This window comes from Gossypium hirsutum, chromosome D08 (assembly GCF_007990345.1).
Source record: "Gossypium hirsutum isolate 1008001.06 chromosome D08, Gossypium_hirsutum_v2.1, whole genome shotgun sequence".
NCBI lineage: Eukaryota > Viridiplantae > Streptophyta > Magnoliopsida > Malvales > Malvaceae > Gossypium > Gossypium hirsutum.
The window spans coordinates 9,398,441-9,457,572 of NC_053444.1; the positions used below are offsets into that span (position 1 = coordinate 9,398,441).

The window sequence follows — 59,132 nt, forward strand, 5'->3', positions numbered from 1 at the left end:
CTGATGTTTCGGTTGACAATATCTTCGTACAAAAAGGAAAACTTCAACAATCGAACTAACTTTAATTTACTACAACATTTCCCAGATGGAATCGTTTTGATAGATATAATTCTGTATCAAATCTTCAATAATACAAATTCTTCTTCCAAACTATCCCTCAATTCACATATGTACGTTCAAAGTTTATTTCCAGTCTGGTGGATAGATTCAAACACATATAACCCAATTATCTTTTTAATCAAATAATTCAAATCAGACTAAACCGCTGAATCAGACTTTCGAAGAAATCTTTTCTTCTCGTTAAAAGGATAGCCCCAAATATATCATTTTCCAGATTTGATCTTGATCTTCTATCATTTTCACTTTTGCCGATGTCAAACCTTTTATGAGAACTAGAAAAGAGTTTATGATAAAGCTGTCTCACCTTTTAATCATCGAAGTTCTGAATTATACTGAATTCACCTTTATCAAATAGAAATCATTGGGCCTTAAGGAGAACGATGTCTCAACCCTATAAATAGATATTATCCTGGCTGTTAATAAAGCATTTGAACACAGAAGAAAATCAAATATGGTTTAAACAGCAACCAATTCAAAAACACAACTTCTATAACTCTGATAACAGTACTGCAGTACTCCCATATTTCAAAACAAAAATTATAATAGATATAACCATTTCCGTCAAATGGATATCTCTTATAGAAAATCACATAGAATCATAAGAAAACCAGGATAGCGGAATTTCAACATATGAAGCTACACATGATATCTGGAAATTACAGCCCATATAAAATGATAACAATTCCGATGATATCCCAGAAAATTTCTAAAAAGAACAAACTCATTCATAAATACTGAGATCCACAGTAACAGAAGTAATATAATCTTCACGTATATTCAACAGAACATTAACCAGTAGAAACAGAATATTAGCCTCATACAGATTTTACCGTCGACTTTCATATCCACACAATGAAATAAATACTAGAGAAAGACGGAGCAATGTCGAACATAACCCAAACAGACCTACGATGCTTTTGTCTATTAGTATGTTTAACTAATATTCTTACACGATAAGAATTCCTTCTAAAATTAAACAGTCACATATACTTCTGGGGATAAATGTACACATAGAATGCTCAGAAGAAATCATAGTAACTGTTCGAATATAACCACTGCACTCAGCCATCAATACCATTCAAACATTATTCAACTGTCTAATTCTGTCATCATTAAGTCCATATTATCCCATCAATAACAAAAATCAATTTCAAAGAACTTTCAGTTAATACCTTTCTATATATATATCAAACCTGAATAGTTTTATTTCATCAAATTCCACTTCTTCGTTAAAAGCGACTTTGCATAATACGAATGGCCATTAAAACGATTCAATATCTCTTATAGCACTGTCTCAATTTGCTGACCCATTCTCTTATCTGACCACATTAGTAATCTTTCAAACACAAACCTCTGTAACTCCACACTTGTGAGCTTATTCGATCCAAATCTTACAGATTTCATTGTAATATTTTACTGATAAGGGGTGAGGGTAGTAAAGCCTCAAATTTAACTCGGACATAAATGCACATAACACATACTATTACAAATAGCCAATTTATTAACAATTTCACATTCTCCAAACATTTACTAAACACTTGCTTATATTCACTTTTGTTCTTAACACATTATTCATATACCAATTCAAATCACTAACTCACAATCAAAGCATTTCAGATAGCAATCGTAACTCAAATATCATATCTCATATGCTCATATAAGTACAACATTTATCAATAACAACATTTCATACAATTTGGTCCTTACCTTTATAAGTTTCTACTCATAATCAACACATTTTCACTCAAACATTTGAGTATTTACTTTTGTACTATCAGAATTAGCTCGGTTGGAAAAACACATCTGTCTCACCAAAACAATTTTTGTCAGAGTCGGGAGATATCACACTATCACAAGTTATATATGGCATGTATAGCTAGACTTACATTAGCTATGTTAGTCCTAGAACCGACTAAACCTGGCTCTGATACCAATAAAATGTAACACCCCTAACCCGTGTCCGTCGCCGAACTAAGGTTACGAGGTATTACCAAACAAAACACAGTTCAAAACAGACATTCTTTACAAATCATAGGCCCAGTAATGTATTCTCCCTTATAAAATTTTCGAAATAAATTGATAAACCAACCTCTTATTCATACAAGTCAAAATCATTTATTCGAATCACATATCTAACCACACATATCATGCCTTATCGAACATTCTCTTATATGAACTATATTTCAATATCTAACCATTTCAATTACGTTTGCTAATTCAAAACTTTCAAGCCAAGCCATCAAATATCAAAACCAAACTAAATAACAAACGTAATATTTAATAAAAAATTATACATACACCTGTTAAACTAATTTAGCCATATCTCACAGTTTAATAACCATTTGCACATAAAACTTTAGGTAACTTTATACATGACCAACTAAGTTTTTTTTTACATCATCCAACCATGTGCATAACACCCTAAAACCAAAAGTCATTTCTAAATTCAATTACCAAATCATAGCATTTTAAACATTATAACCTTATGTACATTTTACTAAATCAAATTTAACCATTTTGAATACAAATGCCAAGTCATAAAATATCTAATTTGCAAGCTAAATAGCATATCTAACATGTTATATTCAACCACACACATGAACCCCATACCTAATTCGCATGCGAATTATCATGCCTATAATTCATATACACAACCAATTAATATTTTCAATAATCAATCATTCAATTAACCTCCATATCAATTAGATCATATACATTCTTTGTCATTCAAAAATCGAGCCTAAATAGTCAAATACCATAGCCGAACATATAACTACCTATATATATAACACATTTTATAACCATCATTGAATCAATGATTTGACCTTTTTAAAACGAAACTACAAGCAAACATTAAATAGGCATATGTATTCATATCTCAAATGTCCAACAATTTAAAAAAAATAACCTTTCGGTTATCAAATTTAACTCAATAAATCATAACATCTCCATCACCCAGTCTATAAGATAAACATAGTATCTCATATCTTAACATCAAAACAATATGTCATTTATAGATATTCAAATGACCCCTTTTACCAAACCATATTATACCACTTTTCATGCCACCAAAGTAAGTTAATTAATAAGCCGAATATATACCCTACTTACCACTTCTCATTGCCAAATCATATAACCAACATCACAACATATTTACCATAAATCATACCTCTCAATTAAGCTTATAACATGACCAAAAATAATTGCCAACATTTGCATCATGAACAAGCCATTTTCGCATGGCTATATACATATACAAATTTCAAAAATCAAATATATCAAAACTAGCCTATACATGCCACATAACCAAATCTCAAAGCGTTTATTTACCGAAATGAATACGGGATAGTGTGATGAGATCTCCCAAGACTTCCAACCAGAGCAAGTCTCCGAAACTCTATAACATAGGAAAAACACACAGAGTAAGCTTTGAAAGCTTAGTAAGCCATAAGCAAATAAATCATTCCAATAATGTTTATAATTCAATTTAACTAAGCTGAATTTAAAAAAAATCTCAACCACATATACATTCATCATAATCTCAATTTCTTAAGACCACACTAGGTAACTTCACTAGAGTTAATTATGGATGGACATATAAACCGTTTTTTTAAAATTTATATATTTACCATTAGCTCATTCGTAGGATTAAGCTTCCACAATTTCATTACATACCAACCGAATCATGATCATTTATTACAATTTATTCGTAAAAAAATATATCAATTTCTTTTTATACACTTCCAAGCCCGAATAAGCATAACAATTCACATCTCATTTTCACATAAATTATATAACGAATAATCATAATCATACTTACTTTCATTGCTCAAATTCATATTCATCATAAACATACCTGATTCGGCTGCACACTCATATACTCATTTATTTCTCGGAATACCCCGTTGAATCGTTCAGAATCAAATAGGATACTTGGATAACTCAAAAAAATCGTACAATGCCAACGTCCCAGACGTGGTCTTACATGTAATCAATATCGATGCCACTGTCCCAGACAGGGTCTTACACGAAATCAAATATGATGCCGATGTCCCAGACATGGTCTTATACATAAATCTCAAATCGATGCCAACGTCCCAGACGTGGTCTTACACGATAACATATATCGGAATCCTATGTCATGACATATGTATCCTAACTATTCCTATGGTTCGTACAGGGCTTTTCGGACGTCGTAATTCTATCGATTCAAGCTCGTAACTAGTTCTCCAACTCTAAATTCAATTCAGCATATGCACATATATTTATTAAAGATAAATTCAGCACATATAACATATATACATTCAAATTTAACAGCATTTATTTACTTATGAACTTACCTCGTACGAACGCGAACGGACCGGAACGACTAATCGATAACTTCCGATTTTCCCGATCCAAACCCGATTTCCACTTTTTCCAATCTAATTAATATCAAATTTAACTTAATTATTCAACATTTCATTAAATTTTCATTCAAGAACTTATAAATGGAAATTTGCATTTTAGCCCCTAACATTTTGCATTTTTTTCAATTTAGTCCTTATTTCAAAATAACATAAAATACACAAAATTTCACTAAATCCTTGTTAGGCCGAATTCTACCCATACTACTAGCAGCCCATATTTTTAGTTTATTCACACATTTAACCTTGAATTTGTACACTTTTCTCAATTTAATCCTTAATACACATTTTTATCAAAAATCACTTAATTAAACATAATAATCTATCAACAAAAGTTTATATTTCATCATCAAACCACAAAAACATCAAGCTAACATCAATGGCAAATTTCAAAATCATCACCAATTCACAAAATTGAAGCATGGGCTTTAAAGAACACAAAGCAACGATCTCAAAAACGTAAAAATTATCAAAACCGAACAAAGAACTAACCTTAATCAAAATTCAAAATGGCCGAACCCTTAGCTTGTTCTTTCCTTTTTCTTTTCTTTTACATTCGGTTAGTAGAAACAAAAGAAATGATAATGGCTTTTTAACTTATGTTTGTTTTTTTATTATAATAACTTTATAATATATTATTTATTATTATAACCTTTATAATTACTATAAAAACTATATAATATATACATAGTGCCGTCCATTCATTAATTCAATGGCAAAATTGCAACATGAAACCTTCATATTAAAAGAACAACCACTATTTGGCCTTTCTAAAAATAACCACTAAATTTTTATTTTACTCGATTAAGCCCTATTCTCAAATTAAGCACTCAAACAATAAAATTAATTCACGAAACTTTCACATATATAAATTCACACATAATAAACACAGAAAAAAAATATTAAAATATTTTTCAGACTCGGATGTGTGGTCCCGAAACCACTGTTCCGATTTGGGTCAAAATCGGGCTATTACAACAGTAGCTTGTTTTGATCATGTATTGAAAGTTAATTTGCTTTCTCCTTATTCTTCTCCCTTCATTCATTCTTCTAATCAGATTCTTTGGTGGATGGTTTCTTATAATTCATGCTAAAAGGCATCAGTTCTGAATCATCACTAAACTATTGAAACTTTGTTTCATCATCTATCTAGTCTGTTGTATTGACACCTATCTAACCATTTATATGGACAATTTTCTAAATATCTATTTGGACAAGAAGTTCATCTGATGCTTCTTTTTCAATTTTTGTTATCACCTGGAAAGTCATCCATAATTACTTTAATAGATTTCATAATGGTTTAGGTTCTAATGTTGTATACCTTGTACACACAGTTTTTTGTAGAGTAGCCAACAAGGATTCCATCATTACTTCTTGTATCGAACTTTCCTTTAGGATCACGATCCTTGAGTATATAGCATGGACTGCCAAAGGTTCGAAAGTAAGCCACCATAGGCTTTCTACCCCTCCAAATTTCATAAGGTTTCATCTTGGAGTGTGGCCTTAGGATTACTTGATTAGAGACAAAACAAGTTGTGTTAATATCTTCTACCCATAGCTTGTGTGAAAGATATTTTGAATTTAACATGACTCGTGCCATTTCATTTAAAGTCTTGTTCTTTCGTTCCACAACCTTATTTTATTGAGGTGTTTGGGGGGTTAAGAATTCATGAACTATTCCTTCAAGATCACAAAAGTTAGAAAATTCATGGTTTTCAAACTCCTTACCATGAACACTTCTAATGTGAATAATCTTACCAAACCATTTTTCTTTTTCATTAATGAGTTTGAGGCATAATCTCTTTAAGGTATCAAAGGTTTCATTCTTTTCTTTTAAAAAAATCAAGTGAAACGAGAAAAGTCATCAAAACAAATGAAAAAATACCTCTTTTCACCAAGGCTTTCATTTTGCATAAGCCCTATCAAGTCCATGTGTAAAAGCGTTAAAGGCCTTGTTGTGACAACCTGCCTTAAAATGGGATAGGAAATTTGATGTTGTTTATTCTTAATATAACTCCTGTAAGGACTTGTGACAGATCCTATAAGCTTTGGGAGACCTCGATTTGCCCCATGTCTAACTAGTCTCTATAGGTTTTTGTAATTGATGTGACCCAACCTTTGATTCCATAACTTTAAGTCTCCAACATATGCCTTCTTGAATGTTTCATTTCTTACCAGTCTGTAACAATTATCGAAAGATCTGGCACCCCTCTTGACACATTTTCCATTAGCATTGCTAACTTTGCAACCTCCTTTTGAGTAGTTTACCTTGTAGCCTTAATCATATAATTGACTAAAACTTATTAGGTTTACTTTGAGCCCTTTAACTAAGAAAGAATTTTGGAGTTTAAGCAACCTATCAGATGCGATTTCCTGAGACTTGGAAAGTTCGAAAAATTGCTTAAAGGGAATGATTGTCTTGAATGGTTTAAACAAGATCGAAACACTTGAATGCTTTAAGAAATTGAAGTTATGATAGAACTCGACCCACTTAAACTTGACAAATACTCGATATTTAAAATATTTATATTTACACTAATTATATGTGGCCGCCTGTATCGAGCGCTCTGTTTAAGTTGTTATTTGATAGGTATTGCGTCACAAACTAAAAGGTCGACCGACGTCGACTCTATGCGACTATATGGATATTCGGGACAGGTCAAACCAACCGAGGAAGATGCAAACTAGAAAAAAATATCAATTCCATTGTAATATGTAAACGCATGGTTCTGTGAAATGATAACAAATATCAGCTTTCATTTTGTGAAATGGTAACAAATTACAACTTCAATTTTGTGAAATAATAACAAATATCAACTTTAATTTTGTTAAATGATAACAATATTCCTCTAAAACTAATAATAAAAATTCATAAAAAATATAAAAATTTGATACAACGATAAATTAATCAATCCAAATGTCGATCAGAATTTGTGCCACATCGGGGTGGTTGACGATTGCGTGCTAGATTCCTTCTTGGTTCAGCCTTCAGGCGGGGTTGTGGTCTTAGTAGCTCCTCTTCTTCGCGTTCATCGATTGCAATCCTTGCATTCTTAGTTGCCATCATGCATTATCCAGTCTAGAAATGGTGGTTGGAAAGATGACCCAGCTTGGTAAAACAAAGATCCCAAAGGTGTTTGCGCGACAAACAGCAAATAAGCATAACTATGTTAAGTCCCATACACTGATGGGATAGCGAGTGTACTCTCCGTCGGTGCCTAAAACATAGACGGCCTATACATTGTTGTCAGTGTTGTCATCGTTGGAGGTGCCGATGGCATAGGTGTGTAATACATCAGGGACAGATGTATTACACTCCAATTTGACATAGGACTAGAAGCAGAAAAATGTGGTGCAATATATGGTGCTTGTGTGGAGATTATAGGGTTAGAATACACAATAGAATAAGATGATACATACTAATCGGTGGGTGGTGTAGTCATCGATTCTACGACTGTCGGTGCCGGTTCTTTCGTGGGCGTTGATAATTGACCTACTTCACTAGCCATTGGATTCAAAGGGGGCCATCGTGGCCTACTTGTATGGGGATACCAACGCCTCGCCTCTTCTTTGTACAAATATGGTTTGCCATGTATCCTAAACCATGACATGTACTTCGAATCGCATGCTAACTTCAGAACGATAATAGATTCGCGAGTAGGTAAGAAATCATACCGATTATTCCACATGTTGATATGTCGAGAGTGGAATACCAACCAATTCTCATATGGCCGCTGTAACACCCCTTACCCAAGACCGTTCCTGGAGTCGAGCACGAGGCGTTATCTGACTTAACTTACTAGTTCGGAGCATAAAAACTTGCTTTTAGAATTAATTTCACTGTTCACAACAAAATTGTCCACCTGCCCGACTGCCACTAATTTAATTATAACTCGAGTTACGAAACTCAAAATTTAAATCTGTAAATTTTACCTAAAAATAGACTCATATACCTTATTTCCATAAAATTTTCAGAATTTTTGACTTAGCCAATTAGTACAGTTTATTCATTAAAATCTCCCCTGTTTCACAGCTCGACAGTTCTGCCCTCTTGGTGCTAAAAATCAATTATCTCATTGTACAGAATTCATATAATGTTATAATTTGTATCTTTTGAAAATAGACTCACTAAGAATCTAGACATATAAATTATGACCCATAATTCTTTCTGTAAAATTTATAATGATTTTCTAAAGTCAGAACAGGGGACTTTAAAAACTATTCTGACCCTGTCTCACTAAACTTCAAATATCTCAAAATATAAAATTCCTTTGCCTACACCGTTTCTTTTATGTAAAAATAGACTTGATAAGATTTAATTCTATATCTCATTCACTCTCTAATTTCATTTATACTATTTTGGTGATTTTTCAAATTCACGTCATTGCTGCTGTCCAAAAACTGCTTCTTTGTATTAGTTACCATTTAAATATACATAACACCAAAACATATTCTTTACTAACCATTTCAATAGCTAATCTTAGCCATATCATTTGAACATACTCAAAATGATTAAGACTCTATACATGCCATAACTTTAAACGTTTTGAAAACACATAATACTGAGATGGCTGTGATAGTGTGATACGAGCTCCGACGATCCCCAATTCGAGCAAGCTCAAAACACTATAAAACAATGGAAAGGAAGAAAGCTGTAAGCTACTAATAGCTTAGTAAGTTACATGTAAACTATAAATACTCATTTAAAAATTAACATTTCTCTCATATAACTAATCAAACATTTCTTAGCAATTTCAATCACTTACACATACATAATCTTACCAATTCACTTGCACATGCATTTATACACTTAACTTTAATCACATATGTTCATTCTTTCAATTGTACCTGCACATACACTTCATTTCATATTCACTTTAACTCATTATTAATCCCGTTGAACACTCGGAATATACACGGATACGCAGAGAATTAGCACATAAGTGCCACACTGATATGTAGCCGAAGCTACCACTGATATGTAGCCGTAGCTACCACTGAAATGTAGTTGAAGCTACCACTGATATGTTGCCGTAGCTACCACTGATATGTAGCCGAAACTACCACTGATCAATAACACTGGAAATGTTCACGGGCCTGCTCATACAAGCTATCAGGTGTCTGCAACACATGCTAGATCACCCAGCACCCAGGACTCACTGTAACACTGTAACACTGGTCTAGTGACATGTCACTTGTATCCACTTCTATTCCTAAGTTCAACCGGGAATTTACACTTAACACTTTATTTTAAACACTTTATCACTTGAATAATTCATGAACATTTTTCCTTCCACATTCAATATTAATTCACATATCAAATATAATTCACAATTTATAAAAATATATTGCTATTATGTACACATAACTTACCTCTGATGCAAAACGACTATTTTCGTAAATTAGTCGATAACCTTCTCTTTTCCCCGATCACTTCCACTATTTCTTCTTTCTTGATCTATATTAACACAATTTAATATATTTTATCAACATTCCATTCAAATACAATTCATACACAACATTTTGACAAATTTACATTTTTTCCCATAACTTTTCAAAAATTCCACTTTTGTCCCAAAGCTTGTAAAAATAAAATTCACTAAATTCTTAAATTTCAAACCTCACTAAATCATATTTCATGCTCATAACAGCCCTCAATTTCACAAAATCACAACTTTATGCATACTTTACTATCTTTCACAGTTTAGTTTTTTTTCAACATTTTTTTATCGAAATTCATCTAGTAAAACTCGTAATTAGTACTTCAAACATTCATTATCTATCATCACTCATCAAATTACAACTATATCATGAATGAGTAAATTTTTAAACTTTAATTTCATTTAAAATAAATGGTAGAAACATGAAATTCAAGCTTCAATAAGCATAAAAATACGAAAATAATTAAAAACGGGGCAAGAAATCACTTACAATTGAGCTTAGAAAAATCAAGAACCCTAGCTTATGGTAACATGAAATTTTTGGCAGCAAGCATCTCCTTTGAAGAAGATGAACAATTATTTTCATCTTATTTTGTCTTTTTTTTTCAATTTTGACAAAAATGCCCTTGACCCATTTACTTAGATATTTTTCTAGAATTACCCTTATGTGTTCATAACACTAATTTATGGTCTATTTCCCACATAAACGCTTCCAGTTTCATGCAATAATTCAATTAAGTCATTTAATCACTAATTAGACACGCTTTGTATTTTTCTCAATTTTAGTCCTAAAAATTCAATTAGACACTAAATCATTAAAATTTTCTATCCATATTTTCACACAATATTTCAATCAATCAGTAATTAATAAAAATTTATAAAAATTTATAAAAATTAAACTATTTCACTTCGAATTTGTGGTTACGAAACCACTATTCTGATTAAGCCCTATTTCGGGCTATCACAGCCGCCGTAAGTTGATAGGATGTAGATCACCAAGGTCTTGAGGTGCCATAGGAAACAATTGTCAGAATCCAAACTGCCGCAACACTCTATCGATCTTGTGCATCTCAATGGTAGCGTACACTACCAATGGGACCTTCACGTGCTAGATGTTCGGATTCACAAAGAATTCCTCAAGGATGACTTCTCAAATTGTCGGATCCTCGTATGGTGTCCATTCAAACTATATTAATATGATAAAAATATTAGTTATATATATACTACTAAATACGAAATCGACTATGTTAATATTATATAGTTCAAATTTAAATAAATAGATATCTCCGCTTTTGATCGTTGGTCTAATAGAAGCCGTATATCTTGAAGGTTAGTAGGTAATCCCACTTGACTCGACCAATGGTTCCACCTATTTAAATAACTTGTTAGCATAATAATATTTATTTAAATTAATTTTATTATTAAAATATCTACTGAATTTTATCTTGTTACGAGTGAGAATGTATACAAGTATTGCGCTCGAGGACGTAAAATGGAAATCAATACCGCGCCCATGATTGCAATAGTAGAATCCAACCACCAATTTTGATTTTTCCTAGTTGCATCTCCCGACATATTTCCCGATACAATATTGCCAACATGACAAACCCCCAACTGAGTTCGCCTGCTCTTCTAAAAATCAATAAGTTTCAATAGCCATCTTAGATGTACGAGTGTTCGTGACTTGTCTGGCATCAGGATACCCCCGATGATCTGAAGGATGTACGTCCAAGTGTGTCGTTCTCTTTCGATTTTAGTCGAATCCTCATCCAACGCCACCAAAGTTCTTCGTAACCAAGCTATTTTGATCCGACCTCCGTAAATCGTTTCCGAAATCGAACCTAAAACTTTACCACATACGCCTTGCCATTCACCAGACTGAACAGACCTAGTGACTACCGACCCATCCACGGGCAGCCCCAACTGTAAATGCACGTCCTCTAGAGTGATAGTACACTCGTCCTATGGACGATGAAATGTGTGCGTCTGGGTCTCCACCTCTCCACCAATGCGCTTACAAGTTTCGAGTCCAACTTACACCCCCAGCCTACAAGGGCCATGGTGCCAAAAACTGGTTTCCCTTAAATATGGTTCAATCAATGATGATGGAGGATTGGGTAGATTACGAATATGGCATTGTAAAATTCGATCTTCCACCTATTTACGTAAAAAATATACAAAATATTAAGTTAATATATAACAATGAAATACAAAATTAAACAAAATTGAAATTTATTAAAAATTATTCTTACCATTTGTAATTGAATGACGAAAATGTGCTTGTCATCATGACGGATTAGAGAACCGACCATTGGTAAATTATATAGAACACGAATTAATTTTAAAAAATATTTTCAAAAAATATTAATAAAAAATTTAATAGAAAATATAATTTAGATTTTTGAAAAAAATTGAAAATTTGAGAGGCTTTTGAGAGTAGTTTGAGAAATTGAGAGAATTTTATGAGAAATGAGTAAGGATGGAGGATTTTATAGTTTTTTTATCGTTGGGGGGGGGGCAACGACTATTTAAAATGGTCATTGGAAAAGTATCCGTTGAAGGGAAAATGGTTCCAAGTTGGAAGCATTTTACTAATGACACGAAATGCTGAAAACGTTTTTCTAGATTTCTCTTGAAAATACTTCCAATCCTAAATCGGCCTATACCCATAAATATTTCAAAAATCGCCTTATTCTAGTAATTTAAAAAAAAATCAGCATTTTTTTAGTAATTTAATCAGAAGTCATGATTCGGCCCATTGATGTGTATTCTTTTGGTAAAGAAAGGGCCATCGAAAGTCTATGATAGACCTAGACCTGCTTTTTACAATCGAATGAAACTTAAGAAAGCCTTGTTGGGACTCTCTAGGCCTCAACGCTCCAATGGATCACCTCTCACTCAAGTAAAATCCAAAGGCCGAACTACGAAATTCTTCAGGCTGAAAAGATTTTTTTTTTTTTTGAAATTACGTGAAAAGCTTGTTACAAGTTTTTTCTTAGCGAAGTTAGTTGAAAAAAAATGGAAGACTCTCTACGACTCCAGAGCTTCGATCAACTCCCATCAGCTGCACAGTTTGCCTCTCAGATTGAATCTCGAAATGTTCCCGCCGTAATTTTCTGTTTTCTCAACTTTTTGTTTCTTTTTTCTCTTTCTCTGTTCGTTTTTCGAGAAAAATTGGTCCGAACTTTTTTTTTCCTTTTGCTAATTTATATAAGCGGTAGTTGCTTCAATCTTAGTTCATTGATTTTTATTTCGTTTTGAAAGGTGTTCGTTGGATGCGTTAAGGACTGGAAAGCCGTTTCGAAGTGGAATCCTTCTAATGGAGGCCTCGGTTATTTGGAGGTTTGCTTATCCTTCTATAATTACTAGAATTTTTATGCTCGCTTTTTGAGTCAAAATATTTTAAGTTGCTAGATTTTTAGTAAAATGGATAATGTTTTAGAAGTAAATAATATTTTTGTATATAATGTTGAAAGACATTGTTATGCATTGAGTTTCAAATCTAGAAAAGTAGCACTAGTTTTACATTTGTTTTATTTACATCTGTGATAGTCTATTCAACAAGTTAATTAATAGGCAAGAGCTTGAATTAGTACGTTATACATGTTGGATATGGTTTCTAGAGTTACATTTTTTTAGTGGAATTGTGCAATTTATATATTCAATTAAAGTATTTATTTTAGTATTTTTCTTGTTTGAGTATAACTTTAGGAACGGGTAGGATCATTCATGGTGGAGGCTATGTTATCTCAAACTGCACCGGTGTTTTACGGTGATCTTAGAAGCCATGAGAGGGTAATTCACTAATTCTCATATTCTTCATACACTGAGGCTTGTGATACATTTTCTCTCTTGCGTGGATGCGAGAATTATGATCAATTTGGTTTTGCATTTGTTTACAGGTTCCATTACCATTTTCCACTTTTATTGGCTTTTGTAAATGGCATAGGCAAAATGTTGGTAATTCTTGCAGTATTAATTCTAATTCACAAGGGCATCAACTTGGAGAATCTGACACAGAGCAAGGCTGTTCAACATTTGTAGATGCTGCTCCAAAACAAATCTACCTAGCACAGGTTGCTACTCAAAGTTCTGTGATCGCTGACATCTCTGTTAACATTTTTTTCTGCATTTGCTTTGTTTATTTAATATGTTGAGACCAGATGGATTTCACTTTTCCTGTGTGTCCTTCATTTCAATTTTCTTTTTAAGCATTGATGTAATTGTTGAATTTTGATACTTCCGATTCAGATTCCAATTATAAATGCTGAGAATGAAGCGAGAGTTCAATTGGAAACTCTACAGGAGGACATTCAGTTGGTCTGCATATTTCTTTCTCAACTGCTTGTTGTTACTAGTTAGTTCTCTAAAGAAGAACTAATAATGCTAGGAAATTCTGATTGCAATTGCTTGATTTGTACAGCCTGCAATTTTGGAGGGAAAAAATCTTTCTTCAATTAATTTGTGGATGAACATTGCTCAAGCTAGATCAAGTGCTCACTATGACCCTCACCATAATCTTCTATGTATAGTCACTGGAAGAAAACAAGGTGAATCTTCTGTTTTTGCGAATTAAATATATAGATTTGTTAGTTATTTTGGTTCTCTAGGTCAGCTCTCTATAGATAGGTGTTCTCATTTGTAATCTGTAGAATCATAACTTTCATCAACATCCAGATTGGAGGATATGACATTCTAACTCATAAATTTGTATTGCCTAGCAACATATCAGCTCTGGATATAGGACTGCTGTAACTTTCTTCTTATGCCTAATCATGAAAGGACCTTGCAGACCACAGCATGAATAAGGGATATTGTCCACGTGCTGGTGTTTGACAATGCTTGTGTACAAGGCATACAATGACATTACATTTTTACTTCCTTCTAAGTCATTCATATATGGGATGACTGAATAAGGAATATTGTCCACATGCTGGTGTTTGAGTTTCATTATCTTACTTACGGTTTCTAAATTGTTTGTAAATAAATACTGCAAACCCAAAAACCCTAGCTGAGGTAGTCCATTTTTCCTTTGCAAGCCATAATGGTCCTTTTCTATCTGCTTTACTTGTCATTGATTGTTAATAAGAATACACGTCTTTCACCTATCTTGTCTTCCTTTCTTGATCAATGCATTTATTATGTGAGTAATATTAGAACGAGTTTTTGCTTTCTTGATGAACTATATGGCCTTGCAGTTGTTTTATGGCCCCCTTCTGCAAGTCCTATGCTATATCCCATGCCTATATATGGGGAGGCCTCAAACCATAGGTATGCTACTTTGTCTATCTGCATCAAGAACCTAACTTTGCTTTTATTTTGCTTCATTTGAACTACTCTGATTATGAAAAAGGAATGTTTGGCTGGCAACATGGTTACTTTCAAATTTACTTTCTTAGCATGTTAAAACTTTTGATGTCTTTAACATTATCTATGCTCTTTGGTTGGTTCTTTTTTTTTTTGGGGGGGGGGGACTCTCTTGGCAGTTCTGTTGCTTTGGAAAACCCTGATTTTTCAATTCATCCAAGAGCGCAATGTTCCATGGAATACTCTCAGAAGGTTACTCTTCAAGCGGGAGATGCACTTTTCATTCCCGAAGGCTGGTAAGATTAAGCTCTTATTTTTTATAAAAACATTATCTGTACAGGCTTCTCTTCCCTTCTCTTTTTGCTTGCCCGTTAAGTTCCAGCATAAGATTGATTCTTTTTTATTTATTAATTCTCTCTCTCTAGAAGTTCAGCAACATCTTAGTTATAAATTACTGAGAGCATCCACTCTCTTCGTTAATGATCTTAGATTTGATTGAGTGTAGTCAAGCTAGTGCTGTCAGACTAGCACTAATGGTTTGAAGTTAGATATTCCAGTAATGATTTTGATTTGGAATTCAAACTTTTCTTTATGAGAATGGAAAGCAAGAGTGATCTGTGCCTTTTTTTTTTTTACTAGAATATTTGTGACCTTACATTCAACAATACTAGCTAAATGTGATCTGTGCTTTTACACATTTACTCGGGCCGGTGGATCGCTTAAAACATTATCTCCTCTTCCATTTTTCAAGTTTGAAAACTTCATTTCCTAATTAGTGTTTGCTTGTTATTCCTCATTTGCAAGTTTTATCTCCTTTTGACCTAGAGTTTCAAAGACATCCAATCCTACTTAGTTTGTTGTAAATGAAAAAACAAAATATGGAAAAATCTTCTTTTGATGCTACCAATACTTCAAACATATCCTCATTTCTCTCACTGGTTATATATTTCTCTCACTGGTTATATTCATGAGAGAAATGTTGAATTAGGAAGCAACCCCATTGCTTTGATGCCTAAGCACTTTGCTTTTAGATAATAGCTACTGTTTTGGATGGGAAAAACAAAATTCGAAGTAAAGTTGCTTTCTGGTGCAAGTCAATATAGTATCTTTCTGTTGATGCCTTGACGGCTGTGGTAGAGAATCATAAAAGCTGCAGTGAATAAACAAAGCATATACTGTGAGGTATCTCATAATAAGACAGTGTAAAAGTTGTTGAGTAAAATTAAGTTATGGAGTAGAATTAACAACGAACTAGAAGTGTTGTACTGGAGCTACACTTTCTTTTGTACTGCATTGAACTTGGTGATTTTTGTTTCCTATTGATACAGGTTCCACCAAGTAGATAGCGATGAGTTGACTATGGCTGTTAATTATTGGTGGCGCTCCAGCATAATGTCTAGCTTGGCAGACCACATGGATGCATATTATTTGCGCAGAATACTTCGAAGGTAGCAGTGGATCATCATCTTTTGAAATATTTTGGCTTCTTATAGTTTATCCCTCCCCCCCACGTCTTAGAAAACGAATCTGTTATTGCTATTGGTATTATTATCTGACTTGAGTTTATGTTGCTCATGGAATGAACCTGTTGTATGAAGATTGACAGACAGAGAAATGGTATGTACACTGCTATACTATTTGTTGCAGTTATATTTTTAAGTCTTGATCAGCACAACACTACGCTTGTCTGGTCATTTTGACATTCTATGATGCACCATATGCTTAATAGTGAATCTTTTTTTTCCTGGCTTGTTATTTCTATCCAAATTATAGGTTTGAGTTTGCACAACTTGCATCTCTCATCAGGATTGTCTTTTCAGATCCTTTTCTTTGGTTTAATGGTTCATTTGCAACAAAAGAACCTGTTTTCTTTGAATTTGTTAAAATCTTTATAGCTGTAGGGGAAGCTTGAATTTTTTGTTAGCAGATATGATTCTTCATCTGCTTTTTTGAACCTTTTTTTTTAAATATCATAAATTCTTAATGAGATAAATCAAATCATCTCATAAAGTTTATTAAGTTAGAGCTTCAGTGAATTTCAGATATCTTATTGTTAATTGATCCTTGACTAGTATGGACTGGACCATGATAAATGATGCATTAGGCAGCACTAGTTAATGCAATGGACAACATTGTATATTTTTTTACCAGTTATACTGTATTCCTGAGGATTTACATGTACTAAACTCTCTGCTTTTTCAGATGTTACTTTCCTTTTTGTTTCCCATGTCCATCAACTAATGTGTTGTGTATTTTATTTTGAAACTAGGACAGGATCAAGTGCTTCTGAAGGGTTCTACTCCTACGTGGAGACAGGAGAGTAAGCCACACCTTCTGTGTGATGAATGTTAGATTCTGATAAGCATGCAGACTTTTGCCAAAAGCAAGAGAAGATAAACATGTTGAGGAACTGATTATTTTTTAGCCATGATTAAACTTGATAACTTTTTCCCCAGGTAATGTAGACCATAGCTTGGATCAGGCTGGGCAGAGCAAGGATTTGAAAAGGAAAGAACAAGAACAACATAGCCTTCTTTTGCATGAATTGAGACCCTGTGCTCTCCAGGCCCTTCATGAACTGGTTGCATTAGTTCATGACCGTGTTAATGCTTCTGATCAAAATCAACCAGTGTCGTCTGATTCAACAAATGGTTTGATGTGTTCTAAGACAAATGAGCAAGATAAAACTTTAACAACTGAAATATTTCATTTAGAAGAAGATCCTGTAGCTAAAATTCTTTGGATCCTTGAACCAGGCATCTTTAAGGATATTTTTCTTGCCATGGCGGTGAGTTTGCAATCTCCTATAAGCATTTTTACACTTTCACTATGCACCTAGAATTTTCATTAATTCTATTTTAAATTTTGATGAATTTGGAAGAAATATTATTATTTTTATTTTAAAATTGAAGGAGTTGTGTTGGGGATTTTTATGTCACATACTAGATTGGTGCTTGTCTAAGTGAGGCTTCTGTTCTAACATTTGTGGAAAACTAAATATGAGAAAGATAGATTCTACTTGAAGGAATTTAAGAAAACAATAGCATAATGAATGGGTTACCCATCTCAGTTTATTTTAAATTGCCTTGGTTTCTTTCAATATGCCTTGATGGTTTTCTTTGTTACTCTCACTTTTTATGAAGGAAGGCTTAACTGTTTGTTTGTTTGTATTGTTTTCCAGCATAACTTCCCCAGAACTTTGGAAGCTCTAGTACTGCACTTACTTTCACCAGTGGGGGCAGAAGTCCTTACACGGAAGTTTGATGAGATAGATCAGCAGAACACCGAAGAAAATCAGTACGTGTCTATTATTCTTGGAGTCAATCCTGATTTAGTTGTTCTTTGCTATGTAGTTGCTTTGGCATCAGTATTATTCTTTTTCATGGTTTCAGGAACAAATTCTACCAGATATTCTATGGGGTATTTGATAACCAATTTGCAGCAATGGATGCTATTTTAAATGGGAAAGAATCATTTGCACGCCAGGTGATTGATTGACCCTTTTGAACTTTTTCTTCCAAAGAAATTAAGTATTTATCAGTTTATGATATAGATTTGAGACATCATCTGCTATGAGATATATCTATAAGACAAACCTTTCCGCCCAAATTCAAGTCCAACAAATGTTTTAAGTTCAGTTTTCTTCTGTGGGTGAGGAGGTAGAGGTGGGTGGCTTGAGTTTATTGGAGGAATAATTGCAATCTTCATCCTGAATAATCTAAATTTGTTTTTCTGAGGAAATTATATAGTCAGGCCAACATTGTTTTTTTAACATGATATGCCTAATTTGGAGCTGCATAAAGCAGCAAAAAGAATATTTTCGTTACAGTTTTCTGATCCTCTTCATCCCCCCTAACTTTCCTCTATCCCCCCTAACTTTCCTCTTAGTGACACTTCTTTTCATTTGTTCTTTATTCTTTTCTGTCATTACTTCTTCAGCAGGTTGGTATGTTCTTTAGCTAGTTTTACAGTGTTTCTGTTCCCACAAGACAGATCCAATAGGAAGTTTTGCTGAACTATGATGCTTCATACTCTCAACACAGTCTAAATTCTGAACTTTGCATTCTTAGCCTTATTATTTTCTAGCGCAGGCATTCAAAAATGTGTTGGATAAATACGTAGGAGGGAACTTTGATGTACCAAAACTGAGTGTTGGGCGAGACATCTCATGACGCAAGATTCTTCTTTAGGGAATTGGTCCCATGGAGATCTGAGGATAGAAATTGATGCATATTTCATCTCAGAAGCTTTCTATCGCAACCGGTACTTCTACATGTAAGTCATCAACAAATTTGTAGAATACAAATCATTTCAAAACTCTTACGATTTAAACTACAAAGCTCTTACTGTTGCATTAGATGATTTCTCCATTAAGACTGTATATATAGCTTCACATAAACAACAATTTTAGGTTAAGAATCCTCTTGTACGTAACCTAGATGAAAATGGTAACTATATTTTGCTAAATTCTAAGAGTTTTTTATTGATGAAAATAGCAAGTATTGATGAAAATGAGCTTTGACAGTTATTGCCTTAAGCAACACGGTAGAATGATGCTTTTTATATGCATTTCATGTTTTGTCCAAGTTAGGCTTTGAACTTGATAATTGTCCTCACATTGGGGTTAAATTTTTTTTTTTTAAATTAGTCCTTGAACTTGGCAATTATTCTCACATTGGAAAAGAGGGATTTGCAGCTGAAGGTAAAACAAAAGGAAAGCATAGAAAAGAAGGGTTTGGTAATTATTGGAAAAAGGGCAGAAGTAAGGTATGTTGAGATGAGATTCCCTGATGTAATATGACATATAGAATATAATATTCAAACTCCTATTGAGAGAGAAGAGAGGTGAATTATTGCATGTTTAGATAATACTCGTAAACAGTGAACTACTTTGAACTATTTTCATTAATCCAAATGCTGTCTCTGTTGGAATGTACTAGAATACTAGCAAGGATTTGTTTTACGTTTCCTCCGTTTGCTCTTTTGGTGGTTAAAGTTGTTAAAAGAGGTGATGGTAATGTATTCGATTGGTCTCCCATATCCTACTGTAAAGCAAAGTTGACCTACTGTTTGTCTCTCTCTGTTCTGAGGCTCAGTTTGGTACATTTGAACTATTCACAGTTCTTAATAAAATAAATAAATTTATATAGACTGAGCAAGTAGCACATTAAGTGATATAGCTACAGTTTTATTCTGTTCTTGCAATGAAAGCAAGTAGATGTTGTGAACCAGAAGAGGCCCAATAAATTATATACATATTGCGAAATCACAATTACAATTATAAATAATTATAATTAGAATTGATTATTATAAAGTAATTATTTATGAATCTAGATCATAATAAATTTTAGATATACCTCACATGATTTTGTACCTACATAACAACTAAATTAAGCCTTCATTCCAATTTCAAAACTTCAACCTTATAGCGCTAAGAGTACAACATCAATAGAAAATTGATAGAAGGGTCATCAAGGAATATACATATACATAAGCTAAATTTGCTCATTCAAACTTTCAAAGTTGTATCTAAACCACTTTTTTCATTTTTCTTTTGTAGCCTCTCCCTCTCCTATTTAGAAACGGTTATAAGTTTTAAAAATTTTAATTTTACGTCTATCCACTTCCATCCCATCCTCAGATCTTTGGGAGTCGTTTGGTATTCGAGCCAAGAAAGAACATGTAATTCTATTTGTTTTAAATATTTTTGAGTTTTGATTTAACTGTTTTTATTAATGTATTATCATTTTTGTTGAATATTGATACATAAACCAATTAGCCATGGGTTAGACATGTTAAGTACCAACTATCCCTATATATAGTTTTAGTTATTCAAAAATTGTGATAGTAGAATCCTTTGTTGGAAATTTGAAACAAAAAGATTTTTTCTTTGCTTAGGAGAACCAATTCTTCTACAAACTTTACCTCCAATCAATCACAGGGGTCTGACCAAACCTCCGATAACACTATCAATGAACAATAACATTATGAAAATGTTCCCCAAAGATGTGACAATTGAACTCTTTTTAGAGTTCCAAAAATCCAAATTAAAATATATATATATATTTGAAACTTTAAATGCCTTTTGAAGTTATGTAATAAAAACAAAAGAAAAAAGTTTATTTATCCAAAAGGAATATGAAACTCTTATTAGATAGAGTCGTCGTCAATAAGCTTAAGGAACAAAATTATAAATGTATCCATTTTGGATTAGTCCAAGTCGATGTCAAACTACTTAGTGTTGAAGGCACCAAAAATACCTCAATTTTAATTATCTTAAAGGACCAAAGACACATAATGTTTAATGATTTCTAACTAGGAATAGTTGAAACAAGCCTATGTACTAACTTTATACATTTTAATTGCTACCTAAATTTTATGGTTTCATTAACTAATAAAAATATTTTAAAATCATTAACCTTTCAGATTCACACTCATAATTACAAAATGCACCCTAGATCCGAAGTACTAACGTTAGTTTATCGGGTCCATTTCAAGGTCATGTATTTCGTTGTTAACACCAAGGCTTTACTCCAAAATCCAAAAGGAAAAACCCTTTTAATAGAACCAGGCACCTCAAGATCTCATGTCACAATTCCAAAAACAATACAATGGCATGAAATCAATCTCCATGCCAAATGGAAGTTAAAAGGTGTTATAGAACTTGCTGCAACAACCCCTATTATTTGGTTTAAGATTTGGAAAAGATAAAATGTTAAAGATGTGGAAAAGTAGGACACATTCCAAAATATTGTAAGATTAAGAGAAAGATTAATAACTTAAATCTAGATGAAGAAATAAAATAAAATATCAATAAAATTCTTCTAAAATCTACTACCTATGAATTACAAACAACATCCAAATCCTTTAATGAAAATGAACCTTCAATAAATATGTTAACCAAATACCAAGGATTCATGACTGAAATTGTTGATAAAATTCAAGACTCGGAACTTAAAAAAGAATATATTTTAAAATTAAAATCCTCATTGAAATATAAACCAAAAAAAGGAAAAGAAATTATTCCTAGCTAATCACAAATGTACAATATATAAGATATAATATTCAATAAAAAAAATGAATAATAAGAAATGAAGAAACAAATGTAAACTTTAGAAATTAAGCTAATACACAATCGGAAATAAAAACAAATTAAGTTAGAACTTTCTCAACTTAAAAATAAACAATAAGAAATGAAGAAATAAATGTAAACTTTAGAACATGAAATCTTAAAAGATAGTTCTTCAGAAACTAAATTCGAGCCAAAAGATAATACACAATGGTTCTTTCTGAAGTATCCATTCAAAGATATCTGACAAAAATAAATCTTATTATAAATAATGAATTTTAATTTGAAATAATAGCCCTTTTCGACACATGAGTAGGTCAAAATTGTATTAGAAAATGTATAATTCCAACAAAAAACTATGACAAAACATTAGAATCATCATAATCTCTTAAAGCTGCAAATGGTAAAAATCTCAAAATAATACCTACAGAATTCCTAATGTTGAAATCTATAATAAAGGTATCAAATATCAAATATGTTTTTCAAAGGGAAAAGATATCACCCAATACGTCATATTAGAAACCTCATTCATATATTTACTCAAACCCTATAAGGTAACAAATCATTCAATCTCCACCAAAGTTTTGTGGAAAAACCCAAAATAAGAAATATGAACTTGTTAAAATCTCTATCCATCTATAATTGGGAAAATCAACAATTTAATTAGAGCTAGTTTAGCATTACTTTTGAGAAGTACTTTTAAAAAATTTGGTTTAAGATTTAAGTGTTTAGTATTGCTGTCAAAAAGTACTTTTGAGATGTAAAATGTCCATTTTAGACATAGTGTTATAAAATAACAAATATGCATTTAAATAATGTTCAAATTAGTTTAAATTAGTTAATATTATAATATTTTAGTAAGAATATAAAAATAATTTAATATAATTTAATGTTAATATTTTAATATATGAAATATAAATTTTAAATATTTTTTAAGCAATTAATATTAATTGTTTGTAAAATTTAATTCGAATATATAAAATATATTTTAAATATTAAAATATAACCAATAAAATTTTAAATATAAAATATTATATATTTAAAATAAATTTCAATAGAAAAGTAATTACATACCCAATATAAATATTATATAAAATACTTTATAAGGGTTAAAATTGTCCTTTATTTCTAAAAACACTTTTGCCAAAAGCAAAAGTACTTTATAAGTGGTCGATGGTTCGAACCTCGCCCTGGGTATAGAGCAACTTTAAAACTCGAGGTCAACATCTACCCCTTAATGGGCCTACATAATGCGAATGATTAGCTACTGGGCTCGCTCGGGTAGATACCTTGAGAAAAAAAAGGCAAAAGCTAGAAAAAACTATTTTTGCTTTTGGGTTTAAAAGTACATTTGACTCCAAAAGTTGTTTGTTTAGTATTGTTTATGACTCCAAAAGCACTTTTGAGAAGTAATGCTAAACTACAACTTAATCGTAAACAAAGACAAAGTCCTTTTCTAAAAGAAGAAATATGTTTTAAAAAATTAATTGAATAATTAGCAAAAAAAAGATCTAAGAAAGAATAAACCAAATTAAAGAAGAAATAGGATCAACAATATATTCTGATATTTCTAATGCCTTTTGGAATAGGAAAAAAAACATTAAGTAATTACCCTATGAAAATAACTTTGATGAAAGACAAATTCCAACAAAAGGTTAATACAGATGAATAAAAAAATGGAAGAATTTTGTATAAAAAAATACAAGGTTTCTCAATAAAAAGTTAATAAAAAAAAACAGCTTTTCTTGGAGTTGTTCAATATTTTATATGTTAAAAAATTTAGAACTTGAAAGAACTACGCCAAGATTATTTATTGATTACAAACTTTTAAATCAAGCTTTAAAATGGATCAGATACCCAATTCTAAATAAAAAAAGATTTATTGTAAAAATTTTGCAATGTCAATATTTTTCCAAATTTGACATGAAATCATGATTTTGGTAAATCTAAATAAAAGAAGAAAGATACAAAATGACATTTATTGTAACACCCCTAACCCGTATACGTCGCCGTATTAGGGTTACGAGGCATTACCGAACAAACACAACCATTTTTTTTTCCACACCATTTCTTAATACAAAACATACATATCCGTCAATTCAATATCATAGCACAACCGAAACTCATCCCTTAACCAATTTACAGCATAAACACCACTTCAAATTAAGATTAGATCATGATCAAATATACATTATGTTCTTTCATACTCTTTAGCCGAATTGTTTAATAAAAACTTACAAGCATTTTTACTATGTTTTAAACTTACTAATACAAACTAATTCATAATTTATTCATGATGTAACCAATCAAGAAATATAATCAAGTTATCAATCATACTAATTTTCATTTATACAAATAGACTTATACCATGGTCGAATCATTTAAATCAATCACATTGAACATTCAACCTAGAATATATAAAACTAAGTTTAAACATAATGATCAAGCCATTTTTAACTAAATCGAATTTAAGCATAGGAAATAGACCATTAAAACATATTCGTTAATACCAAATTCAAAACGAAAAGAGATAAGCCATTTTCGCATGGCTCATATTCACATATCCCAAAAATTTAAACATATTAACTAGACTATCATGCCATAGGTTCGAGTTCAAAATATATAAAATACCAAAGACGGTCGATAGTGTGATAGATTATGCTGATGATCCCCGAGCTCGTAACGCGTCTCCAAAATCTATAAGAATAGATAGACAAAGATAACCAAAGTAAGCTTTTATAGCTTAGTAAGTCTATAGCGTATCTAAAAATACATATAAAAGAATCACATAATTATTTAAGTAAATTTATCGAAATCACAAATATCAAATATAATTACTAACCAAACATTTCTATATTAAGTCATTTCGTTTAAATCTAAAAGAATGTATATTTAACTAATATACATAAACGGACAAAGGTATATACATTATATGCATAAAATCAAATTACTAACATAATCATTATCTGCATATATAGATTTCTAGAGTACTTGTTGTTCGTACTTCATCGGATCCATTTATATATAATTGTTCAATTACATATACCAAAAGCATAATTTTTATACTTATAAACTATAAAGGCCGAATGCACATATTCACTTATACCCACCTATGCCGAATGCCTACATATGCACACATAAATATCCAACAATTTTCATGACATCCGAGATATATAGATATATATATACATACTCACTAATCACAAAGATTCGAACAATTATATACTCATCAACATCTTGAAACAATGTTCATACATTCATCCATTTCATATAAAATCATATCTATATTTATACCAAATGCTTAGAATCACTTAATTCATCATATTCGGATCACCGGCACTTAGCCTGCTAGGCTTATAGCCTGATTCAGATCACCGGCACTTAGCCTGCTAGGTTTATAACCTGATTCAGATCACCGGCACTTAGCCTGCTAGGCTTATAGCCTGATTCAGATCACCGGCACTTAGCCTGCTAGGTTTATAACCTGATTCAATTCACCAATTCCAAACTTGAAAATTCAATGATTCAACCGAATACATTTATATATATATTTTTGAGTCTATCATATACATATATAATTACGTACTCATAATCAAAGCATGAGTTTATATTTGTATACTCATACATATTTGAATCTAATATATATACATCCATAATTTCATTCCCAAATCCATATAAGGTATCATACATGTATATGCAAGCTTGTTCGATCCACATATATATATTACACACATATATATATTCGCACATTATATAAACACAACCATAACATTTGAACTTTTAATTGAATCCAAAAATTTATACTTTTATATACATACCTATTCGAACATCACATGTATATGTATGAAATTCACACATCAACTAACATAAATTTTATACTTGTAATTATAACTCATTAATTATAAAATAAATATACTTATATATATATTGATTTGATAACATGAATTTTTGCTAACAGACTTACCTCAGATAGTGAAAAATTGAAATCGGATAATTAGTCGACGATTTTGGTTTTTCCCCGATCTAGCTCCGATTTCTTTGGTTCTTGATCTAAACATATTCAAAATGAGCTAGTTTAAATATTATTAACTTCAATTTAATCCAAAAACACATAAATGGAAAATTACAAATTTGCCCCTAACATTTTACATTTTTCACAATTTAGTCCGAATTACACAAAACACAAAACATTCAAATTTTGACTATACTATGGTTAGGCCGAAACTTCATTATACTCATACAAGTCCATGCATTTCATTTATTTCGTATTTTAGTCCCTCAAAAATTTATTTTCACAATTTAGCCCTAAATACTCAAATTCATCAAAAATCCCAAGACAAAACATGTTAATCTAACACATATATTTCATATTTCATCAACTAACATCATAAAACTCAAACATCCATCAATGGAACATTTCAAAATCATCATCAATTCACAAAATTTAAGCATGGGTTTTGAAGAACACAAAACAACGATATCAAAAACGTAAAAATGATCAAAAACCGAACAAAGAACTAACCTTAATTAAAATTTAAAATGGCCGAATGTAGCTAGGTTCTTCTTTCTTTTTCTTTTATTTAGTTTCGGTCATAAAGATGAAGAAGAAATAAAATAAAATGATGATGGCTTATAATATTTTTATTATAACATAATAATATAATATACATAATTATAACCTTTATAATTAATATTAATAATATAAAAACTATATGCTATCACTTAATGCCGTCCACTAGCATTTAAATGAATTAATTGCCACATAAGACCTCCATATTAAAAGAACATCCACTATTCAGCCCTTTTAAAAATGACCACAAAATTTTTTATTTTACGCGATTTAATCCTTTTTTTTAATCGGACACTCAAACGACGAAATTAAATCATGAAATTTTCACACAAGTAAATTCACACATAAAAATTATAGAAAATAATATTAAAATATTTTTAGGACTCGAATTTGTGGTCCCGAAACCACTATTCCGATTAGGGTCAAAACCGGGTTGTTACATTTATTGTATCATTTGGGCAATACAAATGGAATGTAATGTCTTTGGATTAAAAAATCCTCCATCTGAACTTCAAAGAATTATGAATGATTTTTTTATCTATATTCCCAATTTACAATAGTATACATTGATGATGAGCTAGTGCTTTCTAAAATCTAAAAAAGCACTTAACCATTTTTATCAAAGTTATAAAAAATAATAGTTTAGTAGTATCTAAATCCAAGATTAATTTGTTCCAAACCATAGTAAGGTTTCTAGGTCATTATGTTACCTAATGTACCATTACTCCAATAAAAAGATCTATAGAATTTGCCAACAATTTTCCGAACGAAATCCTTGATAAAGTTCAACTACAAAGATTCTTAAGTAGCCTAAACTATGTCATAGATATTTATCCTGGTTTTAGCAAATTATTTAAGCCCTTGTATGAAAGGCTCAAGAAGAATCCACAGCCATGGACAAATGTTCACACCAATATAGTTACCCAAAAAAAAATCATCAAACTTCCTTATTTATATTTAACTAATCCAATCATCCCCAAAATAGTAGAAAAATATGCTTCTAATATAGGGTATGGTAGGATTTTGAAACAAATCAAGGGAGGAAAAGAACAAATAGTTCATTTTACATTTAAACATTGAAATCCAAGTCCAAAATATTATAGTACAATCAAAAAAGAAATTTTATCAATTGTTTTATGTATTACAAAATTTCAAAGTGATTTATTAAATCATTTTTTTATGTATTGATTGTAAATCTAGAAAACAAGTTTTACAAAAAGATGTTCAAAATATTGTCTCAAAATAAATTTTTCCTAGATGACAAGTAATTTTGAGTATATTTGATTTTGAAATTGAATATATCAAAAGAAAAATTAATTATTTGCCTGGTTTTTTCACCAGAGAATTCCTTCAAAAATGTCTCCAAAAATCAGAGATGAGAAAATGAAAAGTAGAAAAATTCTCCCCCAAAACATAAATATCCTTAGAACTGATCAAATCATGATCATGAAATTTTTCTGCAAGAAGAAAATTAGGGATCATCATCCTCATAAAAACATCCAATAATGCATCTAGAAGACCCGAATGAATACAATTCACAAATAAAAAAATGGACGTAGTCTCTCTCAATCCTCAAAAGTGGTATTAGTCATAGCCCAATCCAAAGAGGAAACTCCTCTTAAACAAATTATTGTTGAAGCAAACACGATTTTAAAAAATAGAGAGATTGTTTTACACAAATCAAAATCTCTCACAAATAATTGAAAAAAAAACCATATCTTCAAGAGTTTTTTCCAAAAGAAGTAGCATCTTTGCAGAATGTTACACCAAAATCTTGACAATATTTTACAAATAAATGTATTGAAAGAAATTTCATTATGAAGGAAGAATTTTCTGAAAAATTTCCACAGGGTTATCAAATAATTTTTCAAACGATGGCATTTGAAGCCATTAGATTCACAAAAAATCAGCAATATTATGAAAATATACTACTTTAAATTGGATCAGTATTTGTTCAAACATTACACCAATGCAAAAGACCCTAACTTCATTACCCATTCAGCAACCCAAATAATAAAATTCTTAGACCAAGAGATTGGGGTGAAAACCAACCAAATTTACCACCAAAACAAACCACCACCCGTATTTTACATATTGGGACTATCAAATAGAACGCCTTCCTTATCAACAACTAACATATGAGACATTCTTAGTTCATATGTTTCAAGTATGACACCCAATTCAATTCCTAAATTGGTTTTAAGAATGGTAGAATTGGTATAAATAATCTTCTTTTGATATCCTACTAGCAAAAATCAAAATTTTATGGCCCTTGACAAATTTCAGCCAGAACTAGACCAAAAACACATATACAAAATAGTTCATTTCTTTTCAAAACTATATATTTCTTGGATTGTTTATTGCAATTATACTTGTGAACAAAATCCATACATAGGAATCACATTGTTAATTCGAAATTTCAGAATGAAATGGTGGGACGAATTCAATGATGAAAAATATGATTCCAGGTATTTGGATGATTTTTTTTAACAAAACCTCGAGAGTATACAAATTAATTGCCCTGACCAAACTATTGCAAAATTTCTTCAAGCAAAACCAACTTCCAACTCATTATTGGCTCTAGCCAAGACAAAAAAAAAAGAATACAAAAAATTTATGGCTGATACTCAACTCAATGGATTCCAACTCAGAAGATGAGAAATCCTCGACATCTTCAATAAAAATGGTGGATCTTGCAAATGACACCACAACAATATCAATCACCGAAATTAGAAAGAATTTTTTAAAAAAATAGAAAGATGAAGAAGAATTGTTTTGTAACCTTCAAAGATTCCTTGGAAGACAAAAGATAGAGATAAATAGAAGTAATTCCCTACAAAGAAAAGACGGAGATGAATAGTAAAGATCCTCTACGAAGAAAAATAGAGATGAACAGAAGTGATTCTCTACAAAGAAAAGAAAGAGATGAACAAGAACAATTCTCTACCCCCCAAAAAAAAGAAAAAAGATGAATAGTAAAGATTCTTTGCAAAGAAAAAACAGAGATGGATAATAACATTTCTTTGTATACAATAGAGATTCCTTGCAAAAGTTTTGTATTTTAGAGGATTTATTATCTGCAATTGTAATAATAGTCTTGAAAATAGTAATTGTGTCATCTTTATAATAATGTAAGGGATCAGATTCCCCAAGAAAGACGTTGTAAAGAGGTAAGAACCCTCTATAAAAGGCTCTTAGTTTAGCAATGTAAGTCACAACTCAGAATATGAATCAAAATAGAACTCAATAGTTCTCTTGAGAAAAGTTTCTTTACTTTCAAAAATTTCTTGTTTCCAAATTTAAGTTTTCAAAATTTCAAAATTTTACTTCCATCCACTTCCATTCAATCCTCAGATCCTTAGGACTCGTTTGGCATCAAAGCCAAGAAGGAATAGGAAAATCTAAGTTTTGAAAATCTTCAAATTTGTTTTCAATATTTCTGAGTTTTGGTTTAACTATCTTTATTAATTTCCTATGATTTTTTTAGTATTGATACACAGTTTTGTAATAGTTTGTTTTTCAGTGGTGTCGAAAATGGTGATTTTGGGACCACGAATTCGACAAGTGAGCTTGTAAATATTATTAATTTAATGTTTATGAGACAATTATAATATTATTGAAATTTTGATTTAATAAATTTCGTTAATTGATCGTATAGTTAAGTTAAGTGGTTCATTCCTTAATTCAAGTGGTTTTGGAAAATGAAGTATTGAAACCTCCTTTCTATAAACCGAACCCGTAAATATTTTTATTAAATATTTACAGAGTTATTATATAGGCATGTGAATATTCAGTTAGGAAATTTTAATTTTTAATTAGTTAATTAATTAAAAAGGACTAAATCGTAAAAGTCAAAAAATCTAATCACTATTGAATTTTAATGGTTAAATAGCTTAACTAGTGGATTTGTGAGGACTTATGAAATAATTATACTATGTTTTGATATTAGTGGACGGTTAAGACATTTATTTATGCATTATATATGTTATATTATAAGTTAAATAATAATAAAGTAAATAAAATAAGTAAAGTTTAAAAAAAAAGAAAAAGAAAACATAAAAAATTAGTGTCATATTCTTCTTCTTTTAATTTGAACATCGAACCATCATGGGAGAACTTGGGAAGCTTCGGCTTTGATATTTCCATTGCATGTAAGTGAGTTTTTCACTCGTTTTTCGTAAATTTTATATTTTTGAGACCATTGCAGCTAGGTACAGCTAACATGTATCTCTGTTTTTAAAACTGTTAAAGATTTTGGATTTTTCCATTAATTAATTTTAGTTGTGTTGAGAATTTAATTGATGTGTTCTTGAGTTTTACAGCTAGATATAAGTATTTTGTTAAGTGATTTTTAGTAATTTCAATGTTTAGGGATTAAATTGTTTAAATAGTAAAATTCAATGAAAATAGTGTGAAATGATAAGAAATATGGGCTGTAATGGACCCCTAGGAAAATTGGCTAGCATAGTTTTTCATTAAGTGTGGTTAATTTGTGATTTATGAATTTGAGTATTTTATGATATTTGAATTGGTTAATTGAATAAATTTATTATATTTAGATCAAGAAACGAGCTAATTTATTATATTTAGATCAAGAAACGAGCTAACCTGGCATTAATTGTGGGAAAGGAAAGTTAAAGGAGAAATCGTCGGTGTTGTGTTTGTAACTATTTTCAATTAGGTAAGTTTGTAAATTGATTAAATTAATTATTTGTTATTTTTGTGACTTAATATATATATTTATGTTGTTATTCAATTTAACTACTTGAGATTGATATGTGATGAGTTGGACTAAGTTATGATGATATTTAAGTTGAGTACTGTGTTTGGAAAATGTGAAATACACGGATGTGAGTTTGAAATGGTATAATGGAAACGAAGTTAAATGACTAGGATATAAAATGTGTCACATTTGAACCTTGTGAGTACTTATGATACAAATGACATGTCATTAGGAGGTTATTTCCAGTTTCGGGTGCTGGTCTTGGATGTCCTACCGATGGCTGAGGTATTGCACTTGTTATGGATTCTCCACAATTCGTGTGAGCAGCACCGTGTAGCTTAATATCCTGACCCATAGCTTGTGTGAGCAGACCCATTTCACAGCTCATGTGAGCATACAGTATTACATGTTACAGTCACAGCTTGCGTGAGCAGTTCCCGAGTATCCGATGTTATTTCATTTGGTTCAACAGGTAGTAAAATTTTAAACTAATATGTACATATATAAAATGTTATATGGTCAAGACATGTGAATTGGAAGATGCTGATATAAATACTTGGAATGGGAAGCTATGTTTATCGAACACATGATAGATGTAATATGTACTGGTTATGTTATTATTACATGTTCCATTATTGTTGGAATTATATGTTTCTTTGTGATACCTATTAACCTTGTAAGGTTGTGTTGTATAGAAAAGAAATGTAAGTATAAGATTTAATGAATGAATATGTGTTATATGCTAAATAAATATGTGATGGTTGGCTATGTACTAAATAAGTTTTTTGGTATATGTTTGATGGCATGATAAAGTTACATGTTTTATATATGAACTCACTAATCTTGTGAGACTTGTGATGTGTCTAGGAAATTAACAAACTCATGACCAGGACATAGAGTTATCTTGTAAAATGTTTTATTACATCGTTTTTGGTAAGTCAAAGTTTAAGTTTATTACGAACTTACAAAGCTTTACACAAGCTTACCTCGTTTTGGTTTTTCTTCTTTGTAGATTGTTGGAGTTGAGTTGTCAATTGGATTACTTTTGGAGATCATGCTATTTGTTTAATGATTCAGTATAAGATGTGATTATTTTTTATTTAGTTTATAAGTGGCATGTTCTAGGAGTATATAAGTTTTTTTGCTATAATGATGTAACCTTAGTTTAAGCATATATGTATATATATATTTGATTTAGCTTGTATATGTCCATATTTGTATATCTTTAGTTGTTGTGTATATCCTTCTTGGATGTGTTTGAAATATGGTAAGATTGAATATGAATGGAATGGTTGAATTGGTACAAATGTTTAGGTAACTTAATAAATCTTGGTTGATAATTTTGGTCATAATAAATGAGGCAAATTTGATAGTTGAAGAAGTATGAAATGCTAAGTAGTTGCACTTGAATGGATTATGTTTCAATGTTTGAATTGTGGTGCCAAGTGATGGCATATTGCTTAGGCATATAAGATGAATGATTTTGGCATGTTTTAGGTATGTTTGAATGTGTTTTAACCATGTGAAAGTGATTGAAAAGGGTTTGGTTTGGTGACCAAGAAATGGATATTGAATTGCTTATATTAGAGGTCATTTTGGGTGCACATGACCTTGGACACAGGCTGCCACACGGCTGTGTGCCACACATGACCACCTTATATGGCCATGTGTCTTATTAATTTTAGGTGCAGGATTTTTCACACGGTTACAGTCAATTACACGATCTGAGCACACGGGCGTGTGGAGTAGCCACACGGGTTGGCCTTTGTCACACAACCGTGTGACCCCTGTTTTTAGTTTTTTCTATATTTTTTTTATTTTGTTCAGATTAGTCCTTGTTTGTTTCCGAATGTTTCTAAAGTCCCAAAAGCTCGATTAATGTTGTTTTTGTATGAATTCTATGATTATTAATTGGACATTGATTTATGATATTTAAATTTATTTTTTAATTATGTTTAAATATTATTGAATATGTTAATCATCGTAATATCATGTAACCCTATCGTGACGACAGAGACGAGTTAGGGGTGTTATAAGTTCGGTTAGGCATGGGTTTGGCATGTTAAGGATAAAGTATCCTTGTAGGGTTTAGGGTTAGGGTTCTTGTTTACATTTAGTTGATCCAGCCATCTCCAAAATGGTAAAACCAGATGCTTCTAAGATTAAGTATGTTGGGATTTTGAAACAGATCAAGGAAGAAAAAGAATAAATAGTCTAGTTTACATCTAGACACTGGAAATCTAACTCAACAAAATTATAGTACAATCGAAAAAGATATTTTATCAATTGTTTTATGTATTACAAAATTTCAAAGTGATTTATTAAATAAAAAATTTATATTATGAATTGATTTCAAATTTATACAAGAAGTTTTACAAAAAGATGTTCAAAATATTGTATCAAAATAGATTTTTGCAAGATAACAAACAATTTTAAGTATATTTGATTTTGAAGTTGAATATATCAAAGGAGAAACTAATTCTTTACTTGATTTTCTCACTAGCAAAATTCCTTAAAAAAATGCCCCAAAAACTCAAAGACAAAAGAAAATGAAAAGTAGAATAACCCTCCCAAAAACAAAAATATCCTCAAAACCCATCAAATCATGGTATGACATTTGCCCGCGAGAAGAAAATGAGTGATCATTATCCTCATCAAATACCTCCAATCATGCATCCTCGAATGAAATTAGTTCACAAATAAAAAAAAAGTAAGTCTCTCTCTATCCCTAAAAGTGGCATTAGCCATACCCCAATCCAAATAGGAAACTCCTCTCAAACAAATTGTTGTTGAAGCAGTCAAGATTTTAAAAAATAAATAGGTTGTTTTACACAAACCAAAATCTCTTAAAAATATTACAAAATAAACATACCTTTAAAAGGTTTTTTTTCAAAAGAAGTAGCATCTTCGCAGTCTGCCACACCAAAATCCTCACAATATTTTATGAACAAATTTTTTGAAAAAAATTTCATCATGAGGGAAGAATTTTCTGAAAAACCTCTAAATATTGTTATCAAATAAATTTTCAAATGATGGCATTTTAAGTCATTAGATTAGTATTGTTTAAACATTACATAGATGCAGAAGACTCTAACTTCATTACCCGTTCAACAGCCCAAATAATTAAAATTCTTAGACCAAGTGATTGGGGAGAAAACCCAAACTCTCCAAAGAAATTTCCATCCAAATTTACCATCAAAACAGGCCACCACCTATATTTTACATATTGAGGCTATCAAATAGTCTGGTACAACACCTTCCTTATCAACACCCAACATATGAGAAATAATTAACTCATATATTTCAAGTATGACACCCAATTCAATTCCCAAATTGGTTTCAAGAACGGTGGATTGGTATAAACCATCTTCTTTTGATATCCTACCAGCAAAAATCCAATATTTGTAGCCCAAGTTCTTTAACAAATTCTAGCCAAAATTAGACCAAAAACACATATACAAAACAATCCATTTATTTTCAAATTTGTGTATTTCTTAGACTGTTTCCTAGAATTATGCTTATGAAAAAGATCCACACATAGGAATCCCATTGTTAATTCAAAATTTCATAACGAAATGGTGGGACAAATTCAATGATGAAAAATATGATTCTAAGTATTTAAATGAAATTTTCAACAAAAACCCAAGATTATGCAAGTTTGCTGCCTCGAACCAAATTACTGCAAAGTTTCTTTAAGCAAATTGACTGTCAACGCATTGTTGGCTTAGGCCAAGACCAAAAAGGAATACAAAAAAACTCATGGTTGAGATGCTCAGTTCAATAGATTCCAACTCAAAAGATGAGAAATCCTCGACATCTTCAATAAAAATGGTGGATCTTGCAGATGACCCTACAATAGTGACAATCACCAAAACCAGAAAAAAAAAGATGAAGAAGAATTGTTTTGCTACCTTCAAAGATTCCCTAGAAGACAAAATACAGAGATGGATAATAAAGATTCTCTATGAAGAAGAAATAGATATGAACAAGGGTGATTCTCTACAAAGAAAAGACAAAGATGAACATGAATTATTCTTTGCAAAGAAAATACAAAGATGAATAGTAAAGATCCTCTGCATAGAAAAAAAAAGATGAACAGTAACGATTCTCTTCAAAAATTCTCTCAAAAGAAAAAAGAAAGATACTATAGAGATTCCCTACAAAATTTTTGTAAGACAAAGAATATATTGTCTGCAAGTTTAATAATAGTCATGAAAATAGCAATTACGTAATCTTTGTAATAATGTAAGGGATCAAATTCCCTAAGAAAAACGTTGTAACGGGGCAAAAGCCATCTACAAAAGGTTCTCAATTTAGTAATGAAAGGCATGACTCGGAATACAAATCAAAATAGAGCTTAAGCATTCTCTTGAGCAAAGTTTCTCCAAAAAGTTTCTTTACTTTCAAAATTTTAAAATTTAAAATATTTACTTCCATCCACTTCCTTTCAACCTTTAGATTCTTGGGACTCATTTGGTATCAAAGCCAAGGAGGAATAGGCAAATTTAAGTTTTGGTTTAACTGTCTTTATTAATGTATTATGATTTTTTTAGTATTGATACACAATTCGGTTAGCCATGGGCTAAGCGTGTTAAGGATAAAGTATCCTGTAGGATTTAAGGTTAGAGTTATTATTTACATTTAACTAATCCATTTGCCCCCAAAATAGTAAAACCAGATGCTTCTAAGATTAGGTATGGTGGGATTTTGAAATTGATCAAGGAAGGAAAAGAATAAATAGTCTAGTTTACATTTGGACACTAGAATCCAACTCAGCAAAATTATAGTACAATAAAAAAAGAGATATTTTATCAATTATTTATGTATTACAAAATTTCAAAGCGATTTATTAAATCAAAAAATTCTTTTATGAATTGGCTGCAAATTTACAAAATAAGTTTTACAAAAAGATGTTCAAAATATTACTTTAATACAATTTTTTTATTGTTAAATTGAATATATCAAAGGAGAAACTTTTTTTGCCTAATTTTCTCACCGGAAAATTCCTTTAAAAATACCCCCAAAACTTTGAGGCAAGGAAAAGGAAAAATAGAAGAATCCTCCGTCAAAAATAAAAATATCCTCAAAACCCATCAAATGGTATGAACCTATAAGAAGAAAATGAAAGATGGTTATCCTCATAAAAAAAACCTCCAAGAATGCATCCTTCCAGAAAGCACAAGACTTAAATGAAATAAGTTCGCAAATAAAAAAAATGGATTTAGTCTCTCTCTCAATCCCCTTGAAGTTGCATTAGTCATAACTCAGTCCAAAGAGAAAACTCCTCTCAAACAAATTGTTGCTGAAGCAATTAAGAATTGAAAAAAGAGAGAGATTGTTTTACACAAACCAAAACCTCTCAAAAATATTTCAAAAGAAATATCTTTTAAAGAAGTTTTTTTCAAAAGAAGTGGCATATTTGTAGACTACTACAGACAAATCCTCACAATATTTTGTAAACAAAAGTTTTGTAAAAATTTTCATTATGGGAGGAATTTTCTAGAAAACCTTTACATATTGTTATCAAAGAACTTTTCAAAGTACGATTTTTAAGTCATTAGACTCACAAAAACTCGAACAATATTATGAAAACATACTAGTTCAAATTGGACTAATATTGTATAAATATTACACAAATCCAAAAGACCCTAACTTCATTACCCATTCAACAACCCCAATAATTAAAATTCTTAAACTAAGATGTTGGAGTGAAAACTCAAACTCTCCAAAGGAATTCCTGTAACAGTCCGGTTTCGGCACTAACCGAAACAGTGCTTTTCGGACCACAAATCTGAGTTAGAAAAATAATTAAATATTATTATATATGTTTATATTGTGTGAATTGATATATGCGAAATTTTCATGATTTAATTTTATCATTTGAATGTCTGATTTAATAAAAAGACTAAATCGCATAAAAAGTAAAAGTTGTAAATTATTTGTTAAAGTGCTAAATCGATTTTTTTCTTTTAATGAGAGGTATTTATGTTTCAATTATACCATGATAGATAGTGATGGCCGATTTTGGACATGAAATTATATAGTTTACTAATTAAATTTACAAGGTTAAAATGGTAAATAATATATTATAATGTAATTAAAATAAAACACAAATTACAAAGCCATGCATTGTTCATCTTTTTGACCGAAAATACAAAAGAAATAAAAGAAGAAAAGCTTTGAACATTCGGCCTTGGCTTTGCTTGATTGAGGTATGTAATTTGTTCAGTTTTTGATAATTTCTACGTTTTTGTGATCGTTGCTTCAAGTACTACAAAACCCATGTCCTAATTTTTTAAATTGATGATAATTTTGTGTTTTGCCATTGATGATAGCTTGTGATTTTTTTTGTTTGATGATAAAATATTAAAGGTATGTGATAGATTAAAATGTTTTGTATTAGAAATTTTTGATGATTTTGAGTAATTAGGGCTAAATTATAAAAATAATAAATTGAGTGACTAAAATGTGAAATAAATGAAATATATGGACTTTTCGGTCTATGCATGGGATTATGAAATTTTTCATATTTTATTTTTTATACAATAGGGACTAAATTGCAAAAAGTGTAAAATGTTAGGGGCAAAATGGTAATTTCTCAATTTATGTGTTTTTAGACTAAATTGAATAAAATGGTGTTTAAATAAGTTTAATTTGAATATGTTTAGATCAAGAACCAAAGAAAATGGATTTGGATTGGGGGAAAACAAAAATAATCGAATACTCGTTTATTTTCGTCCGTTGATATCCAAGGTAAGTTTATAATCATTTAAATGTTGTTAATTTTCAATATATGTAAATTTTATATAATGAATTGAATTATTTATGTGTGTGTGTGTGATGGTCGAATGTCTATAAGCTTGGGGGCTATGCTTACGAGTTTGATACGATCGAGTTATGATGTCCGAAATTCTCGTATGAACTTTAGGAATAGCTAGGATACATATGTCATGACATAGGATTCCATTATGTGTTATCGTGTAAGACCACGTCTGGGACGTTGGCATCGACTTGTGACTTACATGTAAGACCCTGTCTGGGATAGTGGCATCGTTATGTGATTACATGTAAGACCACGTCTGGGATGTTGGCATTGTACGAAATGTTCGACTTTCCGAGTATCCTTTTTAATTCCGAAAGGTTCAACGGGCAGTGGTATGTTAAGATCGAGTGTAAAATCAAGTTAGAAATGCTCAGGTATGTACTTATACTAAGTTATGATATGTACTCATACTAAGTTATGAAATTAAGGTAAGTTGAATATTTGAATTAATGATATAAAATTTTACGTAATATGAATTATGTGATGGCATATTTGAACGTATATGTATTCGGCCTATTGATGTATATGTATTGTGGAAAGTAATGGTTAATTATACTAATGTTTAAATGGGTATTCGGCTAAAGTAGAATTTATGTAAAACTTGTATGTTTTGATATATGAAATTAAATTGGAAATGTATATGAATTATTAATGGCTTATTTCTGTTTGAATAGATTTTTTTTGTATATGATTAAATGTTTTCATTGCTTATGACTTACTAAGCTGTGAAAGCTTATTGTGTGTATGTTTGCTCTTTGTTTTATAGATTTCAGAAGTTGGTTACAAGCTCAGGGATCGTCAGAGAAGTTTATCACACTACCGACTATTTTCGGTATTTTACTAAGTTCGAATTTGAACTTATGGCAAGTATAGTCTAGTTAAAATGTTTGATTTTGGGATATGTAATTATGAGCTATGCGAAAATGGCTTATTACTTTTGGTTAAGCATAGTTTCTATGCTTTTGATATAATGGATATATTTAATGCTTGAGTTATATAGTTTTGGTCATGGTATATATATGTTTTGGCATGAAGTAATTATATATGGCTTATGATTAGTTCATTTGGAAAGCTTGATACATGTGATTGTTGAATGTGTTTGGGTTATGGATTGTTAATGACTTATTATAGAGATGCATAATTTGAAACATGAATCAATTTGAGTATTGTTTATAATGTAAATTATGTATTCGGCCATGTGATGAAATATAAGTGATGGTTATAAGTTATTTATGATTCGGCAATGGTGTTTAAATCATGTCATTAAGTCATTAGTTATATGATAATATTAATTGTGGTATTGGACATGTGTGGACTAGGTTAAGCTATGAAAATCTGATTAAAGAATGTATTTTTTTTGTGTCGGATTGAAATGGCATACTTGCATGGGTAATTTGGTTTAGAAATGATAATTAATACGTATATGTATATTCGGCTAAGGCTTTGGATTCATAATGATAAGTATGTGATATGGTTTGTAGCATAATTACATAATCATATTATGTACTGAATGTTGTCATGATTGATCGAATATGTATTCAATTGATTGGGTTGTGGTTAACTAATTGGGTACGAAAGTATAAGTTGATGATATATTCGGCATATGCTAAGTAAAATATTTATATACATATCCATGATATGCTTTGCTGTGGTTAGGTATATAAATGTCATAATAATAGATTCATTAGCTAGCCGAATAAATATTATATGAAAGTTTTATTAAATGACCAAATATGAGATATTTTAGTTTAGTTGTGTGAATGAAATTGGGCATGGTTAAAAGCATATGGAAGTGGTATATTTTGATTCGGCTAAGTACATGGAAATTGGCTAATGAAAGTCAAGTGAACATTATAATGTCTTATAAATAAATGTTGTAGTATGCGCACTTGGTTTATAAAACGAAATATGTTTGATTATAAACTAGGTATTCGAATATCATGTATGTTTTGAATATTATACTTATTAAGTAAAGTAGTTTAATTGTGAAGCATGAATAGTTTATGTATTAATGGTAACAAAGCATGGTTGGGTTTTAGTTGATTAAGTGATTTATATGTATAATGATTTATATGAATGTGCTTTGATTTATAAGCCATGTGATATTGTTTATTAAATATAAAATCATGTGTATTGATGTGATTGTATTTCGAAGCATGAAATGTAATGAATGCCTATTTTGAGCTATGTTCTGTTCGGTAATGTCTCGTAACCCTAATTCGGCGATGGATACAGGTAAGGGGTGTTACAATTCCCAACCAAATTTACCACCAAAATAGACCACCACTCATACTTTACATATTGGGACTTATCAAACAACCTGATACAACGCCTTTCTAATCAACAACCAACATATGAGACATTTTTTGCTCATATATTTCAAGTATGAAACCCAAATTAAATTCCCAAATTGGTTTCAAGAATGGTGGAACTGGTATAAACCATCTTTTTTTATATCCAACCAGCAAAAATCCAAATTCAAAACTTTATAATTATTAGATTGTTTCCTAAAATTATGCTTATGAACAAGATCCATACTTGTGAATCCCATTGTAAGAAATTTTAGAATGAAATGGTGGGACAAATTCAATGATGAAATATATGATTCCAATTATTTGGATGATTTTTTCAACAAAAACCTAAAATTATGCAAGTTTACTGCCCCAAACCAAACTACAACAGAGTTTCTTCAAGCCAAATCAACTCTCAGCGCATTGTTGGCTTAGGCCAAGACTAAAAAAGGAATACAAAAAGCTTATGGTTGAGATGTTCAACTCAATGGATTTCGAATCAAAAGATTAGAAATCTTCGACATCTTTAATAGAAATGATGGATCTTGCAAATGATACCACAAGAATGAAGATCACTAGAACTCGAAAGAAATTAGAAAAAAAGAAAGAAAGAAAGAAAAATAAGAATTGTTTTGCAACCTTCAAAGATTCCTTGAAAGACTAAAGACCGAGATGAACAAAAGTGATTCTCTGAAAAGAAAAGACAGAGATGAACATGAATGATTCTCTGTAAAGAAAAGACAGAGATGGATAGTAAAGATTATCTGCAAAGAAAAAACAAAGGTTAACAGTAACGACTCAAAATGAAACTCAAGAATTCTCTTGAACAAAGTTTCTAAAAAAAAAGTTTCTTTACTTTCAAAAATTTTCTTGTTTTCAGATTTAAATTTTTAAAAATTTAAAATATCAAATTTTTTACTTCCATCCACTTTCATCTGATCCTCAAAACTCGTTTGAAATTTATTTTCTACGTAATTAGTATTGCTAATAATGGGGGAAAAGGAATTTCTTTGGACTTGATTACACATCAATCTTTAAGTGGGAATTGAGGTATATTATATGAGGAGCTGCAAAAGAAAAAGAGTTGTGATTGAATTTGTAAAGCGAAGAAATAAATTTTATGAGTTCTTGACATGTTAGTTTGATGTATTTTCCCAAAGTTGTGTTTTTTTTTTTGTAAATTTTTATTTTTTTAATAACAATTTTTAGATTTCGTTTAAATTTTAAGTCCGATCATGTTAGGTTTCTAAATAGAGTAAAGCTCTTTTAATGACTTTTTTTCATCTACACAACTCAAATTCAAGACTTGGCTTAAGGGTCCCATTCAACCCAATAAATATAGGTATATTGAATATGATTATTATAAATCTAAAATTAAATAAAATTCTTGTTAGACATCAATTGAGTAAAAAAAAAAACCAATATTATTGTTATAAAGGTGATGTTGTACACCATTTAAATTTTTATATTTTTAAGGTGATTTAAATTAAAGCTAAAAATAACAACATTGACTAAAAAAAACAATTCACTCAAAAAGATTATTTTATATTTTTCTCAAAATATAATTTTTTGAACAATTTTATTATAAGTTTTGATCATATCTATTATTTTTAATACAATGATTAGAACTACTTGCAGCCCCTCCTCAAGCCACAAATAAGAGGATAAGCACCTCTTGCATTGACAACCATGTCTATGACAATCAAGTTAAGACTTAATCGATAAAATATAATAATTTTAAATATTACTATTATTTTTCATATGAAAAAGATGTCACTTTATATTAATTAAATAACTAGAGCATTTTGACCCCCTATTCAAGTAATTTCTCATCGTTTAAAAACATGACTCTGTTTCGTATTAAAATATAAATCTTGTATAGTTTTTCACCATATATTTTGCTTGTATATGTGTGTACTAAAAAAAAAGAAAAGACAGAAAATGTATATTCAAGTAACATAAATTGCACAAACAACTTTTCAGTTAGCATCCTCCGAAAGAAAAGCTGCCTTCCTATACATTCATTAAAGTGATAAATAAACAAAATTTAACCAATATTTATTTGGGGTAATATTTCATGCACTAACTGTGCTATTAATCAATGATACCAGATATTATTATAAATGAAGTTAGGCTAATTTAGTTTTTTTTTTTTTGTTAACATTAATGGTATGTTAACGTATAATTCACTAATAGAATAAGTTCGATTTTAAAAAATTTTCTAAGTTGATGTTCAAGCTAACGTTTAAAAATTTTATAATAATTTATTTTTATTTAAATTTAATTATAAAAATATTAATATAAATAAACAATCATTTTTAAATAGTAAAAATCAATCGAGTTGAGCTAGGGTTGAAAATAATTAACTTCAAACCCCATCCAAGTCAAGACGGTCAAACCACTTAACCCATAAACATCTCTATTCACTAATAGTAGATAAAATTATATACTCGATCTATTAAATATAGAAGAATCTATTTACATCAGTGTAAAATTAAAGTAAATTTACACCCTTTGTATCTTTTTATATGATTAATATTTTAACAATCTAACATCATTCATATCGATCATGTTTGTCAAATTTAATGTAAATTAAAATTTTCTTACTATTTATTTTGTACAAAAATATTTTCAATTTCAATAAATATTAATATATAGTATTTTAGATCTATATGATAGCAATATCGAATCAATTCGAAAATTTACATGCATGACAAATAAAATTATATCAATGAATTCAACGGTTGAATCGTTAAAATATTAATTGTAATACCAATTATTTGCCTGGCCCTACCAATAATAAAATACAATAGCAGGCCCAATAAAATTAAAACCCAATACCCAATTGACCCTAGCTCAAGACCCAATCATTAACCCAAAACTCAGCCCCCCCCCCCAAAAAAAACATCAGCAGAAACCCTAAAGCAGCATTTGCCAGTAGCCGCCGTAGCTCCCCCGCCTCCAGCGCCTCCAGCAGCATCCGGACGCCGCAAGTTTCGGCATCCACGCATGCCAAACTCTCCACGCACCTACAAACACGGACTCAGAGAGTCCATTAGCGAAAATATAGTAAAACAAATAAGTTTTTAGGCTATATAAAGCCATATATTTTGTAACAAAAGGGGGGATTTCAGTGAAAAGACCGAAAGAAATACAAAGGCAAAGAGAATTTTTTTTAAAAGAGGTTTTCTTTTCTGTTTTACCATTTTGTCGAATCGTTCTTTCATTTTTTTTCATTTGTACATATATATATTTGATTTTTTTTTTTAGTTTTCGCCTTTTATTTATTTATTTTTGCTTAAAATATAAAGAAAGGAAGAGAAAACCTACCTTTTTCGCCGGAATCGTCGAGTTGGTGCCCCTCTCTGTCGCGATCGGAGATCGGGCGTCGACGGAGGCCGATTGGTCAAGAACGGCGGCGGTGGTGGCTGAGTTGAAGCCCTAGCAGAGGCTAGGGTTTATAAGGTTTCTTTGTTGTGTTGTAAAATGACAGAGAATGGTTTTTTTTTAGAAAAATGTTGAGTTTATATTTGAGATGAAACGGCGCCGTATAGTGGGTGTTGGGTCCGTGCGTTTCTACCCTAAATGGGGAAATTTCGCGGCTAGCCCTCCTCTTTCACGCCACGTTTTTATTAAGCCAATTTATTTTTTAACATTTGGCCCAAATATTTTTACTTTTGTTCATTTCAGCCCGCGCCAATGCACAGCGTTTTGCAGGGCGTATTATTGCTAAACTGGTCCCCCATGCCATTCGCGTGTGACATTTTCGTCCCTAATTTTACTTTTAATCCCATTTGCTACCTGCTAACGCAATTTCAATCACAATGTGTTTTTTTTTACTCAATTTATTACCCTTTTGTATTATTATTTTATTATTACTATTTTGGTTTTATTCCCGTTATTACATGTACATTAATTCTCATTTGTCTTCTTACATACGTATATTACTTTACAATATATATATTTTATATGCTGCCAATTGCCACATGAAATTCACCTTTATAAATAAACACATTTTTACAATCTTTTATATTTTAATTTCAAAAACACTTTTATTTTTGTAAATATATTCATATTTCTTTATAGAGTATATATATTCTTGGAATTTAAAAATGCATGCATATATTTTACATGCGTGTTCATATATTTTTTTCTTTTTCTTTTTTACTTTTATATACTTTATATTTTATATATATATGCTAATATATTTTTCTTATTTTTGAAAATGTATACACATCTGCATGTTTTTATACTCTTATTTTATTGTCATTACATATATACATGTATATTTTTAGGAATTATTATAGGTTTGTTGTATATTTCTTCACTTACCTTTTCATGTATACTTATATTTATGCGTGTTAAATATGTGTGTACACATATTCGCAAAGCTTGTATATCGTATTTGTATATATATATTTGTAAATATTTATCCGTATATGCTATAAATTAAAGTATTTGTATCATATTGTACATTACCTTTTTAACGTACCCTTTTTGAAAATATGTTTTGGTTTTAACCATACATCAAAGTTATTTTCTCGCTCCAAAGGTTTTTTTTGAATAAAAGCAATGTTCGAAGCTTGAGATTTTCGAGGGAAATTGAGCCATAACGTATTGGGTTCGGATTTTCTTTGTTAATCTTAAATAACCGAGGATATTCTTTATTCAAAATGTATGAGCATAAAAATCATTTTTGGGAACTTAACTTGTCGTGCCCTAACGTATTGGGTGTGGCATGTTACTTTCTCGAAATGAATATTTTCGCATGAAATAAAAGTGATATTCAAAATTCGGGGATTATGAGGACTTGTACCCTAACGTATTAGGACTCGATTTCTTTACATGACTTGAACAATTTGTTATCCTTTTACAAATTTCATCATTCAAGCTTATTTTAAAATCTTTTTAACTTTCGACACTAAGACATTAAATGATCAATTTGGTACCAATTTTGGGCGTCACGAGGGTGCTAACCCTTCCTCGTGCGTAACCGACTCCCGAACTCGTTTTCTCAAAATTCGTAGACCAAAATAATTTTTAAGGTGACCCGATCACACCTTGATAAAAGATCGGTGGCGACTCCAGTTTTGTTTTAAAAGTCGACAACTAAAATTTTTGTTTTTCAAAAAACAGTTTCGACATTAATTATACAAATGCATACAAAAAGATATAATAACTTTACACTGATATAAATACATTCTTCCCCATTAAATATAAAGTACACTATACCAAAGGTCACCCTAAAATAACATTATTCCTATTTTGATCATTCTATTTTTTTTAGTTAATTTAGTCATTATCATAAAAAAAAGTCTAAAATAATCACTCAATCGTTAAACCCTTAATAGATTGATGACTGGACTTACAATAAAAAGAAAAAATTATTCTTTTAATCCCTTTAACAATTAAAAAAATCCCTTAAATCTCTATCAAAAACACATATTAAAATTTAATATTTACATCCAAGTCTCTTCTTGTTTGCCTTTCTTATCCTACTTCAAGTCCCGAAGAGAACTTCCTTAATCCCTTCTAAAATCCCACTAGAGTACAGCAAACACGGCAACGACGTCGTTCCAGTGTCCTTGGCGAAGCCTACTGCATTTTTTCCAGCCCCATTATCGTTTCTAACAACCTCAACTTTAAAGTCGAGTATTTCAGCGACGAAGACTCCATTTGCATTTTCCTACAAAACCTACATTTTCCCTTTATCCATACACTTAATTTGCTCAAAGAACATGAAACTAGAACCAAATTTAACATCTTTAGTACAAAAAAGACCTACAGGTAATTTTACTGATAAAATTGTTCTCAATGTAAAATTGTTCACATTCATATAAAATACTTACAAACTATTTATAGATTATAGATAACCCTTTAAAACAAAAAAAAGAACTGAAAATATTAAAATCTAATAATAATCAATGACTCTTGACCTTTCATTCTTCTAAACAAAAACTACTAATTTAAACCCATTAAAAAACAACATAACTCTTGACCTTTCAGCTCTTGACCTTTCACTTACATAACTCTTAACTTTTCATTTAAATTTATTTAACATTTACAAGGATTTCGTAATCCAATACAAATCTAATTTTACATTGAACAATCACTTAATAAGATCCCCCATTTGCTTTATTAACGTCGTTGCAATGTTAGGTGTACTGTAGTGGGATTTTAGAAGGGATTAAGGGGTTGTTTTTGAGGCTCAATGAGTGCTGAGAAGAAGGGACTTGGATACAGATATTGAGTTTAAAGATGGGTTTTTATAGAGATTTAAGGGGTTAACTATTTTTAAAAATATTAAAAAGTAATACCAACCATTCGTTAAGGATTTAAGGACTGATCAATTTTTCTAACCATAATCACTAAATTAATGAAAAATTTTAGAGTGACGTCTCCATTAAAAGAACCTAATATAGAAAATTTGTTGTAAACAAAAATAAGCTGCCACCAGTAGCATCAATAGCAGCAGTCCAATAGTGAAGGAGCGATCTTGCGATCATCAATTCCAAGGCTACAAGCTCTGGTCCTTCGCCATGCTTGCCTCATCTCCCAACTTTTTTATTTGACTCTGGTCCCTCTGCTTTCAATGCCAGGAATTTAGACTGTGTTGGGTTTAACATCGGTGATTTTCGTTTTCTTGATTGAAATTTCTGAAAATAACTTTAAAAGAATAAAAATATGTAAAAATGCCTAAAAAAGGGTTTTATTTTTATGAAAAATAGTTTATAAAATTAAAAGAGTTTTTAACTAATTCAATCATATATAAATGTAAAAATATTGTAATTTATTGAAGGAACGTAGGCACTGAAGGGCATGCATGAAACCTAAAAGTGGTAAAAACAAGAAATATATGTGGTATGGAATTTTTTAAAGAGTAAAATGTTAAATATAATTAAAAAAATGGTCACACATCATTATATGGCTGTCATGAAAAGGAAAGGACATTAAGGTAGCAATGTATTTGTTTTGCATGTGATGGCAATACCATCCAAGCTAAATATAAACTATTTCTTGATACCATTCAAAACATTAATTTAAATTTATTTAAATACGGATATCAATTTTGGATTAAAAAGAAAGACATTAATTTAAACAAAATGCAAGAAAACTACTTTTGTTTTCCCTTTTTGGAAACTCCAACTCAAATTTTCCTTTTTTTTGCTAAACATAGAGAAGGGCATTTTTGGCATTATCATTTATTTTTATTTTATTTGCCTTCGACAATCAATCACCCCATGTTTCCGAGGCAGGCTCATCGAATCCAGAACCTTGGGGTTTCAACAGCGAGTGGTCTCTCTCAAACTGCTGCAACTCCACTCCCCCGGCGTAGGTTAGAACCTCCCTCATGTTCATGCTAACGTTAGCGTTCCCATTGCCACTCCCATGATGCTGATGTTGGTCTCCGGTCAAACCTAGGAAGTCCCTCGTGAAGTGGTTGCTACTCTTCTGCCATGCCGCCGCCATGTTTCCACCTCCGAAACCAAACATATCCGAAGAGACATAACTCGCCATGTTGCTGTTATTATTGTTGTTATTGTTGTTTATCTTCGTAGCAGTTACACCAACGGTGGCAGCTTTTTGGAGGAGTGCGGTGGCCGACATGGCAACATTAGAGGAAGTGTTATTGCCGACAGGGAAGAGGTTCTGGTAGGGTGAGGTGATGCAGGCCTTTGGAGGTGGCGGCGCCTGTTCTTGGAACAATGGCACGAAATGGTAAGACTGGGGCTTGATATGAAGTGGGTTATTATTAGGGTTAGGGTTACAGGTTTGAGTAGGTTCCAGCCATGGCTGGAAAGCGATATGAGTTTGGAATGGGGAAAGAGAAGATGGGTCGCAGTTGGATTGGGATGGAAAATAACGAAGAGACGGACGTGGATTGGCGGCGGAGACGGCGGCAGCGGCGCCGGAGGGAAGGTGGTTGGCTGAGAATCTTGCACTTTCTTCAGCCAATGCATCGCAAAACGCTCTGTGGGTTATGAAGCTATCCTTCCTGGAGGTTTTCACAAAGAAATAAAATACAATAAAACCCTAGGATCGTGCATGCGCATTGTCGGGTCAAATGTAAGAGATGCATGTTAAATGATGGTGTATGCAATATGCATGCAAAGATGGCTCAAATTTTCATGAATTTGGGTAAATTATGATGGATAGTGTTTTTATATATTTTGAAACTAGAGCGTCATGCATGTTAACAAAGATATGCAATCAAAACATGAACCTAATTGATGGATATGGAAGAAAGAGAGAAAAGAAAAAATCAGCTGCCAGATTTTTTTCGCAGATTTTCATCAGTTTTCTCTGCGAGTTAATAATAGCATGCTAACATGAACCTTTTTTTTTTAACCATGAAATCCAAAAAAGCAATAATGAAAACTTGTTTCGCTTTTTTATTGGATATCATCATTGTTTTTGAGACAGCAGTCCCACTCCATTACAATGTACAAAAAGGGTAAAAAAAAATTCTGGGTATTAAGAATATAGAAGAAAGCAAAATAAAAAATCGATCAACCAAGCTTAAATAATTGTAGCTAAACTAGAGATTATGACACTGTGCCTTGTCCTTTTTACTTTTGTTCAGATTTCAGAGGTATTTGCTTAATTGCTTTCAGTTTTCTCTAGCAATTTAAGTCACCATATAATACAGATACAGACACTTTGTATTAATGGTGTCCACTATGGACGACACCAAACCTGTCACTACATTTAAAGTTCCAGATATATTCCCTGTATGCATAGCTTTACCAGTTACTATTCTTGTGTAAAAACAACAACAAAAAATGAATCTTAAAAGACCAAAAAAAAAAAAAGCATCACACTTTCATCACTAAAATTACCAATAAGACTTCAATGAACCCTCCATAGTTTGCCACCACCAAAGTGATGAACATCTCAACGCTGTTTTTTTAAAAGGAGAGAAAAAAAAAAGGAAATAAATAAATACCTTGAGAAAAGGGTTCCACAATCACATCTGTATTCTCTGGTTCCACAAATCTTAGAATGAGCTTTCCAATCTGATTGAACAGCATAGATCTTTGAGCATTTCTCACACTTCCATTTCTTCTCTCCATGTTTCCTGCAAAAGTGTTTCTTGATCCCAGTAAGGTCACCTAATGCCCTTGAAGGATGGTGGTGGACACATGTAGGCTCAGGGCAAACATAGACTTTCTTTTTCATCTCTTTGCTCCTTTGTTTCAGTTTCCATGGAAGGTTATGGCCTCTTCTATGGAGCTGAAGGTTTTGATCCCTTTGGAAACCTTTGTTACAGACCTCACATACAAACCTGTTGGTGGACAATAGTGTCTTTGGTGATAAAGCAATCACTTCAGAATCTGGGTCTGTAAAAAACACCCTTTAATTAATTAATCAAAGAGAACAAGTTTTAAGAGATGTTGGCAAAAAAGGGCTTACCTGGGTTCCCTGGGAGGTTTCTCTTCTTCTTAACTACATTCTGTTGTGGCGGCTGGTGAGGGGAAATGGTTGAAACAATGGAATTTAAGCTACCTAAGTCTTGAACCCTTGTAATAGAAGAAACACTAGCTTCCTCAGACAAAGATGTAGAATTGGATATAGCCGCAGGGAACATATCTGGGAAACAAGAAAACTCCAAGAAAGAAGAACAAGTCTCTCTCCCTTGTTTGATGTCTTGTTTTTTTAACTTGCTTATTAACTGCTGCTGCAGTTGAAGAGTGACCACTTTACACCTCTGAAAGAAACAACAAGAAAAAAGGTAGCCTAGAAATAGAGAATCCCCTTACCCCAGCCCTGGACACAAAAACTAAACATAGCTTTATGAACAAACAGGTAGTGGCAGTGACATGTAGATATACAGAAAGGGCTTATCATTCATTTGGTGCCAAAAGCCAAATCTCGTGAAGAAGATGATGATACTGATGATGATGGGTTATTCTCCAAGTCGCTATCTAACCATGGATTGCTTGTCTGAAACAACTCTGCACCTCAATCAGCCATGCTTTATATAAATATATAAAACCTTCAACAGCTGAGAAACCAAAAGATGAGTGAAATTAAGACAATAAGATTGTTTTTTGTTAACCCTCTCCTTTCTATATAAAGTTTTTCAGTGATAGATTTTGAGAGAGGGAGAGAGAAAGAATAGCAGTGAAAGTTTCAGTAGCAGGGTGGTGTGTAGATGATAGAGTACACACACAAGGTGGTTAAATTTAAGAGCCCTATAAAAATAATATTTCAGCTGAGAAAAGAAAAGGTTAAGAAAACCCCAAGAACAAAAAGCTGAGAATTCTAGAAAAAGGAAGAGAGAAGGGGCAACTCTGTGTGCAAGCAATGACTAGGAAATATCCCTAACCCCAATGTCTTTAGGTAAAAAACTATATTTCTTTTTTGCTTAATTATTGTTTTAGGTAATAATTTATTTATTGACCTTTGATGTTGGTACTTTCTGTCTTTTCCTTTGTTCCTGTTATAAAACACCCAAACCCTAAAAAAGAGATTCATTTGAATGGAATGATAAGGATTTAGAAGCTTAGACAGCATTTTGAGGGTGTAGTGTTTGCTTATCTATGATTCTTATAATTAATAAAAAAAATTAAAAGGTGATAAATATTTCTTCAAGGTGTTGGGTAGCATTTAAACATTGTTATGGATTCTCCAATAATGTTTGAAATATTTTGAACTAGGAATATTAATGGGAAAGCAAATATTTACTTATCCATTAACAATTTTTGTAATGATTCGATAGTTAGGGGTGTCGGAAAGTGTATTTTCGAGACTTTGTTCTTGTAAATCAGACTCGTAAAAATATTTATGAAGCTAGTTAATTAGGTTTCGGTTAAGCGAATTTACTTGAATTAAAAGTAATTAGGTATAAGGATTAAATTGCGTATAGGGTGAAAGTTGAATTATAGATTAAAAAATTAATTAAAGGGGCCAATGTAGTAATTATACCTATGTTATAAAAATATGTTATTATATTAAGAAATCTTAATAATTAAGTAAATGTATATATATTATATAATAATAATTAATTAAAGTAATAATACAAATAGAAAAAAAGAGAGAAAGCCATACAAATTAGAAAGAAAAAGAAAGAAGAAAAACAAGTCACGGACGGCCTTAGGGACTTCTAGGGTGATTAAGACATGATTTTGGCTTGTGTTGATTACTTGTTTGGGATGTATTGATGTATTGAAATGTTGTCTATTGGTTGATATCAAAATGGGTGAGAAAAGTGGCCTTAAAATGACCTATTTTCATCTACACAGGCAGAGACACGGACGTGCATCTCAACCGTGTATGACACACGGCCTAACACATGGGCGTGTGGTATGGCCGTGTGTCCCCTGCATCTTAAAATTTGGAAACAAAATGCCCAAGTTTTTGCACACGGCCTAGCACACGGGCTTGTGGCTTAGCCGTGTGACCCCTACACCTTACACACAGGTGTGTGGCTTGGCCGTGTGACCCAAGTTAGAGAGTTACACTAGTATAGACACAGGCTGAGACACGGCCGTATGCCTTACATTGAATGCCCACACAGCCTAAGACACGGGCATGTCTCTTGGCCGTGTGAGCCACACGGCCTGGCCACAAGAGCTTGTGTCCCTTGCACCCAAGGAAATTTTTAAAATTTTAAGAAAAATTCTCTGAGTTTTCGGTTTAGTCCCGACTTGCTTCTAATGCATATTTTGGGCCTTGAAGGCTCATATAAGGGACAATATGAGTGAATTTTGTTCGGTTTCTGATATGTGTATTAAATGATATGAAATGTTCATAATTAATCTAAAAAGTTTGGTAATGCTCCGTAACCTTGTTCCGGCGACGGATAAGGGTTAGGGGTGTTACAGAAATGGTTCAGAATGGTATATTAAAAAATTTAAGCATTGATGATTGTGGTTGCTTAAGGTTTCATAACCGAATCTGCATTCCGTATGTTTTTGAATTAAAAGAGTTGATACTTCGCGAAGCTCATGATAGTCCTTTTGCTTTGCATCCTGGAGGAACGAAAATGTATTGTGATCTTCGAAAATCTTATTGGTGGCAAAGAATGAAAAGAGACGTGGTTGAGTATGTGGCTAAATGCTTAACTTGTTAACGAGTTTAGGCAGAACATCAGGTTCCCACCGGATTACTTCAGCCTATTTCTATTCCTGAATGGAAATGGGATCGTATCACGATGGATTTTGTAACGGGGTTACCTTTATCAGCAAGTGAGAAAAATATTGTTTGGGTGATTGTTGATTGACTTACGAAATCGGCTCACTTCATTGCAGTCAAGATTGATTGGTCACTTCAAAAGCTTGCTAAAATTTATATTCAAGAAATCGTAAGATTGTACAGTGTCTCTATATCAATAATCTCTGATCGAGATCCGCAGTTCACTTCGAGATTTTAGAAATAGTTGCACGAATCTCTTGGTACATGACTTAATTTTAGCACAACTTTTTACCCACAGACTGTTATTCAGATTTTGGAAGACATGCTTCGTACTTGTGTTATTGATTTTGAATCAGGATGTGAACGTTACTTACATTTGGTCGAATTTGTATACAACAATAGCTTTCAATCGAGTATTCAAATGACTCCGTATGAAGCCTTATACAGTCGTAGGTGTAGAACACTTTTTTGTTGGATGGAATTGAGTGAAAGAAGAATGATCGGGCCAAAATTATTTCAAGAAATGGAAGACATTGTTAAAACAATTCAAGATAGATTGAAGGCAGCTTTCGATAGACAGAAATCATATGCAGATTTGAAACGTCGAGATATTGAATATTCTATTGGCGATAAAGTATTTCTTAAAGTATCACATTGGAAGGAAATTTTGAGATTTGGTCGAAAAAGGAAGTTGAGTCTTCGTTTTATTAGACCGTATGAGATCATGGGAAAAGTAGGACCAACTGCATATCGTTTAGCTTTGCCTATGAAATTACAAAAAATGCATGACGTTCTTCACGTTTCAATGCTTAAAAGATATCGATCTGATCCATCTCACGTTATTTCGATGGAAGATATTGAGGTTCAGCCTGATTTGTCATACAAAGAAGAACCGGTTGAGATTTTGTCTCGTGAGGTGAAAGAGTTGGTAATAAGCAAGTTCCGTTAGTGAAAGTGTTATGGCGTAGTCATAGTGTTGAGGAAGCGACTTGGAAACCGGAAGACACTATGAGATCTCAGTACCCTCACCTCTTTTTAGGTAAATTTTGAGGACGAAATTTAATTAGGGGGAGAATTGTAACAACCCGATAGTCAGAGGTGTTAGAAAGTGCATTCCTGGGACTCTGTTCCCTTAAACCAGACTCTTAAATATTTATTAAAAATATTTACGAAGCTAGTTGTGTAGTTAATTAAGTTTCGGTTAAGCTGATTTATTTGAATTAAAAGTAATTAGGTATAAAGATTAAATTGCGTATAGGGTGAAAGTTGAATTATAGATTAAAAATTAATTAAAGGGGCCAATGTAGTAATTATACCTATGTTATAAAAATATGTTATAATTAGGGGTGAGCAAAATTCGATTCGATTCAAAAAAATCAAAAAAAATTTTGAATTTCGAATTATTCAAATCGAGTTAATTGAGTTAATCAAATCAACTCAAATTTTTTTTTCGAATTTCGGGTTCGAATCGAGTTAAATTTTCGAATTCGAATAACTCGAATAATTCAAATATAAACTATATTTTTTATTTTAAAATACACTACATATATTTTTTATTTTTAAAATACACTATATTTAAAACAAAATCACTTCCAAAATCCCTAACTAAGCTCGTGCCTTCCCTCCTCCTTTTTTTCCCAATTCGAAAATCTTCACCTCCGGTCCACCCTCCTCCACTGATCCACCTCCGGTCCTCCATAGCTGACGGCTCCACCCAATTCTAGAATCAGAGGTTAGAGGCTTAGAGTGGTGCTTCTACGTCTTCTACCTTTGAATTTCAAAGGTATGTTAACTTTTATTCATTTCCTTACACTGTATTTATATACGGTCTCAAAATTCTTCAATGGGTTTCTCAGTTTCTGGACTTTCTTCCTTACAGTACCTTGATTTGAGCTCTGCGAATCTTTCTAAAGCAACTGATTGGGTACAGGTAACATTCAAACTTCCCTCTTTGTTAGAGTTGCACTTGTCAGCTTGTGGTTTAGAAGACTACTCTCAAGCTAAAGTTGTAAAACTTGTATTACACAAGCATGCCTTTCATTTTAATTGATGCTTTTATTTGTCTGGTACCTTTAGAAACATAAACATACAAAATAGGTTTAGGGTTTGATAGTATTCTGTTTTTTATTTGTTCGTACATTAATAAATGGAGTCTCCCAATTACCTATACTGCTATACACTTGATCCCAGTCTTGGTAAACAGTAGAAAGTCAGAAATTGTTGCTCTTTGTGCGTTTAAAATTTTGTCTTTGTAATTTGACTAAACGCAAAAAGTCAGATTCTTTCTTCTCAAATTTCAATTTTCATGGTTTAATTCTTTAAAGAACAGAGATATGTTTTTATGGTGATTGGATTACACTCCACAGTAATAAAATATTTGCTTACCCAAAATGGCACAATACATTAGATGTAAAGATTTTTCTCTTTTTACTATTAAAAAGATTAAATTTTCTTATTTTTTTCACAGAGTCATGAAATCTAAATTAATATTGTTTTGTATTTATCCCAGTCTGTTTTTTGCTGGTTCTTTCTAGAAAGTGTAAAGAAACAGATAGTTGTGTTCATAAATATGATATTTTCTCTCTTTTTACCCCTCTGTTTCTCTTATCAAGTGTATTTTGGTTGTGTTCTGCTTTTGTTTCCCGGGAAAAAGTTCAATCTTTCTTTTTAATTTCTGTTAAAGAAGTCCTCTTGATCCCAGTGAAAGGATCTAAACCAACAAATCTTTTATCAAAAATCATGGGTTTCTGTTGAAACAAATAAAAAGAAAAAACCTTGAAAAAAAATTCTGGCTTCTGTCATTAAAATAAGCTTTTTTCTGGTTATCCCTTATTTTGTCTTGTTTTTGTTTCTTGGTGTGGGATATGAGTGTTTTCAACTTTTCCTTGTGGGTTTTTGGATTGAACTTTAATAATTAAGCGTTGAACAGTCGTAAATTTTTGGCGAAGAGAGAAGAAACTTGTTTCTTCATTGTTTATCAAAGCAGAGCAAGCTTGAGTTTTCTTTAAGTTTGCAGGGAGAGAGTGGAATTCCCTTTTATTTTCACTACTTGTTGTTTAGTTCTTAACCAAGAAAGACTCAGTTGAATAGAGAGATAGGGAGAGAGATATTTGATGTTAAAATTCTCTTCCATTTCTGTTGTCCTTTCCAATTTAGTTATTATTGTTGTTCTTTTCAATTTAGTTATTATTTTATATATTCAAAAACTTATAATTATAAAAATAAAACAATTCAACCATTTTTTTATAAATGTAGTTTAACATACTTTTTTTTGATTAATTTGCGCTATTGTATATTAATTAATTTTAAATTTAATCGATTTATTAAGTTTGATTTTAAACCATTTTTTCGTCATGTTTACTGATTGCAACAAATGTTTATTTGTAGATGAGTGATCCAAAGCGAGATGGTTTAACTCAAAGTTCACAAAATTCTTCCCCAAGTAGAGATGATCAAACAACAACCAAGGAAAATGTTCGAAAAAAGATTATTCCAAGGTCAGCTTGTTGGAACCATTTCACCAAATTTGTGACTGAAGAGGGGGAGAAGAGAGCAAGGTGCAATGCATGTGATGTTACTTACACAATCGAATCAACTTCAGGTTCTACAACGAATTTGAATAACCATTTGAAAGCATGCCTAAAAAGACCTCGAGGTAATACTTCTAATCCGAAGCAATCAGAATTAACATTTGTGAAGGTTAGCCAAGAAACAACAGATTTATCAACTTGGGTGTTTGATAAAGATACTGTTAGAAAAGCATTGGTTCGTATGACAATTATGGATGAACTACCTTTTAAAATTGTAGAAGGAAAGGGTTTCAAATACTTTCTTTCTATAGCATGCCCGCGATTTAGTCTTCCATCTCATTGGACAATTAGAAGGGATTGTCTTGATTTATTTAACTCCATGAAGAGTGTGATGAAGAATTGTTTTGAAAAAGATATAAGTAGAGTTTGTTTGACGACAGACACTTGGACTTCATTGTAGAGGATATCTTATATGGTTTTAACAGCACATTGGGTGGATGAAAAGTGGGGGTTGCAAAAAAGGATTATAAATTTTTTCCCAATATCCGCTCATAGAGGTGAAAGCATAGGTCAAGCCATTGAAAAATGTCTTTGAGATTGGGAAATTGAGAGGGTCTTCACTATTACAGTTGATAATGCATCCGCCAATAGTGTTTCCATTGAATATTTGAGAAAGAAATTGAATCATCGAAATGTTTCTATTGCAAATGGAAGATTTATTCATATGAGATGTGTTGCACGCATTCTTAATCTCATTGTGCAATACGGTATTAAGGATGCTTCTGTGTCAGTGGATTGAGTTAGAGTTGCTGTGAGGTATATAAGAACATCACCATCGAGGTTGAAAAAATTCAACCAACGAGTAAAAGAAAAAATGATAGATAGTAAGGCTCAATTGCGTTTAGATGTGCCTACTATATGGAACTCAACATATATAATGTTAAAGGTGGCCGAAAAATATGAGAGTGCATTTGAATCATATGTACGTGATGACTATAATTTTTTTCTTGACCTTACTGCTGGAGATGGAGTTCCTACATTTGATGATAGGGAAATTGTTCGAAGAATTATAAAAGTATTAGAGCCTTTTTATCATCTTACATTGAAGGTGTCCGGATCTTTGCATGTTACCTCTCATTCACTTTTTGAAGTATTGACAGATGTGCATTGTCTTTTTGATGGGTGGCAAGATTGTGGAGATCTAGACATAATTTCTATGACTTCCAAAATGAGAGAGAAATATAATAAGTATTGAGGTGAAGGAAACAAGATCAACATGCTAGTTTACTTTGCGGTCGTCTTTGATCCGCGATGTAAAATGAGTTTTTTGGACTTTGGGGTCAACTTGCTTTTTCCTAATGTTGCTAATGACATTATGAAAATGATTGATAAAGATTTGCATTGCTTGTTCAATGAGTATTCTTCTAATGCCGGGAGAATTGAATTGTTTGAAGGTAGATCTAGTTCTTCGATAAATCTTTGCAGTTCAATGGAAATAAATTAGTCAGAAATGAAAACGGGCTTGGCCAAACAAAAATACCTTAAGAAGAAGAAACAAGTTGGATTAGAAAGCAAATCTGAGTTGGATACATATTTGGGTGAGGATGAAGAAGTAAACAATTCAAGTTCATTTGATTTGCTATTGTGGTGGAAAATGAACAGTCCTAGATTCCTTGTTCTTGCACAAATGGCTCGAGATATTCTTGCTATTCCTATCTCAACAGTTGCCTCGGAAAGTGCATTTAGCACGGGTGGACGTGTTCTCGATAGTTTTAGAAGTTCTCTAACTCCTCTCATGGTCTAAGCTTTGGTTTGCACACAAGATTGGCTTCGGAAATCTAATGATGCCATTAATCTTGAAGATTATTTTGATGAACTTCAAACAATGGAAGATGGTAATATATAAATTTTAATTTATAAAATAAGCTTTTGTATTCTTTATATTAGTAATAGTAAGCATTCCCGTAATTTAACTAACACTTTTGTTTTTAAATTTGCTAGACTTATCCAAAATACCCGAAGATCAAGAAGGTAACATACTTAGCATTAGTTTATAAAGTTAAATGTTTATTTAATTTATTTTTGCAAAAAAAATTTATTATTTAACTAGCTCATTAATACTTTTACTAGATGTTCAAGATTATCAACAGCGTTCGAAGCACAAGAAAAAAACTTAAACGTTTCTATAATGGTTTTTGAGCTGATGTGTTATTGTTATTAGTTTGGTTTGATTTGTTATTGTTGTTGGTTAATTGGACTTTTGTTGTGTTCTTTTGGTGTAGGTTTCTATTGTATTTTGGACTTTTGCTTATGTTTTGTGTTTTTATTATAATGTTGTTTATTTCGACTCATGCTCTTTACTTGGACTTTTACTTATGTTTTTTTTTATTATAATCTTTTTGTATTATTTTTGTTGTTTATTTGGAATCATGTTGTTTATTTGGGTTGATGTCGTGTTACTTTTATTTATTCACTTATTTACTTCAATTTTTTGTTGTATGATTATGTTTAAAAACTTTAAAGAAAATTATTTTTTGAAAAATTACGTAGAAATAAACAACAATAATTTTATTTTATTTTTAAACTTAACTCGAACAAATAATTCGATTCGATTCGATTTCTATCTCACTCGATTCGATTCGATAAAACTTCAAATAAAGTTAGGATGATAAAATGAGATTCGAAAACTCGATTAACTCAAAAATTTTCGATTC

The 59,132-nt window shown here is 31.4% G+C and overlaps 2 protein-coding genes and 3 long non-coding RNA genes across 8 annotated transcripts; 3 read left to right on the forward strand and 2 right to left on the reverse strand.

The window, feature by feature from the left end:
* Positions 1-12,837: 12,837 nt before the first annotated feature.
* Positions 12,838-20,210, forward strand: LOC107915344 (uncharacterized). Of its 4 annotated transcripts, none has more exons than XR_001689246.2 (16): positions 12,838-13,075; positions 13,232-13,309; positions 13,679-13,762; positions 13,870-14,043; positions 14,219-14,287; positions 14,391-14,517; positions 15,166-15,238; positions 15,454-15,570; positions 16,603-16,722; positions 16,873-16,891; positions 17,549-17,594; positions 17,731-18,062; positions 18,456-18,571; positions 18,667-18,760; positions 19,366-19,549; positions 19,923-20,210. XR_001689246.2 is itself a non-coding variant. In XM_016844512.2 (15 exons), exons 1-15 carry the CDS (start codon positions 12,986-12,988, stop codon positions 19,444-19,446), a joined length of 1,620 nt encoding a protein of 539 aa, XP_016700001.1. In that variant the 5' UTR covers positions 12,838-12,985; the 3' UTR covers positions 19,447-20,210. The 4 variants fall into 4 exon arrangements, 1 of the variants encoding a protein (XP_016700001.1); XR_001689247.2 differs by having other exon boundaries at positions 19,971-20,210; XR_001689248.2 differs by lacking the exon at positions 14,219-14,287.
* A 9,934-nt stretch (positions 20,211-30,144) lies between these two features.
* On the forward strand, positions 30,145-32,833 carry LOC107914986 (uncharacterized). The gene is made up of 2 exons (XR_001689130.1): positions 30,145-32,569; positions 32,649-32,833. It is a non-coding gene; the product is annotated as an uncharacterized lncRNA (long non-coding RNA).
* Positions 32,834-37,782: 4,949 nt separating this feature from the next.
* On the forward strand, positions 37,783-39,456 carry LOC121220261 (uncharacterized). Its single transcript, XR_005917488.1, has 3 exons — positions 37,783-37,848; positions 38,305-38,389; positions 39,226-39,456. It is a non-coding gene; the product is annotated as an uncharacterized lncRNA (long non-coding RNA).
* Positions 39,457-43,494: 4,038 nt separating this feature from the next.
* LOC107918712 (uncharacterized) lies at positions 43,495-44,606 on the reverse strand. Its single transcript, XR_001690212.2, has 2 exons — positions 44,081-44,606; positions 43,495-43,779 (listed from the first exon to the last, which is right to left on the reverse strand). It is a non-coding gene; the product is annotated as an uncharacterized lncRNA (long non-coding RNA).
* A 3,175-nt stretch (positions 44,607-47,781) lies between these two features.
* On the reverse strand, positions 47,782-51,091 carry LOC107914978 (protein indeterminate-domain 12). The gene is made up of 3 exons (XM_016844062.2): positions 50,165-51,091; positions 49,698-50,091; positions 47,782-48,746 (listed from the first exon to the last, which is right to left on the reverse strand). Exons 1-3 carry the CDS (start codon positions 50,337-50,339, stop codon positions 47,981-47,983), a joined length of 1,335 nt encoding a protein of 444 aa, XP_016699551.2. The 5' UTR covers positions 50,340-51,091; the 3' UTR covers positions 47,782-47,980.
* Positions 51,092-59,132: the final 8,041 nt, after the last annotated feature.

Bases quoted from the DNA above. Each gene is read 5' to 3' on its own strand.
- LOC107915344 (XM_016844512.2), top strand. From the start codon at position 12,986: ATGGAAGACTCTCTACGACTCCAGAGCTTCGATCAACTCCCATCAGCT. The intron at 13,076-13,231 runs GTAATTTTCTGT...TCGTTTTGAAAG, and splicing joins AATCTCGAAATGTTCCCGCC to GTGTTCGTTGGATGCGTTAA. The intron at 14,288-14,390 runs GTCTGCATATTT...TGATTTGTACAG, and splicing joins TACAGGAGGACATTCAGTTG to CCTGCAATTTTGGAGGGAAA.
- LOC107914978 (XM_016844062.2), bottom strand. From the start codon at position 50,339: ATGTTCCCTGCGGCTATATCCAATTCTACATCTTTGTCTGAGGAAGCT. The intron at 50,092-50,164 runs GTAAGCCCTTTT...TGTTTTTTACAG, and splicing joins AAACCTCCCAGGGAACCCAG to ACCCAGATTCTGAAGTGATT. The intron at 48,747-49,697 runs GTATTTATTTAT...GAAAACCTCCAG, and splicing joins TGTGGAACCCTTTTCTCAAG to GAAGGATAGCTTCATAACCC.